Raw genomic sequence first — 66,516 nt, forward strand, 5'->3', positions numbered from 1 at the left:
CTGTGCAAGAAAAAAGCTTTTCAGCCAGTTGTGTTAGAATCACTATCATCACAGATGACTGGCAGTTAGCATATAGTTTGGATTGGTGGTATGGTTCTGTTCTGGGCAAGATGGCCCTGCCCATCCATGCAGCAGAACATGAATAAGAGCAGGGAGAGCAGCGATAACCCCACTTAGGGTGAACTGAACAGAAGCAAAGTATTGCGATATCATTCATTTTCTTAATGACAATAATTAAATGTACAACATAATTGAAGAAATTACTTTGATTCAAGAGGAATATCAGAAAGCTCAGTCCTGACTGGACGAGAGGAGGAGCTGGGGATGGACGAGGGTAATTGGCTTCTGAGCAATGTGTAAAGCTGCTGATAATACTGAATTAACCATATTTATAGGAATGCGGTGATATGCATCATATTCCTATAGGTAGACGTGATCAGCTGACAGTCAGCTGATGTGAGTTTGACTAACGTGACCTGCCAGAATTAACGCTATGCTTGATTTATCTTTTGCTGTAGTGTATCAGTAGGACATTTCAGTTTGCATTTCAAAACATTCCTTGTGCCATTCATTATATATACATATATAATTAATAACATAATAATATATTCATTATATATAACGTACCGAAGACTTTTGCACAGTACTGTAAATCACACGTTTTGGTGAATTGCCAGTGTATAAAACAAAATTTGGTAACACTTTAGAATAATGGTCTTTAGTTAACTACATTAATTAAAATGAACTAATAAATAATAATAAAAGAAATAAGAAATAATAAAAAATGTTAATTTCGACACTTACTATTACATTATTCAAATCTTGTTAACATTAGTTAATGCACCATGAACTAACATGAACAAACCATGAACAGCTGGATTTTTATTAATTAACGTTAACAAAGATTAACAAATACAGTCACATGTACTGATCATGGTTAGTTCATATTAGTTAATACATGAACTAATGTTAACTAATTAACATAATTTTAAAGTGTTACCCAAATTATTCAATGAATTATTAAAGGGATAGTTCACCCAAAAATGAAATTCTGTCATCATTTACTCACCCTCATGTTGTTCCAAACCTGTAAGAGTTTCTTTCTTCTGCTGAACACAAAAGAAGATATTTTGAAGAATGTTTGTAATCAAGCAGATAGAACAACCATTCACTACCATAGTATTTCCCCCCTACTGTGGTAGTGAATGGTTGTTCTATCTGCTTGATTACAAACATTCTTCAAAATTTCTTCTTTTGTGTTCAGCAGAAGAAAGAAACTCTTACAGGTTTGGAACAACATGAGGGTGAGTAAATGAGTACAGAATGTTCATTTTTGGGTGAACTAACCCGTTAAATCAAATCATGAATATTTTATTTTTTATTTTGCTATGAAGATTTTAGATTTGGGGTCAAGTGTTTCAGGTGCTAAATAGTATGATTACATGCAAATACATTTTATGAAAATGTGACTCTTGTGCAGCAAAATAAATCCTTAAATGAGATTATTAAAAAAAATTGTACATATAGTTCAAACGTTCCCCAATGGTTCAACTTACCCCTAATGTGGGGTAAGTTTCATCACTGGCCCATTTTTTTTGAGAACTCATATTTCTTTGCCCCAACGTATTCTGAAATATAATCATGTACGGTATATTAATTTGCCTGATTACTTGTGCAACACAGTTTACCCCACTCTCCCATTCGTTCTCCTGCCTTTTCACGACTCTCTTTCCTGTGTCCTTTCTCTTTCTTTCTTTCTCTCTCTCTCTCTCTCTCTCTCTCTCTCTCTCTCTCTCTCTCTCTCTCTCTCATTTTGCATCATGTTCTTGTTCTCTCCATGTCTTCTGCGTCCTCTCTTGCCTACCCGCTCCCTTTCTTTCCCCGCTCTCTCCCTCCGTGTTTCCTTGCAGTGTGGGTTATTAAGGGCTATATTTAGAGCAAAATTGTAGTTTGGCTCTCAGAGACAATTTTATTTGGATTTAAAGTGTCGGCACCAGATGGGTGCGTTGGCTAGGTGCAGCTGAGTCACTCTCGCACACACACGCGGCTTTTCTTACGCACACTCTGTTGCTTGCGCAAAGACCGGAAAAAAAACAAAAACACAAACAAATGTGCCGTGAAGCCACAAATCGACGAACAAACAAGTTTATGATGAAAACGCACAACAAAAGCGCCGTGATATCATCGAACATAAACTTATTTAAATGAATCTCACCAACGTAAATCAACACGCATACATAGAACAGAAATGTCCTACGAAGCCACAAATCAACAAATTTATGACGAATACATGCGTACAAACAGACGATCGCTCATTAGCCCGGACTGAAATCGTCGAACGTACACGGCACTCACACTGCAGAGCTTATCTATGACATCCTACACATACAAACACACACGGCGTGTTTCGTGTGAAGGCAGGACCAGCGATTGGGGTTAGTTTGATTAGTACACAGCAGAGAGTGTGCTTCACTGCTTAAAGACTCCCTCCAGGTTCTCCTCAACCTGACTTCACAATCCCGCTTATGGTGTAAATGGAGTGTGCGTTACCAACCACAAGCAGCTGTCATTCTGGCTGAGCGGCTGGCGGCGAGGGGCCGCACTCTTTCACCGCTTCCTCATTTGGAGCTGGGCACTGCTCGCTGACTGCCTCCGAGCCTTCGTCCTCTATATGGGTACAGTCACAGGGGAGCTGCGGTAGGTGCTCCTCTTGGGGCGAAGCATCGGTGTAGGGCGGCTCCAATTGGTCGTCTGTGTGCAGGGGGCTGTTCTGACTGGACAGCTCTGTGCACTCCGTCTCATTCACGAGGCTGCCCTCAGATGGCTGCTCCGCTTGGTCGTCCAGGTCGGGGAGGTTGGGTTCCCGTGGCAATGACAGGCTCTTGTGACGACTCCAGAACTTGTGGAGCTCGGTGACCTCTGAGACGCTGCTGCTATTGCCGCTGTCACGAAAGCTGGCCAGCGGGGGACGGACTTTCACTCCAGTCACAGTTACAGAGCCCTCGATGGCCTTACGCAGCTACGGACAGAAACAAAACATTTTTGAAATGTAAGCATTTTTCCAGAGTAAATAAAGGATATACAATCACGCACCTCCTTCAAAGAGACAACTCCTACTAGACGTCCGGTGCTGGTTACATAGGCATGATCCAGGCCAAGTAGGGAGAAAATGGTGTGTGTCTGTAATGCACAAAGGGACAGAGATCATGTTTCAGTAAAGGGCAACTTTGATAACAAAACCAAAGCTGAATAAATGGAGGAGCTTTTGATGGGTTAAAAGCTGAATAAAAGAACACAGCAGGGAGGACATATTTTTGTAAGTCAAAACCCCGAAACTAGTTGGTTTTTTAGCAGCTGTCGATTCCACTGTCCTGAAGTCAATGTTTTTTTTTTGAATGTGTTTCTGGGTAAATGTAAATAAATTCTGTTTAACACAAACTAAAGACATTTTCACGTTTTAATTGTGGTGAAGCAGTGGCAAAATGGGACTACATTGTTTGACATTAAAGTCATCATTCAGAGCAGAAAAACTCATCTACTCAATAAGGTTCTTTTGCAGCATGGTTGAATTTATAATTATGCTCTTGAAAACTATTCTATTGCAAACTTCCACAAATCTTTTTTTTTTTTTTTTAATAAAAACTGCAATAGTCAAAAAAAGCTTAAAGGATTAGTTCACTTAAAATGAAATTTACCCCATGATTTACTCACCCTCAAGCCATCCAAGGTGTACATGACTTTCTTCTTTCCGATATCAATTAATATCAGTTATATTAAAAATATAAACATTCTGATGCTTTCCACGCTTGATAATGGTGGTGATCAGGGTCAATTGAGTTTGAAGCTCAAAAAGTGCATCCATCCATCATAAAAATACTCCACACGGCTCTGGGGGTTAATAAAGGCCTTCTGAAGCGAATCGTTAAAGTCTTGTAAGAAAAATAAACATATTTAAAACTGTAAGATATGTTACATATGTAAGCTTCAACTTACGTAAAAAGCCTAACTGGCGCGTCATATGACAATGGAGATAGTTTTGAACTGCGAGAGGCGCTACACTTTCTTAGTTGAATACGGAAGGCAGTCTAGTGAAAGCTAGATATTTTACTTGATAAAGTTTTAAATATGGATATTTTTCTCACAAAACCCAATCGGTTTACTTCAGAAGACCTCGACTAGCCCCCCAAAGCCAATGGATTACTTTATAATGGATGGTTGCACTTTTTTGAGCTTCAAACTTCTGAGCCCCATTCACTGCCATTATGGAGTATGGGATTGTGTTCATCAGAATGTCATACACACCTAGGATGTCTTGAGGCTGAGCAAAGCATGGGGTAATTTTCATTTTAAAGTGAACTAATCCTTTAATGGTGGTGATGTTGAAGTTATGCGGCCAGTGTGTAGTTTGTTTACAGCCTATGTTTATCTTTTTAATTATAGATATTGTTTTTAGGCTTTAAAATTCATAACATATTCAAAGAATCAAACTTAAGAATAAGAATTTCTTCAATAATCCAAAAGCCAAATGGAAAAAACCCAAGGTGGTGCTGACTTTTGGGTTGTCCTACAAAAATACATCATCACTGGAGCTCTCTATTCTTGGCAGATACAGCAGATACAGATTTTACCTTATGCAAAGATGTCCGTTCCACCAGCTGAAAGGGGGCGGGGTCTATTTTACAGTTGTTGAAATTAACAGCCTCATCCAACTGTTGCTCCTCCCACTCTGTTATCTGAAAAAATGTGTGTGTGTGTTGGGGGGTAAAGCATTTTTAAATGTTAAAACGAATACAGTAATAAAGTTCAAAGAACAAATATAAATGTTTTTGGTGACAATTCTGTCCATAAGCAGTTCATTAAATATTAAAGGAATAATTTGTCCAAAAATGTCTGTATGACTATCTTCCTTTAGTGAAACACAAAAGAAAAGCACCTTTTCATTTAATGACAGTGAGTGGTGACCATGGCTTTAAAGGGTGATTTTTAAGATCTTAAATTTCAGTCTGTTCTTTATAAAAACTACGACTGTATGGAAAAGAACAGTGTTAACATTCTTCAGGACTTCTCCTTTTGCGTTCCGACAAAATGATGTGTTTTGGAAGCCACAAAACCTTTAAGAAGCTACACAATTACCTTTATTACACAGTGTCCCAACCAGGAGCAACACAGTTAAATGGCAAGCCATAAAAATATCTCTTCCATGTATTAGCATAAGCAACATTACATTTTGGCAGTCATTTGGTGTCTATTTCCGTGGCCCCGCTGACAGTGAAATCTCACTGGACTGAAATCCTGCTCCACATAACTGTATATTTAACATCAAATATTTATTTTCTGTTTGACTCTGTTTTTTGGTTGAACTGATTACATGCTGCACGTCACCATGGATGCATAAAAGAGAGGCAAAAAAACAAAACATGGAAGCAAACACATCTGAGTCACATGACTAATATCACAAATTGACTTTAAATAGACCCAGAAATAGAGCAGCACCTTCTTTATGGTGGATATTTTGAAATTCTAAAATGGCTAATTTCTAAGTATAAGTCAGATTTTGAATGCCAGAATCAGACTGTTGGACCAGTATATTCTAGAACTCACCTTTCTTACTCCTCTGAATGTGTGATTCACTACACAAGTACAATTTTTACAACATAATTAGGGGTAAGTACAGTTTTTTTTACCTCTGCTGTTGACATGTCATCTTCTACATCAGGTGTATCCTAAAAACATCAAGTCGAGAATTAGACACAGAAACGTACAAATGTCCCGTCATACATTCTTGTCCTCACAAACGTCCATGCAATTCATTCAGTTCACAAGACAAGCTACACATACTAATGTAATCTACCGAAGCGGCTCAAGCTTTACTAAACATTAGCAAGCTTAAGCAATACATTAAACGCAGCCCAAGGGAGGATGAGGTAGATTGGATGCCATTCTGAAGGCAATAAAGAACTAAGACAGGGAATAGCTTTTCGAAAGGTTCTTAATTTGATTGGAGAGTTTAAGGCTCCAGTTGAAAATTGGACTTGAATCAACTTTGTGAAGCTTTGTTCAAAAGAAATGGGTCCAATTACAGCATCCCCTGACGTCCGTCCATAGGTTTACGAACATACGGGGCTCCTGAGCCCGGTCTGAATCTTGACAACCCTTAAAACCAAACCATGCGTCACACAAACGCACTCATCCCGTGAGAGACAGATATACACTTCATAACATGGCATGATTCATCTCGTGACTCAGCTTGTTCCCTGTTCCTTAGAGGGGAAGTACTAAGCTGGAGGAGTGTATCAATACAGCACACATGCAGAACGCAATAAGGCCTCTGAGATGTAAAGGCCCTATTGGCTGTGCCACTGCCACCCCCGATGATGCGTGTTTGTGGGCGAGTGGAACGAGTCCCTGCGGCAGCGTTCTTACCACCATGGGTATCTTCACACGCTTGGGCCTCCTGCTCCTCTTAGGAGCCTTGGGGCCAGCATTGCTCTTCCAGACATAACAGATAAAAAAGGGAGGAGCATAAAGCGTTAATGCAACTTTAACGCAAGGCTCTGTCAACAGCTGCACCTTCAACATTGACTATAATCAAGGGACACTGTTAGAGCCATCGGTCCTCCAAAGACAAAGGCAAAAAGGGCTTCTAACAGTAAATGCATCTGATTTGAATTCATATATTTATTAGCTTTGAATTAAGTCTGTCAAAATTGTTCAAACATCAGACAACAAAACAGATTTGAGTTGTATGCTGCCTGTCTGACCAAAGACTAAGACAAACATTGAAACATTAAAAAAGGGATGTCAAACCAGATGTTTAGGCTAATTGTGAGTCTTTCGTCCCATATTCCCATTCTCTGGGCACCTGTAAAATCTACAGCTACTTAAGGTCTGCGTACCACCCACAATCCCCTTAGAGAGCCATCGTACCTCTACTAGCTCCTTCACAGGTTCCCCAGAGGAGAGATTTGGAGAGCCTGCAGAAGAGGAGTGATTAGATTAGCACAAGATGGGTGCGTACCAGGGGGTCGCAGACAGTTCGCAACACGACATACATGAGTAGGAGTTGAAATGTGTGAGTAAGTGTTATATACACACTGTTCAGTGACTCTGTGTTGCTGATTGCAGACACCGTCTTCAGAGCAGACTTGAGGGGGATCTGGGAGTTAGTCAGCGTGGGGCTGAATGAGGACTCTTCAGTGGAGATCTGGGAAAAAACAGTCTATTAGATAGATTCATCAGTAAGGTTGATTACTAAAACAGACTCCATGTACTTCCAGAGGTATTACGGAGCTCAAAGACGACAGCCTGTCAGGAAGGAATTCTTTAGGATGAAGAAGAAAAAAAAGACAGTCCTTTGTTCTTCTCGAGAAATACAGACAGCTGGGAATCACAGACTCAAAAAACAATGTCAGACTAACATTGAACATAATCAAAAAAATACTTTTATTATGTCTCCTGTGTCGTTCCAAGCCTATATGCAGTTTTCACTTAAACACGGATGGAGAAATCTTAATAGTGACCAAAAGGACTTTAACACCCGCCAACCCGCCAAATGTGAGTGGATTTCAGCAGTGGTGTGTAACACAGTCACTCTTAATATCCACTTTGGCTGACTTGAAATATAATATAGATTTTTTAATGATAATCTTTTAACAATACATCTGAAATAATAAACTAAGTGCACTTTGAAAAAAAATATTGATTTACAGAATAGATAGACAATACCAGCTGCGCTTTCTCACTCTCTCATCTCTCCGACACTTAGTTGACATACAAACCCGCCTCCCTGCACTCGTTTCCATTTGCTCCAGATTAATATTGTTGGTGTTAAAGGGCTTGAATTTCTGCATGGGATTGCGCATTATTTTACTCAGTCCGCAGATTTTCTGCTCACACTCAAAATGCATGCACATATCTTGAGTTGTTTTTAGCTGCCTTAAACAGTCCAATACACACAAAATAATGTCAAAAAAGTACAAATACTTTGTTACTGTACTTAAGTAGATTTTTCTGGTATTTACTTCACTATTAATTTTTCAGACTTTTTACCTTGACTCCTTACATTTTTACACTAATATCTGTACTTTCTACTTTTTATATTTTCAAACCAGGCTGGGTACTTTAGTTTTAATCTGTTTTTGATAAACCAAATCAAGCTCGCACGTGCTCCAAGCCTCTGCCTTAATCGATGAGAGAAATCAATGCGAGAGACTAGAGAATGGAGTGAAAGCGCCCAGGTAGAGCAGAGAGGCAAAACTACTGATCTGTTCAGGACTTCAAGTAGAGGTCAGTTTCAAATGCTAGCAATTGTTAGCAGTAGCACTCCATTACTATCATCATTCAAAATACAGAATGCTAAAGGACATCATTATTATCTATTGTAGTTACAATAGTAATTTAGTTGACAAACATCCACATAGTTTTATAATAGGTTTAGAGGGAGCTAGGGCACTCAAGGTAACAACAACACTTACGAAAATTAACTATGGTTTTACTACATATAAAACCAAAAAACATGGTTACTAGTTAAAGCATGGTAACCACAAATTAACCATGGTTTCGCTACTCTAACCATAGTTTAACCATGGAATTTGTGATAAAATAATTTTTATACAAATGGTAATCAATCTGCCAAACAAAAACATGATTACTATACTTTTACTATAATAAAACCATGGCTAATTACATGGTCAGTTTAAGGATTTTTCTAAAAAGGTATTATCATGATGTAGTTCTTAAATCATGATGTAGTTCTTAAATCATGGCTCCGGTGGGTTAATAAAGGCCTTCTGAAATGAAGTGATGCTATGTGTAAGGAAAATATACATTTTCAAAACTTTATAAAGTAAAATATCTAGCTTCTGCCAAAAAAAAAAAAAAAAAAAACGTAACTGGTGTGCAATGTCATCAGATGTAGCATAAGCATTTTGAACTGCAAAAGGCCCTAAACTTTTTCCGTAAATTGAATACAGAAGGCAATTTTATGGAAGCCAGATCATTTACTTTATTACATTTTAAATATGGATATTTTTCTTACACGAAAGGCTTTATTAACCCCTGAAGCTGTGTGAAGCAGTTATATGATGGATTGATGCACTTTTATGGACTTCAAAACAGAACCTTTCACTGCCATTATAAGCTTAAAAGAGCCAGGACATTTTTTAATATAACTCCAATTGTAATTGTCTGAAACAAGAATGTCATACACCTAGGATTACTTGAGGGTGTGTAAATCATGGGCTAATCTTCATTTTTTGGGTAAACTAGCCCTTTAACCCTTAAATGCATACCTAGCAACCCAGAATGTCATTGATTAACCCTCCTCCTCCTTCATTTTTAAAAGTTAGACAATCAACCTTTTTAGTATTCCTCAATCAATTCATTATAAACAGTATAACAAGAAAAAGAAAATTGAATTATGTATGCCTGTTTTTCCATTCATTTTTTGTAAAATTGTATAGGATCGCTAATGGCCTGAGGTGTGTAAGAGTTCGCATATTTTTTTCTGCACAACAATTAAATCTCTAATGACGGAATATGTTCACCTTTATTCCATAAGGTTGCAATGTCTGATACACAATGATGATGAGTTGTTTCACTCATAGTTACCACACACTGAAAACAAAAAAATAGTAAATATGATCTGTAAAATTTGAAATGGCTCAGCGATTTACTGCAGAGCAAGTACTGAACGCAATCAGATTTTACTGTCACTGTCACTTGATGGTGGATCTTGTGAGGAGCTGTCAGTGATAAAAAATATTGATTTTGAAGATGCTGAAAATGAAAGTTTTGAGAATAAGTTTGAGATGGCAGATATGAGCCAGATGCTGAACGTACTGGGAAATGAGCTCTGGCAAGGACAATGATGGTATTAAACTATAGATGGTATCTGCTCAAACTGAACCTAATCTAACTGATTTAATTCTTGTCTTGTAATTAACACTGGCATTTTCTCTGTGAGGTTCATACCAGGAAACGTACGCCATGGCCAGTCTTGGGGGGAGAGTCTTGGGGGAAGGTGGGCACATGGGTGCCGTTGTCCTGAGCACGTTCTCTCAAGTAGTCCAGCCTGCGAGCTCGGCCGAGCTGCAGCGAGAGCAGCGACTGCAGCTGGGAGCGCTCTATAGAACCCAGCAGGATCATGGACTCTGGGAGCCAGGTGGGGACACAGGCAAGGGAGACAGCAGAGAGACCAGACAGAGAGGGAAAGAGAGAGAAAGAAAGAAGTGAGAGAGACACAGCGGGATAGCTGGAAGAATGGGGGATAGCAAAGGGAAATGGTGGGAGGGTGGGAAAGGAGATGGAGAAGGTAAAGAATGTGTCTGTCACAGGGTATGAGGTGGAATTGTGGGATAACATTTCCAACTGTGAGCTTTCATTTGGAAACTTCCAGAAAACAGCTGAGTATTTACAGCCTAATTTTTACACTTATTTTTCTTTTGATTAGTTTTTAAGCATCACACAAACACCTATAATAAACTGTTTCTTCATATTCATGTAGATGCTCATTTCCTTCCTTGGCATCTACAACTGTACACGTCTAGTGGTTGCCCCAGAATTGCTACCAGCATATTTTCACACATTGAAAATATAAAATGTAAAGCATACATTTATCATACTCTAGTCTGTGTGATGTGTAAAACAGTTGTGCAGCTTAATATTTTGTTGAAACTGTGAAACATTTCATTCTTTGATGAATAGAAAGAACTGCATTTATTTAAAATACAGGAAAAAATGTTTTTTTTTTGTCATTTTAATTCAATTTCAATGCAGCGTTTCTGAATAAAATTATAAATATACAATAATTTCTTCAACATAAACAAAAAAGTACTGACCCAAATCGAGGAGACCCACCTCCTGGAATGTCTCTCTCTCTCTCTCTCTCTCTCTCTCTCTCTCTCTCTCTCTCTCTCTCTCTCTCTCTCTCATATACATATATATATACAGTCAAACCAAAAATTAATTAGACACCAGATACTTTTTTTACTAGTGGATCCAGGATGTTGTTCATTTTATGTAAGTGAGGAGAGCAAAATAAAGCTAACTGTGACATATTATACCCCAAAACTTAATTTAAAACGCATTTAATTGCTAATGCGACCTTTTACACCAACTACATAAAGCATTGCTTGCTAATTGGTTGACCTAATTGTGTACTTGAATTGAACAGCTGTCAGCTGATTGGTTGATTGTAATCCATTACATATCTTTTTTTTTATCAAAGACATTATGAATTTGTTATGAATAATAATTTGTTACATATATATAGTGCTTTTCAAGGCACTCTAAGCACTTTACATGGAAGGGAAGAATCTCCTCAACCACCACCAATGTGTAGCATCCACCTGGATGTTGTGACGGCAGCCATATTGCGCCAGAACACTCACCACACATCAGCTGATTGGTGGAGAGGAGACAAAGTGATGACGCCAATCGTATATATAGGGATGATATTCTGATGAATATGTTCTTACACAGTTTAACTCTGAGTTCTTGTCATATTTTACTACAATTTTTTAAACTATAGCAAATAAAAACTGTTATAATGTAAGAAAATGTTGAAGGTGTCTGAATAAATTTTGGTTTGACTGTATATACTTCACTCTCTAGATATTGGCATCAGCCATTGAAAACCCATTTTGATGAAAACCTCATTTCTTGACAAAAATGGTTCAGCAATCAAAGACTGGTATTGCATTGCAGTCATTTCATCAGAATTGCTCTCCCAAATTTGAAAAAAATTGGGGGGACACTTTGGGAAGAAAACTGTCTAAAAATCTGACGTGCAGAAGGTGGACTAATAGGTCGATAACAACTTTATTGTGTAAAATATTCAGATATCTTATGCATGTCTCACCTTTGGACTCCACGAGGGCCAGTGTTTTAAGCTGGCCTGTTACAAGAGCTTCCTGCAGGTCCCGGTAAGAGGAGGAAATAGTGATATAGCGCACGTCTCTCACCATTATGTCCTCCACGCGGATATTATATTTCCTACAGGCAAAAAAAAAAAAAAAAAAAAAAGATGGGAGTGAGCATTCAAAAAGCCAGGGGTATAATATGAGAGTGATAATTTGTGGAAGGAACATAACAGCCCTCACTCCTGTCCCCAGCCCAGCTCTGGCAGGTAGGGAAGTTTCTGGATCCGGATGATGGAATCATAGAGGGAAGGCTGTAGACTCTGAGCCACGGCATTGGCCAATATCACAGCGATCATCACGGGCAGGATGTGTGAGATTTGACCGGTCAGCTCGAACACAATGACGGCGGTGGACACCGTGTGAGTGACTGCGCCAGAAAGAGCCGCCGCCCCTGTGGGAATCACCATTTCGTCCCGCATCAAATTACAGTAGCACTCACCCGCCTCAAGCCATCTGATTTCCTATTGTGCTCCTGACAAGCTTTCTGCTCCGCTGCACAATGCAGCGCTACCGCTGAAGCCATTTCCAAAGGCAAGATCTAATTTGGCTGTTGGTTTGTGTGGGTTAATGAAAAATGTATGACTCTTGCATACAACACCCTGCAGGTTCAATTACGTGTGTGAATAAGATATAGCCACGACGGGTTGAAACTGATGGCTTTTGAAAGAAAACAAATGGACATCCGCGAGAAGGCATGCACAATGGATGCTCTCACCAGCAACTGCATATCCGCCGGGGACTATGGGATATACAGTGCTGTCGGTGTGTATCCCTTCGGGGAAGAAAGCGGCCATACTCTCGCCGACCAGTCGACCGAATGCAGCACCTGTACCACACAGAATTCACATTTCAGCTTTGATGACATTTTGGGGATGACAAAAAACGTCAAATTTGTAACACATGTATACTTACACGAGGTCACAAACATTGACTCCAGAATAAAGCTGCAGTGATTTCACGAGTTTACACACAGGCTTTAGTGAGTCAGACAGTGATGAGGGATGGAAATGGAGAACACGATTGCGGGAAAAGGAAAAAAAACTATTAAGAACAAACTAAAACATGATGGCTGGTATGAACACAAGAGCAACATAATGTTCAAACTTGCTCGCTCATACACTGCTGGACAAAAGTCTGGAACAATTAAGATTTTTGAAAGAATTCTGTTAGAATTGAATGACAGCATTTTAGAATGACTTCTGAAAGATGTAATCATGTTGACAATTCAGCTTTGATATTACAATATATTCAAATAAAATAAAAATATAAATATATATTTTTTAACAAATATTACTGTTTTTACGGTATTTTCAATTAAATAAATGCACGCTTGGTAAGCATAAAAGAGTCTTATTTCAAAACCATGTAAAAATCTTAATTATTTCATACTTTTGAATGGTAGAATACAAAAATGACTTGAAATGAAAACCCAAGAAAATTTACCACAGTGTTGTCTTTTAAAAACAACACACGCACACTATAAAATCACATACCAATGAGGAAAACTGGCATGAAGGCCCCACAAGGCACAGGCATTGTGGTGGCTACAGCCGACATCCAGAACTGAAGAGAAACATTCAAGAGCCACAAGGTCAAACACTTGAACAGAGACACACTTTAATAATTAAGCACCATCACAGTAATTGTGATGCTGTACTGAAAACCAGAACGGCTGTGATTTACCTGCAGCCGAACTGAAACTGTGCTGGTTTTCAGTACAACAGCATGATTGCAACTTTTTTAATATAAGACAATAAGTTAACATTGAGTAAGTGACATTTTATTATGACCATATATTTATTTTTGTAATGAGAATTATTCTAAATAAAGCCAATCAAATAACAAATGTATAATAACATACACTGATCAGGCATCACATTATGACAATATTCCTAATATTGCCAAGACAGCCCTGACCCCTGATGGTGTGCTGTGGTATCTGGCACCAAGATGTTAGCAGCAGATCCTTCTCCACCTTTTTCAGCATGGGCACCCAGACTGGTCTACGGCTATCAGTGATTCGCGGGTTGATCCAAAATGAGCAGGTGGCTGCTGTCACACGCGGGTATCCGCGATTACGAGGTCATCCAAAAAATATTTTTAATGATATTCGGGTCGCAGTCGGTCGGGTCGTTTGAAATAAAAATGACGCAGGACAAAATGCCCGATTTCCCAACATGTTAAACAGAGCAATTGTACCATTTTAATAGGCCATCCTTTTTTAAACGCATATAGACTAGCTAAGCAATGTCCAACACGATCACATAGTAATCCGTATCAAAAGTAAGATTGTGCAATCTCATGCAAAGTATACGCCAAAATTAGTTTTGGCTTGCATATCCTACGCAGTTTTTCACGTGCATATGATACGCACTTTATGGTAGGATCATGGGGGTGGTTCATGCGTATAATACGCCATAAAGTGCGTATCATATGCACGTGAAAAAACGTGCATAAAACTCATTTTGGCGTATACATTCCAGGGTGTGATTTTTGTTGGGAAAGTCAGGGAGAGATGCAACCTTCGATTAGACTGGATAAACATATGTAGCATCTTAATTGTTAATAAAATGAAACGAAATAAATGAATAAATCAAGCCAATTTGTCCCTTGTCAATCACAATTTGGCCCTTCACTTGTCAAACTCGCTCAAATCCTTATACTTGCCCATTTTTCCTGCTTCTAACACATCAATTTTGAGGCTAAATGTTCACTTGCTGCCTATTATATCTCAACCACTGACAGATGTCATCACCTGTCAGAGGTCATAATGTTATGCCGGATCGGAGTGTTACATTGAAATATTTCCCATTGCTGTAAAACATTCATTGGCCTTTATAATTTACATTATACATTACATTACTTTATAATTTAGACCCACCTTCATGACAATGAAAAGGAGAAGTGTGATAAACACATTGACTTGTGGGTGCTTCCAGGCCTGAGGTACGTGACTTGAGTATGCAAACTCCTCAGCAACACCTTGCTTGTACCAGGTCAGGTTGTCAAACAGTGCCACTAGTGACTCATGTTGAGTTAGCTAAATGAGGAGGCAATGCAGTTTGTTATTGAATGCATAATTACTGATCCGGAACAAATTACTCTATCAGCATGAAGCACACTGAAAAAGTTTAGATATAGAAAGAAGAAAGCGATCGAGAAGGAAACCATTTTGATGAGACACACTATGAAACATCAGACCTGGCCTGCCATGAACTGTCCGAACCCTGGAGGAAAGGTGAGTGTGGAGATGAGAAGAGTGACCACTGCTGGATACACTAGTCTTCTATACGAAGCCAAACACGAGAGAGAAAAAATGTTATTTGAATATAATAAATAAACATTTTACTATCTAATATAACATAAATATATATATATATTATTATTTATTTGGAAAAAAAAAGGTTCAATATTAATCCATTTTATTAAAACGAAATAAAAAATTCCGAGCCGGTCCCTTAAAGAAATACATTTTAGAATAAGAATGGCTGTTAACATTGTAAAATAAGCACTAAAATAAACTCACTTTTTTAGCAAAAACTTGTTGATGGTTTTCTGTTTTCTCATAGACTCCACTATGATCCTGTTCAGGTACACAAACAACGCCCCTCCAAAACCACTGGCAATTCTGTGAAAAACATCAACAACAGTTGAAACATTACGGTAAACATTAAGCAAAACCATGACAATTGTGGATTTTTATTTTACACCTAAGAACTAAAAATCACAAACTAGTTGGATTTAAAGATTAAACATATGAATCAAACACACCTCTTAGTGTTTGAAAGCAGAATTAAAAGCTTAGCAAATAAACAGTGTGTATGAGCTTAGACATATTTAACACAAATGTTCCTAGACAAGGATATTAGTATGCATAAAATCTGACTTCCACAAATCATGTACAACATATTTGCTTTTGGGAGAAAGGTGAGACACAAACCCGAGCACAGCAAAAGCTGGAAGCTCTTGTAGGTCAAAGGGAAAGTCCAGACGGAAACGTGTTTTAAAGAGAGCTGTGATCGTCTCTGCAATATGGCAACGAGAGAATGACAATCAGAAATGTATGACGAATGAATCATCTGACAGTGTTGGCTATCATAACGGATTCCTCCCTCACCCTCATCCTTATTCCACACTGCCAGCACCCTGAAGATAAAGGCACTGAAGGTTGCGGCGAAGAATCCTCTCCAGTAGTTCCTCACGGCAAAGAACGTAGATGTGACCTCAATACTAAACAGCACTCCTGCCACAACACAGCAGATCGTCAACAAACAACTCTGCTCAAAGCTGGAAGTATACAGGGAAACGTTACTGTCGTAAATGTGATATGGCGTTATCTCCAGTGGCCAGCTATGATCACAATGTCTGGTCTTACCTCCAATAGGGGCCGCAAAGCAACAGCCCACCCCCACTGCACAGGCGGCTGACAGCATCTCTGTGTTTCTCAGCTCATTCTGTCAGATTAACGAGAAAAACCGAAGACATGCAAATCCTGTTTCAAACGTCTGTCGCGGTGGCATTTTACAGGCAGCAAAGAGTGAAACATGGTAATTACACTGACGGATACATGGCAACGACATGCGGAACAAGGTATTGCTATGAACACAATTAAAAAAATGGACAAACACTGCTCTTTCATTCACTATACGCTATCTTTGTGAACGGGTTGCTACGGCCAGGGAGGATGAAGTCCAGTGGACTCTAAATTACAATGGAAAAATGGTAAACTTGAGAAATAAAAATTCACAACATGGAGAAGAAAATAAAACTAGCTTTTCACTTATTTTAACACTTTAAATCAATCCGATCACATGGACACACCCAAGCACAATAATACCTGCATCTTACCTTGTTTCCCTCAAAGGGCTCTTCCTTCAGCAGTAAATCAAAATAACACATATACATGTGAATATCTGCACTCGTTCAATCACTATCAATACTTTAAGTACTTACACTGTTGTTTACTTGTTTCAAGTCTGTATCTATAAAATGTTTTAATATAAATCTTTATCGGTTTACACATTTATTGTAATGTGAACTATCATTACAGTAAATCACTAATCACCCCTATAAAGTGCCTCCAATTTATGCTGATGTAATCTGTAACGCTACTCTCAAAAGTATTCCCATTATTCTCGGTACTAGAGCATTTTTCTTTTACCCAGACCCTAATTGGAGCTCATCATTCATATCCCACTATCAAAAGTGACACCCGCAGGTACGAGGTGTCAGACAAATAATTATCAGCATGGCCGTTTACCCCGGACCCCTTCTGCCTGATTGACTGTGTAAACATGCCATTGACATTTGCCTAATTAAAGCGCATTCAATTACAGTGGGACAGTTAAAATGTGTTGGAATGTTTATGGTCTCCGATTTTCTGTCAGATTCACTCTGTGCTAACAACATGTTATTGATCCATTCCCCAGCATGCAGTCATTTCTCAGGTTACTTTGTGGGCAAAGTCCAGAGGGTTGATATGGAATCACACAAAGGCTGTTTGACGCATTTTTAGCATGATTTACAAACGGTTCCATTCACTGTAATTGCGATTCCCTAGAGAACCGATACCGTATGTACTCTGACTAATCACAGCCTAACACAAAACCCTAGAGAACCCTCAGCTGCTTGTTTGCATGATACACGCAGATGAGACTAGAAGAACAAGGTCATGAAGATTCAAGTGCAGTGACATGTAAAGTGATAATACAAACACAAGTCATTGGTAACGCTTTATAATATCCTTCATTAACAGGACATTTCATGAAGAGATCTTTAACAATCATTATAAGATGTTTAATAGGACGATAGTTAAACTACAGTTTTACTTTTTTATCCCTGAGAAGAGGGAAAGTCTGAAAATATCAGATACATGTGTGCACAAAAGCACAAAATGTTGGAGCATGTGCAAATTTGTAATACACTTTGTCCAAAAGTGTTCCAATACTTAATGGGGCCACTGTTTAATACATTTCTGTAAATTATGTTCTGTAAAGCACAATCTGACGCAATAATGTTTGTTAATGTTCTTATTGCACGCTATTATAAAGTGTTACCAACATTTGAAATGTCAGAAAGTTATTGACAAGGGACAGCCTCATTTAAAAAAGCATCTCTCACCATGTAGATTCCTCCAAACAAGGCCATGAATTTGCTCAACAGAGCAGCACACAGACTGGCAACATGAACAAATGGTCCCTAGAGGATGCAAGAGGAGACAGAAATAACAGATGTGATCACAGTATTTTAGCATTATAAGGCTTATCTAGGATCAGATATCCTCTCTCATGCACCTCTTTGCCTAGAGGCATGCCACTTCCAAGGGCACAAGTTAAGCCAATCACTTTGGCAACAAAGGTTTTGAAAGTGAGGTACTCTTTCAGCACCACACCTCGGAGGATGGTCTTCATCTCTGGGATCCCAGAGCCTAGAGGAAGAAAAGACGAAGGGGGTTACAAAGAGATCTGAGAACACGTAAAGGCCATTTGGCTTAAATTGATTATGTGAGCACGGGTCAGTGTGTGCGTATCTCACCCACTGCCTGGGGCGCCAGTATCTGTGTGAAGCCAGCAGAGAAGGTGATGAGAACTACTGGATAGGTGACCCAGGCCAGGTATTGCAGCAGCATGTTACTGTGCAGACCACCATACATCCACTTCTGTGCTGCAGATCCCGACACACACCACATAATTACATCTCTGTAAACGCATATAGTGCCCCCTCCTCCTTCTATTTAAAGGTGATTCTGTCCACCGCATTTTTTTTTGACACATGCCACCATTTACGCCCATGTTCTCTGGCGTTGATTACTTAGAAGTGAACAATCAGCCAATCAAAGGTGTTTTTCAGTGCTAAGAGTATAGGCCTTTTTTCAAACACACTATTTCTAGAACTCGAATTTCTATGTGATGAGTTAAATCCAAAGTATACTACAGTCGTCAGCTTTCTCCAATGTTTCGCCCAATGTCCATGTGACATAATTTTTGTCATCAGGAGGATCAGCGGACATCTGCATACCCCGTGCAACTATGCACTTAAATGCATCTGTAACATCTGCAAAGAGCTCGCAGCCAAAGGAGTGTACTTTGAAAGGCTTGCGCACACAACTCTGCGCTAGATGGATCAAAATGCAGAAAACTAAGTATAACCAGGCCTTTAAGTTAATGAGACACTTCACTTTTTTGAAAATAGGCTAATTTTCCAAGTCCCTTAGAGTTAAACAGTTGAGTTTTGCCGTTTTTTGAATCCATTCAGCCTATCTTTGTATCTGGCGGTAGCACTTTTAGCATAGCTTAGCATACATCATTGAAAGATCATAAGCATCACGCTCAAAAAAATGACCAAAGACTTTCAATACTTTTTCTGTTTAAAACTTGACCCTTCTGTAGTTACACGTGTACTAAGACAAATGAAAAATGAAAAGTTGCGATTTTTTAAACCAATATAGCTAGGAACTATTTTCTCATTCCTGCGTAATAAACACAGAACTTTGCAGCCGTCATGGTGCAGCGGTGCAATGATATTACACAGCGCCTGAAAATAGGTAAAATTCCGATAACATAACCAACGTGACAGTCTGATTGCACAGAGAGTGTGCTTTGCAACCATGGAGACGTTTCTGAGAGACGATTCAGAAGATATTTACTTTGGTGCAGATCCTGAACCGTATCTATTTGAACCAGAATACACTGAAGATAAGCTTTTGAAATGTGAAAGAGAAAGTGCGGCTGAACAGACTGAGGCAGAAGGGACGAGGAGAGCAGATTTGAACTGGTGAGTCAGAGAAGAGTCCAAATTCAAGAAAAAAAATGTCTGACATGGATTCGGTCTTCCAACCATTTGATTTTGACTAACGTAATATGTGAATGAAATATGCTAAGACAGTAATGCTTATTATGAAGACAGAGAGAGTGCGCAAACTCCGCTCTTTCTCTCCGTCACTCAGTTAACAAGAGCCCTGTCATCTACATCACTCATAAAATCACAATAACTGATCAAATAAGACTTTGACTGGACGAACATTATTTTAGCGGGCGCCAGATCATTTTCTATGCAGGAGACACGCTGCAAAGCCTCAGCACAGAACGTAACATCACCAACGTAGTATTTTTTTTTACCATAGAAACTGTGTAGATAAACAATACCGGCAATTCCACATTCTATTTTAATCAAACTATACACTACCTCACCAGAACTCTACAACAAAACTACTAACTTAGTGACTGCATTCACAGGTAACGTTAGTTTAAGACAACAGCAGTGCTTTTCAATCTGGTCGTTCAAGATAACAAAAAAAAATGTTATGTTATATTTACAGCCATGGGGATGGGGGATGATACACTTCACCCTGTATGGCCATATCCTTTAGACGCCGTACCGTGGTAACACTGTCCATGTTTTCCAAATAGTCATCTTGTCCCAAATGCTTTGAGCAAACACAGTTTCATGTTTGAATCTACCGGTGTTTTGATATCCATGGTTCAGAGCAGTCAACCACTGATTCTTTCGTTACTTGATTTTTGTTGATATTCTGTGAAACATGATGGTAGAATACATATCCGACTCACTATCACAGCTCCTTACAACACACAGAACCATAGTTAATCGCATATTAAATCCACTGCATAATTTGCTGGTTGCAACTCTGCATTATCTGCAACAACACAAACTAGGCGCCGGTCACATTGGAAGTTACATATCTGAGGACTACTTTCAGGCACGACCGCAAAGTTCCAGGATTACTACACAGGAATCAGAAAATAGTTCCTATCTATATCAGTATAAAAAACCTTAGCACACAATGTAACTACAGAACAGTCAAGCTTTAAAAAATCTTTAAAAAAATAAAGTGTTTGGTCATTTATGAGAGTGACGCTAATGGACTAATATGCTTCAATGATGTATGCTAAGCTATGTTAAAAGTGCTACCGTCAGATACAGAGATCGGCAGTGTTTGAGATTAGGGTTGAAGCAAAACTATACAGGACCGATGTTCGCCACCCCTGATATAGACTATAATGATATAGACAGGGGCGTAGCCATCTTTTCAGGAGTGAGGGGGACAGAAATGTCGCAATACCAAATTTTTTTTTTTGGACCGATATAATTTATCGCATCTCTTGCTTTTAATTTGGTAAGATATCAAATACACTGCTGAACAATAACCTCTAATATCTATAATATTTTTCTCCTATATTTTATGCCAATTTTATGATTGGTTTACTACAAAAACTTTTGCATTAAGTCTCCATAGATTTTATGCAAAGTAAAAAAATAAAATGATATTCTGATGTAGACCAGCTGTTCTCTATATGTGAATATAGTAAAGTGTCATTTATTCCTGTGATCAAAGCTGAATTTATCATCATTACTCCAGTCTTCAGTGTCGCATGATCCTTCACTAATCATTCTCATATGAGGATTTGATGATCAACACACATTTATGATTATTGTCAGTTGTGCTGCTCATGGGGCTGCTTAATATTTGTGGAAACCATCTAAACATTTGTGGTACAATGAAAAAAAGAAAGAAATTAATACTTTTATTGATCAGACATGCATTCAAGTGATATTTTTTATATCTTTATAAAAGATAATTATTTATTTAATAAATGCAAATAAAAGCTGTCAATTGAACTTTCTATTCATCAAAGAATCCTGAAAAATAAAATGTATCATGGTTTCCACAACATTTTTGAGCAGCACAACTGTTTTCAACACAGATAATAATCATAAATGTTTCTTGATTATAAAATCATCATATGAGAATTATTAGTGAAGGATCATGTTACACTGAAGACTGGAGTAATGATGATAAATTCAGCTTTGATTACAGGAATAAATTACTATATATTCACATAGGGGAAAAAAGCTGTTTTAATTTGTAATAATATTTCACAATATTACTGTTTAACTATTTTTGATTAAATAAATGCAGCCGTGGTGAGCAGAATACTAAACATTAAAAAAGCTGCATTATTCTGATACTTTATTGTCAATAAATAGGCTACATTGAGATGGCTTGAAAAACACACATAAATAATATATTGTCGCAATCGTCTGATTGTCGTCGTCACGTTTCATCACTAATAACGATTGTTTTCCTTCAGCTGCAGCTCCAGCGTGACAAGGTATTACTTCTACGAATCCGCTTTTGGACTTTCTATGAGAGCGCCCTCCTCATATTTAGATGCGAATAAAATGACAGGTCATGCATAGATTATGTTTTGTCTCTGAATTTAAATCTTGATGTATTCACATTGGTTTCTATGTAAATACATTTGACCGTGACGCGTGAAGCGCGCTATCAACCGAGATTAGAGAAGGCTATGTTTAGCGTCCCTGTTAAATTGGCCGCCGCCACGCAGCCGGTTCGAATCCCGCTCGGAGCATGTCGATTAAGATCGGTGAGACCCAGTAAAAGTGCGGGGGACGAAAATACATTTTATTAAAAGTGAGGGGGACACGTCCCCCCCGTAATCTACGCCCATGGATATAGACCATGCATCTATCTACATTTACCTGCTCTCTTATTTTTGCTGTTAAATTGTTTTAATTCATTTTCCTGCCCGATTCAACAGGGAATCTTGGAATTTATACTGACACCTACTGATAAGGATTAAAAAGCCAAGGTTATTTTAATTTTAACTGAAGAAAAGCCCTAGCCTAGAAATCTAGATGCACCCTAGCGGCAGCAAATCTAATTTGCAGTCAACGTCGTCTAGCAACTCTCTATTAGACTTGCGAGCTGGAAAAACCACCATGATGGGGCGACCTACTATATTACCCTGTCCTGTATTGCAACTGCAAAGTCCGTTGTTTGTCAATTGTTTTACTTGCCAAATTGTGGACTCGAAAGATAAACAGACCCTATGTTAAATAAAATAGGACATTGATATTACTGGGGTCTTCATTATTTGTGAGTGTAAATAATTGTGTCAAAATATGTATATTTCTTGACCCTTCACTTCATGCACCTTTAGCTAATGCTGCAAAGTAGAAAAAAAAGATGCCCTTGATATGTGCCTTTTTCTTAATTGACTGAACTGCCACACCCCCAGTCCTTGTAAATAAACTAATTCTTTTGCAAAAAGAGGTCAGTGAGTTGGCACCAATTCGTTCAGGCATTAATGCACCTTCCATCCCAGAATACACATGATGACGATACCCAACTGAAAATACTTGACTGATTAAATGACACCATCTGTACTTTCATGGAACCCTGTCAAGCAGAAAATTGTCCTTTTCTTTTTTCCATTCTTTTCTCCCTCTCACCTTGCTGGCAGAAGGCAATAGTGTAGTCCATAGCCCAGCTGACCAATGCCATGAGAAGCCCCAGGAGGATGAGGAAGATCCAGTCTTCACCCACACGGGAAATCAGGAACTTCTGACACCGTTTCGTACAGACTGCAGACAGACAATTAAGGAATAGTTCAGGCATAGCTATAATTTACTCATTTTGGTGTCATTCCAAACCTGTATGAATTTTTTTGTGATGAACATAAAAGGTAAATTATAATATTATACACTTTGCTCTTTTGATGAACACAAAAGGTAAATTATGATATTATGCTGTTTGCTCTTGTCCAAGTGTTAGTTCTAAGGAATAAGCACCAAGACACTGAAGTTTCAAAAAGTTTTTAAAAAGAACTGCATTTAAACTTTTACACAGTTTATATGAAGTACTATCATTCAAAAAGTTGTACGATTTTTTTTGTTAATGCTCACAAAGGCTGCATTTAGTTGGCAAAAAAATACAGTAAAAAGAAGCTTGAAACATGTCTTGTGAGACGTGCCCATATATGGGCTACTTTTATGATGCATTTATGGTAACTGCAAGACAAGCAGAAACATTCTTTAAATGTCTTCATCTTCCGCCATTTTGGTTTCATGAGATAATCATGAGTAAATGTAGACAATTTTCATTTTTGCGTGATATAATCCATTAAGCACCTTTCTTTTCTTGACAAACAAAACAAAAATCTTTTCTTGTTCTTTGTAGGTCAGTCTGTGTTCAAAATATAGAGATAGGAGGGATGAACAGGAAATGAACAACCTAGAGAAATTACCCGAACCCAGCAGTAGGTGCACAGTATGCTTTAATGAAGTGAACAATTGCTCATAAAAGAGCTTGTTTTCCCCTGGATTCCCACATTTCCAGACTCATGAGAGTGTGAACAATTGCACTGTTGCATTGGTAGACAGGGTTGTGGAGACCCAGACAGGAAATGGCTTGTGTGTTTGAAGATAAGACGCATCTGAAAGACAGTGGAAAGGGAAGGGTCATGGCAGGTGATGGGACACCTCTGTGAACGTGACAGAGCCGCTGCCCCGCCAGCTTTAGCACCTGCTGAGTGGCTCTTTGCCCGGCTCCTCTGTGCGGGAGTTGGCACATGGGCCGATTTGTCCACTGAAGTGGCACAACAGATGTCTTTGCTCTCAAAATAAACCCTGTAACAATCCACAACCGAGAAAGCAATAAGCCGAACCAAATTTACCGCAATTCAAGACACATTGTGGATACGCAAACCTGCAGTGCTTATCTCCAAACCGCGCCAGACAGAAGTGCTGAGACGCGGCCTATTTTGACACTTAATTGGAGTTTGAGGAATAACCGTATAAATATGCAGAGCCCATGCTTCCCCACACAGAGTTTAGTGCCTTTGACAAGTGAGTCACAGGCCAGCACTGGAAGTGACATCCTTATGTGGCATGCATGCATAATATAACAATGTATTATATATACAATATCTATTTATATCCCCAGAGCGAGTAGAAAGGTGTAGGAGGTTTGGTGAGAGGCAATAGTATCTGCCCTCACTCTACCTGATATGACAACTTATGCGGCATTTTCTACGCCGAGCCTCCGAGCAGTAGTCACAATTTCCCACGAGGGCGAGTTGGTGGACTGCTGCCAGTTCTCTGTTTTCATCCGCAGATCCAAAACAATTAGCACTGAAATAGACAGATTATGTCAGCTATGGTGGTAGGACTTCATTCTGAAGTTGCAGAGAGAACAAACAGCAGGATGCTGACAGCTTGTCGCAAATCTACCTCCCTCTGTCATCTTAAAATTCACAAATAAAGTCTAATTACACCAGGGAGAGCGGGATGTGTTTATATACTCTATTCAGTATGGGCATATACACTCTGACGCCAGATCTCACAAGAACATTCCACTTGTTCTGACAAATCAAGCCCAAAAAATAAGCTTATTCCTCAAAATAAGCTGATTGAGAGTTGTTGGATTTCTACATTAATTGTAGTGTATTTCGTTATTGTAGCATAACGGCATACAAATAAACTATTTTGCATCATTTTCAAGCAAAAGTGTTTAAAAAGTGTTCTATAAAGCTTTCATAATAGCATAGATCTAAATGTTTTACATTTTTCCACATACACTATATTGGCAAAAAATTTGGGACACCTGCCTTTACATGCACATGAACTTTATTGATCGCATTCTTAATCCGTAGGGTTTAATATGGAGTTGGCCCACCCTTTACAGCTATAACAGCTTCAATTCTTTTGGGAAGACTTTCCACAAGGTTTAGTGTGTTTATGGGAATTTTTGATCATTCTTCGGGGAGCGCATTTGTGAGGTCAGGAACTGATGTTGGACCAGAAGGTCTCACTTACAGTCTGTGCTCTGATTAATCCCAGAGGTGTTTTATCGGGTTGAGGTCAGGACTCTGTGCAGGCCAGTCAAGTTACTCAACACAATACTCGCCCATCCATGCCTATAGACCTTGCCTCATGCACTGGTGCGCAGTCATGTTGAAACAGGAAGGGGCCATCCTCAAACTGTTCCAACAAAGTTGGGAGTATGAAATTGTCCAAAATGTCTTGGTAGGCTGAGGCATTAAGTTCCTTTCACTGGAACTAAGGGGCCAAGCCAAACCCCTTAAAAACAACCCACAACATTGCCAGCAGCCATATCACCCTGTAGCCCAAGAGGTTTCCCACTGAAGCTAAGCAGGGCTGAGCCTGGTCAATACCTGGATGGGAGACCAACTGGGAAAACCAGGTAGCTGCTGGTAGAGGTGTTAGTGAGGCCAGTAGGGGGTGCTCACCCTGTGGTCTGTGTGGGTCCTAACACCCCAGTATAGTGATGGGGACACTATACTGACAAAGAGCACCGTCCTTCGGATGAGACGTTAAACCGAGGTCCTGACTCTCTGTGGTCATTAAAAATCCCAGGATGTCTTTCGGAAAAAGAGTAGGGGTGTAACCCCGGCATCCTGGCCAAATTTGCCCATTGGCCTCTGTCCATCATGGCCTCCTAATAATCCCCATATCCTGATTGGCTTCATCACTCGGTCTCCTCTCCACCAATCAGCTGGTGTGTGGTGAGCGTTCTGGTGCAAAATGGCTGCCGTCGCATCATCCAGGTGGATGCTGCACATTGGTGGTGGTTGAGGACATTCCCCCCTTCAATGTAAAGCGCTTTGAGTGCCTTGAAAAGCGCTATATAAATCAAACGCATTATTATTATTATAATAACCTAATCCCCCTCCACCAAACTTTACACTTGGCACAGTGCAGTCAGGAAAGTACCGGTCTCCTGGCATCCGCCAAACCCAGGCTCGTCCATCAGATTGCCAGACAGAGAAGAACTCCAGAGAACACATTGTCACTGCTCTACAGTTCAGTGGCAGCGTACTTCACAGTACTGCATCTGACGCTTAGCTAAAAACAAAAAATGTTATGTGCTGAGGCCAGTGAAAATGTTGTCAGGGTAATTAAAAATCTAACCGGTCCATTAGGAAATATCACTGTGCCAAACCCTGCTTTTATATAATAAATAAATAAATAAAAAACTGACCACCTAAATCAATCAATAAATGTCTCTCTTTTGCATTTATACATCATTGGGGTAAAGAAAGAGCTGAGACAGGCAGACACACTGGAGAAATTTGACAACTGCTATTAGCAATCTGTCCAACTCAACTGCTATGCAAGTCAAACACTAGCTAACCCAAATATGTGCTTGTATTCTGGAAATAGGCCCAGAAAGCATCAAGCACAATCCACTACTCCCAGTCAACATCTCTTCTTCTTTTGGGCAAAACATTGTATGTAGACAAATGACAAATGACAAAAAGCACTGACAAGTTAAGTGCGACAAAAAGTCCAACATGGTGGACAAGGTGAGTGAAATTAATATACTGTCTCTATCTTGCTCTCTACGAAAAACTGTTGATAAAATCGTTTAGTGTGAATAAAAATGTATTATCCATTTCTGTGTGCTATGTATTTTAATGCTTAGAGTGTTGTTTTATCAATAGCTTAGCAACAAGTTAATAGCAAAATCAAAAAATGTTGGTCATAATGTTGGTTTAAAGTATTGATAAAATTGTTTAGCGAGAATAAAAATGTATTATCTTACTCAATATTTCAGTGTGCTATGTACTGTATTTAATGCTTAATAGAGTATCATGTGGTTAGCAGCAAGCTAACAGCAAACACTTTTAAAGCCGGAAGTCAAGTTCAATGCAGAGCTCCATCGTTGCATATGCAGAGCGTTTCAAATGAGGCTTCATGATGCTGCTTTAGAAAATTGCAGCCTATGTAGGCAGCATGCAACATGTCAGCTCGCTAGGTTTTGGAACAGTATTAGATGGAGCAATAAAACAGAAATGAGACAGACATAGAGAGAGAGAGAGAGAGAGAGATATGATGCCAGCTCTGTAGGTGTGTAGGTAGTGAGCTGACAAGCCTCCAAACCCCTCAAACTCAGTCAAGGAGGATCAGAAGACCTCCGCTGCACACTGTGCTGATAGATTTCTCATGCTTTTCACACTCAACAGGGAGGCGGGAAGGATGATATAGAGACAGATGCTGTGTGTCTTTGGAGATTACACAAGGCCAAAAGAGCAGTCTATTTATATTTCAAGAAACCAATGCGACACCTCATTAGCACTAAAAACATTGGACTGCGAGACACTGTTGCCTATTTAATGGAGACTCAACTTCATTTAATAGTTAAGGGAATTTATCACAGACTTCCTATTTGAACGGCCGCTGCTTTTGTTCAAAGCTCGCTTTTTTCTAGCCAATCATCTTAACGTACCATTAAATGGAAAAATAAATTGTTACTGGGCGAATATATTTTTACCCTAGACTCAAATGCATCGGCCCATTTAATACATCCTTTGGTGGACAGTGACGTATTTCTAGATGCAGATGCACAGACACACTCAAAGACACAGTGGCTCATTACAGATACACTGCACGTATGTGTGTCTCATCTATCACCCCTAAACAGCGCAGACTGATTATGCTCCCTGCTGGTGAATGGCGAGCACTGCATTGAGGTGCAGAGGGAATTGAACAGCCTGATAAATGCTGCAAGATGTAGTTTACAAGCTAGACAACAGCAAACGTTCAGCGTCAATGCTTGAAAAATGATTGGGTGAAAACAGCTCTGCTATAAATGTGAAGACCATAAAGAAGCCTTTAAGATTCAGGTGATGGCCGCACCTGTGGAATGTGAGTGACAGATTGATAAACAACGTCGGCTACACAAACCAGTGACAATTAATCACCGGTAGAGGGCAATCTAGAAAGCAGGAGGTAAACCACCACATCTGCAGGCATCAGACATGACCATATCCTCTCACTGAACTGCTTCAAGATACATGAGCGCTGTTATATTTGCAAATGTTTTCATATTGTTGGGGAAGATATGTGGAATTGATTTAAATACGAATCCAAATATGATTAAATCTATGCTTTATGTAGGTTAGTGCTGATGAAGCTGGTTGGCCAGCATGTTAACTGGAAAGTATGCCGCCTTTACGTGCTTTCTGAAATTTGATAATTCCCACTTCTGAAGTCGTGATTACGAGCTCATTCCATTCAAATTTTGAAATGGGAGGGCGTTCATGTGCAGCTTTTATTTAGGAAACTCGTATTTATGATAATTCCGAGAGCATGTGAATGCAGCATTAATTATGGTTGATTATGGAATTCTGGCTGGTTAAAGGTGCACTATGCGCTTTTCCGTCCGCTAGAGGGCGCCTGTACAAAACAAAGGCGTAGTTTGATGATGCCGAGTTTGAGCGCAGCATCAAAAAATTGAAAATAGGTCGATAATAGGTCTCGGGCAGAAATCATGTTCATGGATGCGATTATTAACATTACGGTAGTATTAAAGGTCCCGTTTTTCATGTGTTTTTGAAGCTTTGATTATGTTTACAGTGTGCAATATAACGAGTTCATGTTTCGTGTGTAAAAAAAACTGGATTTTACAATTTACTTATCTGTATACCGCTGTTTCCTCTGTCCTAAAAACGGCCTGATGATTTCCTTGTTCTATGAAGTCCCTCCTTCAGAAATACGTAACGAGTTCTGATTGGGCCAGCGCTTCCCGTGTTGTGATTTGACAGCAGCTTAGCACACGTTGCCCGGAAAGGTCCCGCCTCTTATGATAACGGGGAGATGCACGCGCTCAATGTGCGCTTCTCCGCGTGGGAGAGCAACAAGACCAAGCCCCCTTTTTGGCGTATTCTTGTGGGCGGAGGGTTAGTCAACAAACTGTTCTAGTGACGTCATTACAGCAAGAAAGTGCAGGGGTGTAGTCCAAACCGGCCGTTCGCTGTAGGCTTTGAAAGGGAACTTCTGTTAAATAAAATATCTCGCTTGGCATTGAACTTTGAGCTTTATAATTTTACAGGTATTATTTATGCTCTAACAGCAACATTACACACTAACTACAGTTTGAAAGATGGGGTCGCGAAGAATTTTGGATATTTTTCAGCAAAAATACTACATTGTGCACCTTTAGGTTAGTCAAAAAGCCTTGTTGGAACAAGAGCTTGTGAGTTGTGGCACCAATAGTGGATTCAGCTTCCCTAAATGCATGTATTCCTAAAAGCATGTATTCCTTTTACATATAAAGAAACAATGCTAATTGTGTTTCATTAGGCCCCGATAACACAGAATGCGTTTTTAAGGTTCGAAAACATGAGGCGCAGCAAGCGGTTAAAACGCGAGGCGCCCAGGGCGCATAAGCAGCACGCATAACGCTCTCTGCCAACCGAAATACATTAAAAAAAAGGCGTCTCTCGCTGCAAAACCGCGTTCTGTGTGATCGGGGCCTTAAGTTACATTAATCAGAGCACAGAACAGAAGTTGTGTTTATCTAAGGGGTGTAACCATAGCAACAGCTGCTTGATCGCTGTCTGTATTGGGTAGTACAATATCAATATGACAAAACATATCACACGATATGACAAAACATATTTTGATAAAAAAAATGTAAGTCACCATGAAATCAAAATTTGACAATTCTTACTGTTTTTATGGAATATTGCAATGTCTATTATAAATGTGTCATGATTATATTCTGTGTAGTTGTTCCTGTTGTGTCTTTTTGAGTTCTCATTAGTTTCTGATTAGTTCATCTTTGTTTAGCTGTTCCTCATTTACTACGTTTATTATATGCCTACTCCCTGTTCTGTTCTGTTCTTTGTCTGGTATTGTTTTCTACTTTTGCGTCTCTAGTAAAGTCTATTTTGAAGTGTTATCCTGTGTTTGTATTCTGCATTCACTTATTAATGTATTATTATTATATTAGTGTTAGTATTATTACACCGAGACCCGGATATTTTCATGGGTTGTCGTGAATACCTTTGAGTTTCTGTGTTTATGTCATGGCAGTAGTTTTTCTCAAATGAAACGGTGTGTGCGTCTCAATCAGCTCCCTAGTTCAGTAGTCAGGGCTCTGATAAGGACATAAATCAATGGGCTGATTCCCTGATCAGTACCCTGACTACTGAACTAGGGAGCTGATTGTGACGCACTCTGTAAAATGCTCATGAAGTGACTGCTCATGTGATCGCCATGCGCAAGTCTGTGTGTGTCTGTGTGTGTGGTAAATTAAACTGCACATCAGAGCCATTCATTCACACAGAGACGCAGGACATGCAGGATTTGTATTTAAAGGGACAGTTCACCCCAAAAATTGAAATGTGATGTTTATCTGCTTATCTCTAATGCATCCAAGATGTAGGTGTCTTTGTTTCTTCAGTAAAACACAAATTAAGATTTTTAACTTTAACCATTGCAGTCAGCCAGTCATAATGCATGCGAAGGGGTAACAACTCTATGGCTGCATTTACACTGCGGGTCTTGATTCACAATTCCAATTTGGTGAATATATTTTTTTTTTGACGACCCGCTTACATCATCTTTTAAAAGCGACCCGTATACGATATTTGCATTTACACTGTACACTGGTGAAACAGCCAAAGACGTTCTTAACCGGAAAAGGAAGTAAAACGGCGCAACATGCAATAGATGCAGACAAAATGATTATACGTTTTGCTGTCTGCACTTTTCCACACATCCACAAGGTCAGCAAAACAATTCTCTCGTAAGGCGGGGAAAAAGAGGAGAGCCCTTGACAGGGTTGCCAGGTTTTCACAACAAAACCCGCTCAATTGCAACTCAAAACTATGTTAAAGTAGCCCAATTCTGCAGGAAAATAGCAGACTTGGCAACACTGGCCCTTGATCGCAGTTCATGTCCACCTGAGTTGACTTCATTTGCCTCCGTCCTTTTTTTTCAATGACATACGACTTGCATTTACTGAGGAATATAATAATAAATTAAAATAATTAATAATTTGTTCAATTTATATAGAGCTTTTCAAGGCACTCAAAGCACTTTACATTGAATGGGAGAAACTCCTCAAACCACCAACGTGCAGCATCTACCTGGATGATGCGACGGCAGCCATATTGCGCCAAAGCGCTCACCACACACCAGCTGATTGGTGGAGAGGAGACCAAGAATATCAGATTTGACCGCTTGCAGACGCAAATGCACGTATCCGATTCAAATTTATTACCAGATTATTATCGCATTTATTACCACGTGACAGTGACCAATGTAATATCAAAGATGGCGGCATCCATATATCTGAAAAGTCTCATCACTTCTGACACAACAAGAGTCCAATTGACCCGCAATTTCCTCCCTCAAATCAGCATTTATATCTGGATGGATAGCTGAGCATTTGAGTCATGCATAGAACACAAAACTGACAGGAGTAGCTCCGGTAGAGAAATGGATTTTGGAAAATGGAAAATTTAACATTTACGGGTATGAATTTGATACCCGTAAATGTAGGGTCTGATCTATCATTTAAACACCACTTGTAAATATGATTAAAAATGGCAGTAAAAATAATTCTACATTGTTTATCCTTTTGATCTATCATTCAAACAATTCACAAAAATCTAACCTGCAAACAGGGATGTAATAACCTAGAAATCTAGACGCACCCTAGCGGCAGCAAATCTAATCCGCCCGCGAGTGTCTTCTAGCAACTCTCAATACCCTTCTGAGCTGTAAACGGCAAACTCTTGTCGGGCCAATCACATCGTGTATAGAGTCGGTGGGCGGGGCCATAATGACGACGGCCGAGTTGCGTTTGCGTGCTTCTAGTAAACACAGAAACTGACGAACGGCGGTCTTTCGAATCAGCTTTGACCGCGACTCTGGAAGACTTGGAGTTAAGCTTTTCTCGGAGAAAAGAACAAAGAACGGCACTGAAGTCATTCTTTAAAAGGGAAGATGTGTTTGAAGTTTTGCTGACCGGATACGGCGGAAGTTTAATCTATCAATGAGCTCCGTTTCACCTTCGTTGCTCTGGTTGGTGGTAGCGCTATCCTATCGCGTGCAAAGAGAGTTTGAAAGACAACCGTCTCATCCCGCCCTGTCAATGGTGAGTTCCCAGACCAAACATCTTGATGTGGGTCTGGCTTGTCAGGCTAGGGATGTAAAACATTAACTGCAAACAGGGATAAAAAGTACCCCATATGTCCTCGGCTAAAAATACAGCTGGATGTGGTTGTCACTCCCATAAATACCTAAACTGTGTGTAAACATAACTTTACTAATGACTCAAATACAGGCCTGACAACCGTTTTCTGCTGCTGTGTGATGTCATATTACCATATTCATAATTAAAATGCTAAAAACACTAAAAAATAAAGATGTAAAACATTAACGTGACGTCATCCTTTTGGATTACAGAATTACTAGAGGTACATACAGTGATGGTCAAAATTACTGGCACCCCTTGTAAATATTATTAAAAATGGCAGTAAAAATAAATCTGCATTGCTTATCCTTTTGATCTATCATTCACACAATTCACAAAAATCTAAACTTTCATTGAAGTAAAAGAATGGAAAGTCGAGGGGAAATAACATTATGAAATAAATGTTTTTCTCCAAAACACGTTGGCCACAATTATTGGAACCCCTAGCATTTTTTATGAGTAAAATATCTCCTAAGTATATTCACATTCATATTTGTTTTTAGCACACCAGGGTGACTAGGAAAATGAAATTGCCCAGCTATGATGTCTTGTTCCCAGGAGTATAAATATGAGGAAACACAAAGGCCAAATTCCATGAATCATTCATCACTAAGAGTAAAAGAATATAGTTCTGATGTGCAGCAAAAGATTGTCAGACACGACTGGAAATTCAAAAGGGACCTGGTTCTGTGGTCAGATGAAACTATAAAAAGAGCTTTTTGGCAGCAAACCACGAGATGTGTTTGGTGCAAACAGGGATAAAAAGTACCCCATATGTCCTCGGCTAAAAATACAGCTGGATCTTTATTGTTGTGGGCCTATTTTTTGCTGGAGGTCCTGAACATCTTTTTCAGATACATGGTATCATAGATTTGCGCAAATACCAATAGATAAAAAATAACAACCTGACGGCCTCGCTAGAAATTTTATAATGAGATGCAGTTGGGTCTTCCATCAGGACAATGATCTAAAACAAACATCAAAATCAACAAAACACAAAATGAAGCTTCTGCCATGACCATCCCAGTTCCATGATCTAAACCCTATAGAAAATGAGTGGGGTGAACTGAAGAGAAGAAGCGCCAACATGGATCTGGGAATCTGAAGGATCTGGAGAGATTCTTTACAGAGGAATGGTCTCTGAACCCTTTTCAAAAACTCATCAAGCAATATAAGAGAAGACTCAGAGCTGTAAACAGAGGTTGTAAAAAATATTTCATAAAAGGGTGCTAATAATTGTGGCTAACGTGTTTTGAAGAAAACATTTATTGCATAATGTGATTTACCCCCAACTTTTAATTATTTTACTTCAATGAAAGGTTATTTTTTGCTATATATATATATATATATATATATATATATATATATATATATATATATATATATATTTTTTTTTGATAGATAAAAAGGATAAACAATGCATATTTATATTTACAGCCATCTTTGATGATATTTACCAGGGGTGCCAATAAATCTGACCACCACTGTATCAGCTTAGGTAGGAGGGCATCTAAATATTGGCCTTGGAGTCAAGAAGATTGAGATCCACTGTGTTAAAAGGAGAGGAAAGTACGGCTGTTCCAATTGTGCAGGAAAAACATGAATCTTCATTCGAAGTTCTGCTGGTGCTGATTCCATGAGGGCCTGACCAAGAGTGTATATCACAGCAGCCAGAGTAAAGATCTGATCTTCAGTCAAATCCCTCCTACTTATCTCCAGAAATGGCCTTACCTAATCCCCAATTCCAGCACGTTCTCACTAACTCTTTCGCCTGCTGTCCTTTGTGACCCTTCTCCTCTTTCAATCCCTGCTGCCCTTCATCATTGTGGATTTGCTGGCTCTGCTTTCCTAGCTTTTCTCTGTAGCCACCACTGCAAATAGCAAGCTATGACGTTAGCACAACAGTCAGCACACACATATGTATACAACACACTCACCTTGACACTTGGCACAGGGATTCTTCTCATACTCCAGCAGTTCTGGAGCCTGGCCGCGCACACTGGTGGTCCTTCGCAGCGCTCCATCCTCGCGCAGGCGTGCCGCCTCCTCTTTGGCATAGGCCCCCAACTCCTGTGTATAGCGTCCATACATCTGAAAGTGAGACAGGAGTGAATGAAGATTTCACCTGGGAAAGGAAATGAGGGGAAACCAAGCCAAGAAGTGCTTCACTGAAATAATGTGCAACTTAACAGGCCGTTCAAAAACCCTTCAAATAAATGGAGGTAGTCTGTCAGGGTTTCCTGGCCCTGAGCACCCTCTCTGAAGCAAGGTGGCTGCAGCTTCATATTTCAATGCGATAGTGCTCTTTGTGAAATTAAGCATCCACATTTGGCCTAATTGGGCCATAGAAACATCCTGACCACCTGACTTAGGACAAGGGTTATGAATTGTTCATGTTGTTGATGTCTCATGCACATGTTCTTCAATCTTTCATGGAGGGCTGTAACTCTTCTATAGTTACTCTGAGCATGGAAGTAGGAGCATAATAGAACTGAACAGAGATGCTCCCACACACACCCCCAACACTCATTCCAATTCCAAGTCAATTTCTGGTTTGTTGCATTGGTTAGATTAATGATAATTAATAAGATAATTTACATGTTAAAACAAGGCACTAAATGCTTATTCATTCAAATATCCGGTTTTTATCAGATAAGTTATACAGTATTAAGATCAGATTAAAAGTTGAAGCGTTGCACATCCCAGACAGACTTTACTATAACTTTTTTCTGCATTTAATTTTTTGGTATGCAAGTACCAAGATTTTGGCAAGTAAAAAGATTTTTTCAAAGACACCGAGGTTGAAAGACACAACCCTCCAGAGGTTGCATTTATCAGCCACATACATTCCAAAGTAATGGATAATAGGGGCCTTCATGGATCGAACTTGTTTGTTTAGCATATCCCACAGATGCTCGATTGGATTGAGATCTGGAGAATTTGGAGGCAAAGTCAACACCTCTAACTTGTGCTCCTTAAACCATCCCTGAACTATTTTTGCTTATTGGCAGGGTGTATTATCCTGCTGAAATAGCCCACAGCCACCAGGGAATATCGTTTCCATGAAAGGGTGTACGTGATCTGCAACAATGCTTAGGTAGGTGGGTGGTACGTGTCAAAGTAACATCCACATGGATGGCTGGACCCAAGGTTTCCCAGCAGAATATTGCACAAAGCATCACACTGCCTCCGTCAGCTTCCCTTCTTTCTATAGTGAATCCTGGTGCCATGTGTTCCCCAGGTAAGTGATGCACACGCACCCGCCCATCCACATGATGTAAAAGAAAACGTGATTTACCAGACCAGGCCACCTTGTTCCATTGCTCCGTGGTCCAGTTCTGATTCTTACATGTCCACTATTGGTGCTTTTGGCAGTGGACAGGGTTCAGCATATGCACCCTGACTAGTCTACGGCTATGCAGCCCCATATGCAACAAACTGCGATGCAATGTGTGTTCTGGCACCTTTCTATCAGAACCAGCATTAACTTGAGCAATTTGAGCTATAGTAGCTAGTCTGTTTTAATGGGCCACACGAACCAGTGTTACCATTTTAAGTTAAAAAGGTTTTGATTTAAGCAGTTTCACTCTCCTTATTCTTGAGTTACATGATTTTCTATGTTAAATTAAGTATAATATAAGTATTTGTGCTTACAAATAATTTTTTTTTTAGGTTCAATGCTGTAAAAGTACATTTGAAAAAGGTCCACGGCAGGTAAATATCTCTTATAGAAACTATAAATAAAGTGCAATACTATATCTGTCATTTTTTAAATAGAAAAGGAAAAATAAGAGATAAAATTAAATTAAATGAAATGTAAGCTTTTTCTAAGCAGCTGGATAGGATGTGTATATCTATTCTCCTGGGGCTTCATACATTAAAGCTAACAGTTTCAGAAACAGTCCTGGTTGGCTGTGTTTCAAAGAGATATAGGAATGTAATACACCATCAGAATTTAAACTATGTTCACATTTTGCTGCACTGAGCTGTGATTTGTGGTAATGTCAAAATGTGACTAGTTTAAAACAGTATGGTTTATTCAGCGAATGATTTTCAATACAACTTCAGTTCCAAAAATATCTTGAAACTGAAACATCAGCATTTTCCAAGCACCCTGTTTGCCAATGAATATTTCATTAATAAAATAGTTACAGATTATTGCATACAGACCCATAAGCAAAATGAAATCTATACTTTTATCCTCAGGCTGCCCAGGCGATCTCAAGGAGAATGTGATTTAAATGAGCACTGAACTGTTCTTCTTCTCTAAACACAAATTACTGCTTGTTATTTGATAAAGATTATTATGTTTTGATGTTTTATGTTGTTTCTCCAAAACCCACAATCTATCGGTCTGAAAAACTGCATAAACAAATAACAACTTTAACGTTATAAGCTTATATAAGTTCTGTCTGGATATGGCTTTCAGTTAGTTGCAACACAATAGGAGACAGCACTGCAACACAATCCAGATACAAATTTACAAAAGGGCTGTTACTGATATAGCCATTGATCATAGCACCATAATTTTATGTCTAAGATTTAAAGCCAGTCAAACACTAAATAATATGAAAGAAATAAAGGAACATGCAAAAGATGTGCCAGCTTCTATTTCTGTTCACTTTTCTTACAAATCGCACATCCGAAATGTGACGCTCCTATCACAGGTGAGCTCCTGGACTCTCCAAGAAATTAAGAAAAGGGTTTAGGTGAGAAGCTGTGAAAAACAAGCTTTACCCAACAAAGCTGCCTCATCACATCATGCTCAACCCGTCAACACTTCAGAACACACTCACTTGATACAATAAGCCTTTAAAGTGTTCCCCTTCAGAATTCTAACGGTCAAACAGACCTGCGGCATAATGACCAGGAAGGGCGCTGCAGACGCCACACGCCAGCACCCGTCTCTGAGCAGTTAATGGGCAAACGGGGCACGTTTCTATATTCTATCACACAGCTGGTACTTTTTGTCCCATTAACCCTTTGACTTGTATGATCACACTGGTGTGATTGGAATGTTCAGTGCATCACGTGATGACCTGCTAACTAAAAATCTGCTTTCCCACTTTAAAATCGGTCAAACACTAAATAATATGAAAGAAATAAAGGAAATGTAAATTATAACAGATGGAGATCATATACAGGTTGTTCTTGAAAAACTATAACTGCCAATGATTAGTGAATTTTTACCATCTGTAAATATTTCTTAACCCTCATTAAAACTATATTTTGTATTATATTATGCTAAAATATTTTATCTGACATTTATATAATTTAGCTGTTTATCACAGTATATTTGTGACAAACAATGTAGGTCATTGTGACACTTGCAGCATCATGCACAAGATGTGCCAGCCTCTGCTTCTGTTCATTTTTGTGGCTTAACATGGGGAGTAATTGACATATGTGTTGCCACATGCAGTTCTGGAGGAAAATTAGACAGCCAAAATAAACGTATTGTTTGAGGTATGATTTGAATCAATATGGTTTGAATTATGCATATCACATCAGTGATGTTCAGACTCTTCTTACAATTCGATTTATTATTAACTTTTTATTTTATTTTTACTTGCCAAACCTAATTTTAGTTTGCATTTGAGTTCATCTTGGACCCTGCCTTGACATCTGATTATTGTGTCAATTTTTTTTTTTACACCAGAAATTGGAGAGTCTGTATTTTCTACCAATCAACTGCAAACTCACAATAATGGTTTCAACAATTTTGAACCCTTCAGCTAAATTCATATGATCTGTTCAATTGTATCATCATGACATGATTTTGTCCTCTGATAAAAAAAAACAAAACAATAACCCTCATGTGTGGGTGACGTCAGGGGGTATATTTTGAGCCCTTCCCACCCATTGTCCTCTGCCTTTCCCTATTCCTTTCTTCTCCCATCCCTCGTTCTTACAGTCAGATGCTCCCACACAGGCACATGCCCACGGTGCTAAAGATGGAGAGACAGGAATATTGGCAGGTCCGTTGTGTAGTGCCACAATCCCTCTCTCCCACTCCCTCCTCCTGTTTCTCCCTCTCTCTCTGTTCTATAAACACACGGCACTCTGATCTGAGGCGCTCTGCCGCCAGCGGCACATTGAGATGAGCATCACGATTCCAGCAGACTCTCTCTTCGCTCGCATGAGCAGGTGCAGTTCATAGAGAGAAAGCAGAGCAGCCCAGCGCAGATTGATCCACACCCTCCTCTTCCTCATCTGCTCCGTCTGCCTCGTTTCACACAACCTTTGCACCCCTTTGTCACTAATTCTAAACATCTACCCACCTGAAGCTGTCGCCCGACACGCGACGCCTAATCGCACCAAATCATCGTCTTCATCAGCTCGGCACCCGTCCATCCTGGACAGCTTGATATATTAGTCTGGCCCAATTAAACTCACCCACCATTTCCTAACAGAGTGACATTTAACCTTAGCAACACAAGCTGTCACATTCAATGACCTGCTGCGACCAATCAAATCGCAGGTCCGAAATGTGACGCTCCTATCACAGGTGAGCTCCTGACCTCTCCTAGAAATTAAGAAAAGGGTTTAGGCAACAAGCTGTGAAAAACAAGGTTTACCCAGCAAATGCTGCCTCATCACATCATGCAAAAACTGCACTTGATACAATAAGCCTTTAAAGTGTCCCCCCCCCTTCAGTATTCTAGCGGTCAAATAGACCTCCGGCATAATGAACAGGAAGGGCGCTGCAAACGGCACACACCAACACCCCTGTCTCTGAGCAGTTACTGGGCAAACGGGGCACGTTTCTCTATTCTTTCACAGCTGGTACTTGCTTTTTGTCCCATTAACCCTTTGACGTGTATGATCACACTGGTGTGATTTGAATGTTGAGTGTATAATGTGATAATCTGCTAAATTCAAATCTGCTTTCCCGCTTTGATTGGGCCAGAGCCAGAGACAGAGACAGACTCACACAGTGTTTCACAAGTGTATATCATAACTGTGCAGTGTTTTCAGCCACACAATAATTATTTTAGGTTTCAGACATTTAAATACTCTTATGTACGAGCATTTATAGCTTGCAAATTAGACACTGGTGTTGATGGAAGTGGCAATAATCCTTACAAACATAATTTGACAACACGTTTATGTGTTGTTGATGACAAAAAAAATTACGTCACAGCAAAAATTACATTGGTGAGCCGAGCGTAATTTGTATACTCAAAGTATACTTTCTACCTAATAAGGAATGATATTTGTTTTTAAAAAATTCATTTAATTTAATATATATATATATATATATATATATATATATATATATATATATATATATATATATATATATATATATATATATATATATATATATATATATATATATATATATTTAGATTTAGATTGTTTTGGGACATAATCAAGATGTAAATGCTACAGAAGGCTTAAAGGGATAGTTCATCCCAAAATTTAAATTTGATTATTATCTGCTTACCCCCAGGGCATCTAATATGTAGGTCTTTGTTTTTTCAGTAGAACACAAATCTCCAACCATTGCAGTCTGTCAGTCGTATAATGCATGTGAATGGTAACACATGAGAGTATGAGAACTATAAGAGTAAAAAAAAAAACATGCACATACAAATCCATATTAAACCCTGTGGCTCGTGACAGTCGTCACCACATGATCGCTGCCTGTCAGTGAGGTCAATATACATGATGCACAAGAGACATCACTTCCAGCACTTGCCTAAACTATACGCTAGATTGTGTACAGACCTCACTAACTGGAAGTGATCATGCGCTGAAGGCTGTTGGACATAGTGGTGTATTAGAGGTAAAAAAATTATATAAATACTGTTCGGTTTTTTGCACAAAATGATCGTTTCATGTCTTAAGACATCAATGTGTCATCACGAGCCACAGGGTTTAATATGGATTTGCAAGTGCATGTTTTTTTACCCTCATATTTCTTATACTCATGTGTTACCATTCACATGCATTATACGACTGGCACACTGCAACAGTTGGAGTTCTTCATCTTCATTTGTGTTCTACTGAAGAAACAGTCACTTATATCTTGGACGCCCTTAGGGTAATCAAATAAACATCAAATTTTCCTTTTTGGGTAAACTATCCCTTTAAGGAATTAATATCTAACATAATGGTTTTACAATTTACAACACAATGCATTTTAGATGGGTCCTATTATGCTTTTTGACATTTGCAACTTAATGTTGCTGTTTAAAGGGGTACTTCAGCAATGGGAAGATAAAACTGTATGTGAAATTATTTGTGAATTTGGTGCTTTCTAGACTGAGAAAAGACATGGGGATGAAAGACAACAATTCCCAGAATGCTTAACTGCCCTACGAGGCCACCCCCAAAGCCACCGCTACTGAATCACTGTGACTGGATAACTTTCCCACCACGTTCATTTTCATAAAATCAGTTCAGTTAGAGAACAGACACTACAATTCCAAACTTAACGTGTCTGTTCAATATAATGAGTGAGTCGCCGCGCTAGTGACACACGAGCTGAATGAGCTCTCCTGATGAGAGCTGAGGTAATCGCATCTCGCTTTGCTCCGCCAGCCGCTTCGTTTACATGAATGGATTTATTTTCTTGAAAAAGTTTTTTAAAACACAAAAAAGTTTTTTAAATACAAAGAGTGGCTTTCTAAGAACTGGTAACATGTTAAATGTTTCCTCTTTATAAGCACACTCTTATATGTCACTGACCTGTACATTTATTGGTACACAGCTAGCAAGTATGCTAATATTCTCAAGGAATGTTTTAGGTGGATAGGAGTGGTCTGTGGCAAAGATCTCTCTGAAGGGGTCTAGAGTGCAAATGGAACCTTTTACCACTTCTGCCTCAGAGCCTTTAGCCAGTCGTCTGAGAGCATCAAGTGCCCTGTCCTGTGTCGCTAAGGCAGGTGCAGCGATCCACTACAGGCTGAATGGAATGTAATAGCCACTGCAATTAAATATGGCTGTACAGTGCAAAAATGTTGCAGTCCATTTTGATTGTAGCTTGTCAGACTATGCCATATAACCCACGAAAAGATCTTGCATGATGCCAACTGTACTGTGTTTTTATGTCAACTGTACAATATGCATCCTAGCTAAGACTTTAGTCATGATTGACAGGCATGACTGGGCGTTTTACAGTCCCCATCACAATCTGACATCCTTATTGACATGCAAAATTTAAAATGGGCTGCCAAACCAAAGCGTCAGTGGCTAGGACTTAGACTCAAGATCATTTTGATAGAAGATAACTTGAAGGCAGAAAGACATTTGTGTTTACCCCATCATATAAACAAGTATTTTCAATCAGACTTCTCTATTCCTGTCTGTCTCTTTTGGTCTATCCCACCAAACAAAAGACTTTTTTGTTTTTTAAAACTCTTCATTTAGTAAGATTTAGATGACGTTTTCCTCAAGGGGATTCAAAACAAGGTCAAAATTTACTGTTATTACTCATAGACTGTAAATTAATATGGACGTAGTGTCCGTGACGTCACCTGTAAGTTTCTGAAGAGCATTTTTGAAGCCTTTGCCATCTTGGCAGCGTGTCACTTCTGGATAACTGAAAATGGGCAAAGAAGTGGGATGAGAGTGGAGCTGAGGTACTTGATTGCTGAAACCAAATACATAGGCAGAAAAAAACACAGCAAAATCTTAAAAAGTGTCTTCAGCTTAGCCAACTGTACAGTGAACCGGGGAAACAAATAAAAAGCACATGTTTTTCAGTTAAAAAAATTAAATTATATACACATATACATTTACATATACAATTTTTATATACAAACACACACACACACACACACACAGACACACACACACACACACACACACACACACACACACACACACACACACACACACACACACACACACACACACACACACAGGTGCTGGTCAAATAATTAGAATGTCATCAAAAAGTTGATGTATTTCAGTAATTCCATTCAAAAAGTTAAACTTGTATATTATATTCATAATTACACACAGAATGATATATTTCAAATGTTTATGACTTTTCATTTTGATTAATATAACTGACAACTAAGGAAAATCCCAAATTCAGTATCTCAGAAAATTTGAATATTACTTAAGACCAATACAAAGAAAGGATTTTTAGAAATCTTGGCCAACTAAAAACTATGATCATGAAAAGTATGAGCATGTACAGCACTCAATACTTAGTTGGGGCTCCTTTTGCCTGAATTACTGCAGTAATGCGGCGTGGCATGGAGTCGATCAGCCTATGGCACTGCTCAGGTGTTATGAGAGCCCAGGTTGCTCTGATAGTGGCCTTCAGCTCGTCTACATTGTTGGGTCTGGCATATGGCATCTTCCTCTTCACAGTACCCCATAGATTTTCTATGAGGTTAAGGTCAGGCGAGTTTGCTGGCCAATTAAGAACAGGGATACTATGGTCCTTAAACCCGGTACTGGTTGCTTTGGCACTGTGTGCAGGTGCCAAGTCCTGTTGGAAAATGAAATCTGCAGCTCCATAAAGTTGTTTAGCAGCAGGAAGCATTAAGTGCTCTAAAACTTCCTGGTATACGGCTGCGTTGACCTTGGACCTCAGAAAACACAATGGACTAGGGCTGCAGCTATCGATTCTTTTTGAAATCGATTAATCTAGCACTTAATCGATCGATTAATCGGATAATAACTTTTTTCTTTATTAAAGAGTAATACAAAATATATAAGAGAAAATAAGACGGCTATCTTAAAATTAAAAATCTATTAATTTATCTATTATTAAAATCTAATTTGTTTTCTTTTTAGAAAAGTTAAGTTTTATTGCTGAAATTCCATTTATTAATAACTGTGAAACTAAACAATTTTAATGCATACAATCGCCATATTATATCATTTAAAAATCTATTTCAAATTACTTTTTTATTTCAATCTAAAACTAAACCTACAACCAATAAACCAAAATAATAGTAGGCCTAATATAACTTAACTTTTATGTTTCAGCTTCAGCGCAGGCATGGCATAAGCCTTTACTGTCTTCTGAAAGCTTTGTGGCTTTTGTAAGAAGCAAAAAATATAGGACAGGGTAACTTGAAATAAGAACAATAGATGGCAGATCAGCTCTAACATCACCAAATCAGCTGTTAAAAACAAACCATCCATCCGCACCTGATCGTCACAACTTCAAATCCTATGAGTTAAACGCGATGCTATCATCACATATCAGCTACACTGAAGTAGTTTGCTTAAAAAAAACTTGTTTGGCAAAATAACATTTCTTAACCTAAACCAGGGTTGATACAATATCATTATCATCACATGAGGAGTAGCCGCTGGAGCGTGAGCAAACGCGAGAGATGTGTTTGTATTTAGGCTAATTCAGATAAAGTACATCACACACAGGCTACAAATCTACATTTTGAGCTAATTATTCATCATTGTAACACAGCTTGTTTTATTAAGGTAGTAGCTAGAAATATGACTAAAGTGTGAGATTTAAATTACACAAATCAATTAAAACACGCAGCTCTGAAAGCACCAGCGCTGCTAATCACAAACACACACGCATACTGTACAGACACGTTACAGCTTCTGATGTTTGTTGCGCCTAGCGTTGAGAATATTTCAATGGTGTATTTTGAAGATATTATCAAGTATATTATCAAGATCGTTTCATGTCTTAAGACATCAATGTGTCATCACGAGCCACAGGGTTTAATATGGATTTGTAAGTGCATGTTTTTTTTTACCCTCATATTTCTTATACTCATGTGTTACCATTCACATGCATTATACGACTGGCACACTGCAACAGTTGGAGTTCTTCATCTTCATTTGTGTTCTACTGAAGAAACAGTCACTTATATCTTGGACGCCCTTAGGGTAATCAAATAAACATCAAATTTTCCTTTTTGGGTAAACTATCCCTTTAAGGAATTTAAATATCTAACATATGGTTTTACAATTTACAACACAATGCATTTTAGATGGGTCCTATTATGCTTTTTGACATTTGCAACTTAATGTTGCTGTTTAAAGGGGAACTTCAGCAATGGGAAGATAAAACTGGTGCTTTCTAGACTGAGTGTATATAAAGTCTCATTAAAGATTTCACACACATCACAAATGACAGTGATCCATGTGCAAAGCTGCAAACTCCATCGCATTCATGTGTTTGGAGTTGCTCGTATCTACTCAGCTGATGCACGAATTACCTCAAATGAAACTTAAATTAACCTTAATATTCAGTGTCACATCCTGAAGCTCAACACACAGTTGTCTTCATTTAAAAATAGTGAGACAATCACAATCATTCAAATATACTCCAGGGTTTCTACTGCTAAAAGCCATATGCTAATCGCTGAAGTAACCCTTAAATGCCCTTGAACACAGAGCTCTATGGACAGCCAGCTTCTTTTGCAATTACCTTTTGTGTCTTGCCCTCTTTGTGCAAGGTGTCAATGGTCGTCTTTTGGTAGCCTACAGACCTGCTATTTGTTGACTACAGAACTAAACTGAGAGACCATTTAAAGGCCTTCGGGTGTTTTGAGTTAATTAGCTGATTAGAGTGTGGCAATATTAATTGAACCTTTTCACAATATTCAAAAAAATTCTGATACTGAATTTGGGATTTTCCTTAGTTGTCAATTATAATCATCAAAATAAAAATAAATAAACATTTGAAATATATCAGTCTGTGTGTAATGAATAAATATAATATACAAGTATCACTTTTTGAAACTTGTATATTATTAGTGAAATAAATCACCTTTATTGTACATACATACATACATACATACAACACATTTTGCCAGTATGTGTTCCTTAAGAATTGAACCCAAGAATTGTGTGTCAAACTGCCAAACTGCTGAAATTACGTGGCATTGGCGATCCGAATCATGAATCAATCTGCTGATTCATGACCATTTGAATCTTTATTTGAGGTTTGAAAACAAACGCAGAAGAGAAGACAATGCTGAATAAAGTCGTAGTTTTTGCTATTTTTGGACGAAAATTTATTTCCGATGCTTCAAGAGATTCTAATTAACCAACTGATGTCACATATGGACTACTTTGATGATGTTCCCTTTCTGGACATGGAGTATAGTATGCCCACACTTAACATTAGGATGAGTCATTAATGACATTAATATCATTTTTGGGTGAACTAACCCTTTAAGAAAGTGTAATGCCTTTCGCATGCTACGTCCTATGTCAATTACGTTTTTATTTCACAAGTTGAATACGGAATGTGGTCTGGCGGGGGCTAGATATTTTACTTTATATGTGATGCACTTTTTGGGGCTTAATATAACAGATTGTATTCACTTGAAAGAAGAATGTCATATACATTATATACATCTACAATGGCTTGAGGGTGAGTAAATCATTAGATAATTTTCTGTATTAGGTTTACTATTCTTTTAATTAATTAACTGTTTTATATTTTAATAATATATTTTTAAATGTAATTTATTCCTATAATGGCAAAGCTGAATTTTCAGCCTACATTGTCACATGATCCTTCAGAAATTATTCTAATGTCCAAGAAACTTTTATTATTATTATCAACTTGAATCAACTTGAATTATCAGTTGTACTGCTTAATATTTTTCTTTGATGAATAGAAAGTTCAAACAACAGCCTACCCGAAACAATATGCAACAAAAATACAAATTATTTGACTGTCACTTTTTGATAAAATTGAATGTGCTTTGCTGAAAATACACAGGTCTAGTTTTATTTAGTAGTGAAAACAAGGCAGACTACTCTCAAGAATTAAAATAAAACCTACTTTAGCTCCAGGCTTTAAATTATAATTTGCAGACATTCTTGATATGATGTTATCAAGCAATTTTGGGCAAATTCCTTGCCGGGGCATTTGATATCACATCTCCACGAGCAAGCATATCAAGATCCTCCGTGTCAGACTTTCTTTAATATATATAATGGAAAATTAAGACAAAGGGTGTATTGGATTAGCATTTATCAGAGCCAGAAGATTTACAAAACCAACCTCTATCAGCAAGCAGAACTCCTCGTTTCCCCAAAATATCCCATGCAAGAAAAAAAAAAAAAGAATTAAGGCATTGATCCCATTACACTAATGACTCCTCTGCAATCCACCACACCTGGTGTGGGCCCATTTGACATTGAGCCAGAATGAAGAATATTAAAGAAATGTGTAATATCTTTTACCTGAGGTGTTCTATTAAATTACAGTGGTTCAGGGCCAAATAGTGTTTCAGATGCTTGGATGGAGATCATGCGACTAAAAGCTTATGTGGGATTAAACTGCCTTCTTTAATCCATTTTGCAATCAAATAGGTATGGCTGTCATTAGAGCTGTTGCCTTGCCTGCTTAAGGTTATTCATTGCTTCATTTGTGGGGGGAAAAAAATCATAAATGGGGTAGTCAAATCATCTTGCTGAGTGATGAATAGCCACTTCAGCATATCTTTCATCTAAGAGCGTATGAACACTGCTGATCAATTTACATGCATGCATGAACAAAATGCAGGTAGTACCACTGGCTGTTAAAGACTTTCCACCCCTATATCTCTCTTTTTCCGTGGTTCGTAGGTGAAGTGTGAGGTCATTACCATCTTCCTGCTTTAGTAAGTGCACTGTAAAGATCCTCTAGCGGTGCTAAAAGCATAATCACATGTCTGTGACTGCAGGCACCATGCTGGTTATGTGTGGGGAGGCTGATGTCACACTGTAGGACACGTATCCATAGCACATCTCTACACTCTTTGATCTCATCGGTGGCCAAAATCCTCCTCGCCTTGATGGAAGAAACTGGCAAGCTCTCTAAAAGTATCTGCTCTTGCATATCCTCAATCTTAAAACCCTGAAAGGTCAAAACCAAGGGTCAGACACATTCCCTGCACAATCTGAGGTGGAGTATTAAGAGACAGTTCACAGAAACATTTTAATCATCATTTACTTCTATCCTTATCATACCAACTCATTTCATTCCATGAAACACAAAAGCAGATGTTAGGCAGAATTTTCAAACTTTAGATGTGATAAGAATGCTCAGTGCATCATACAGACTATATCAATTGATGATGTGTTTAGTCATATCAGATACACATTTTGTAGGTATTAGGTAGCTATAAAATTTACTCTATTCCTCTCTCACTTCACCAGGCACTTACTTTTTAATGTATTTTAGGAGAATAGGATGATATAATCTGTTGTAAATCCAACAGGATTATAGTTATAAATTATAGATTAGCTAACATGATCATAAAGGTTTATAATAGTAATAATGTGAAAAATAAGATACGTTCAAAAATAACAGTCGCCTTAAAAACTCATGCTATAATTTTTTTCATTTACATGTGAAAGGGTTCAAATTAAATAATCCATGTGGCTTTTGCATTACACTCAACAAGTGTTCTGAAGCCATATATTAGCATATTTACAGTCACAATCATTTTTTCTGTATTCGTTGATGAACAGAAAAAGAATAGCATTTATTTGAATCTTTTGTAACATTTAATGTTTTCACTATCATTTTTCACCAATGTAATGCATTCTTGCAGAATAAAATAATTAATTTTTAATTTAAATGTATACGTAAGGGATTCTGTGCAGAGGAAACCACCCTATGCTTTGCGTCAGGCAGCGCCTCCATAGCTGTGGATTATACCAAGGTCATTTGCCAGCACAAAGACGTTATTGATTTTTGCAGCACAATATTTGATCATAAGGTTAAAAGTGACAGATTCAACGGACTTGGAACTACCGGTGCATTAAACTATTTCATGGCACACCTTTCAGCCAATCAGATTTGAGTATTCAGACAGACCATCGTATAAACAAAACATTTTGAAAGCACTTTTATGTGCCATTTTGTCATTTGGAAGTCACCACTTTTTTTAATGGAAAAAAACATCTCAGTTTCCTATTCACATAAGAAAAAAACTATGGAATGGCACAAGGTGAGTAAATAATGACAAAATGTATTTGTCATCGTCTGTCATTTTTGGGTGCACTATTCCTTTAACTGCCACTGCTCTTGCAGTCCTGACTAATGTCTTCTCTGACTCAACCAGATTCACCAGCACACACGCAATCCCTATTTTACTCAACCTATCTTTCAGCAGTACCATCAATTATCCATCCTCACAGACAGATTTTCCATATAAATTTCCATAGAAAAGGTGCACCTGGTTTCTGCCACTGTTTGCCTCCAGACTGACACCTGTCAGTAATCTCTACTCAGCTCTTATCCAGTTCTCATATGTAAACCTCTGCCAGAACTGCAGCATTTCAAAAATGCTGGATGGATTTTTTATGGATTGAATTCTGCCAGTGATCAGACAGGGTGATAGCAGAGCCTCTCTACCGGTTCATGCAGATGGGGCAGTGACAGAGTAGTGATGTGTGCTAAAGCTAGGAGGAAAGTGTCCCCAAGCATGCTATTTTTGCTGATGGCTTGGGGGAAGAACATCTGACCTGGCTCTATTGAGGAAGCAGAAATGTAAGCTTCATGGTTCTTTCCCTTCTTCTAAACAATACAGAATTTTTTTCCAAACGTACTGCTAGTGCAGATGAGAAGGTTTGGAGAGAAACAGATTATTTGCGCTGAGGGGAAAAAAAAATTGCAAATAGTGTGGGTATGTGCAATCGAAAGCTGCAAGATACAAAAGGCCACTAAAGAGCAGACTCGCTGCACTTGTGATGCCCTTACCTGCAAGACCATTTAAAAAGGCCCTTTGAGAAGTTAATATCGCCAGTGCAATCACGAGTTTCAGTTCAGACATGAATCACTGAGCAAGGCCACTCTTCTTAAAAAACTGACACTACTGAATGCGATATTTGAGCATTTAGACTCCGAAAATGTGAGTCACAGAAGCATAGCAATATCCCTGGAGAAAAACAATAAAAAGACAATAAAATACAGCAAGCTTGTGTATACTGAAAGAAAAACAAACAGGCATGGAAAAGCACACAGACTAATCCTCCTTTGGCCAAATGTGTCCAGACCCGTGTCTGGCAGTGCAGCGAAGCACATCGTGAGGACAGTAAATGATAAAGACATCAATCAGAACGAGACCCAACCCCTGGTCAAAGGGAAAGGTGTTGAAACCGCAAGTCTCCAGCCACCATTTTGTATAGCGCTGTATTGATCCTCTCGCCGATAAGGAAAGCAGGGCCAGAAAAAAATGTCCCAGTTTCATTCATCACACACATAGACACTATGGAACACATCGTCTGGCCCTGCAGGGAGAAAGGCTGCTCAGAAATAGCCTGAACTCAAAAAGACAAGATACGCATGCAACACATGGATCCGAGTGCGGCCACTTCACGCCTACCTTCATTATGCAAACACATTTGTCATAACAGTGCAAAAAAACTTGCTCAGATAGATGGATGTTAGTGGGAGGGGTGAAGCAGGGGATTTTGGCGCAGAATGAGAAGACTATACCCCATGCCGACCGTTTGAACGTGTCCTTCTCCAGTTCTCCTCCTCTTCACATCACATCTGCCTATATAGAGATATCTGTCAAGTGCTCCAGGGTACAGCTGTCAATCACAGTATGACAGAAATGGGAGGGGGGGAACTGGTGCATGAGTCAATTAATATTCTGAGTGGATCTACATTTAGTCCACAAGTACAGGAGAAGGGGGGATGAAGCGGAGACTTTGATGATGCCCTTAAACTTGAAATGAGATTGAACTCAATGCAAATGATGCCATTAGTTATGCTTCAAATGTTATTGTGGGAAGAATTACCACCTATATCAATATACAGATGACTTAATTAACTGGAAACGGCATATGTTTGATACAATTGTCGCACACATACTTTAAATATGAACCGTCTTTTACACTTCTGGCCTAACATTACAACAATTCAGGCTATTACTTTCTCGCCATTCAACCATGTATTATCCTCTACTTAAGCAATTCAAAGGGTAATTTTATTCATAACTTAAATCCACACTTACACTTACTGAATCATAGTTATACAAACCTCTGCGGATAAAAAAAGCTCTTTTTCGAGATAAAATGTAATCACGTTGACCCGCGATACTCACCAGAGTTTGCTGGTACTGAAGCACGCGCTGGTGGGCTCGGTCTCGCGCCATAACGTTGAATACAGCGGGAATTGAGTATTTAAAGGCGATAAGGTATTCCCAAACGCCACAAGATCACCTCCGCATCACTGAGACGCGATTCAACAAGCAGCATGAACTGAGTAACAGGTCTTTCTCCGCATAAAACAGCCCAGCAGCTCATCCAGCTGTCGAATGAACTCTTCCCTGTGCCCGCGCGCGCGCTGCAATACGCCATAACGCACTGAAAACTCGCTTTGTGTGGGAAGACAGGGGTTACTACACTCCATACCTGTTGACTCGTTTGTCAAAAATCAATAGATGTATTTTATCCCGCTGTGTGACTAATCGCCATTTTGCACTGTGAACTCAAGCACTTACTGCGTACGAGATACCAGGGCTTTAATGGCTTTATGACTAAGTTTTAAACGAACAATGCAATTCTGTACCAAGCCAGGAAGATGAAGTTTTGTTTTAAGTTCATACAAAGTTACTAAATATCTACTACATTTCGTTACTGGGATGCTGTAAAGTGCATCCTCACTTAAAAACCTGTGGTGAGCAGTTCATTACACCACTCATTAACATTACTTGTGCTTACAGTAAATACTAAATATAGATGCATAGGCTGCATTTCAAGCTCGGCCCATGCAGCAGCTCAAAGGCTTCACGGGATGAAAAGGCAGAATTCCTTGGAGAGAGTGAAAGAAACCAATAGGTTGTTAAACAGATTTCCCTACAGAGATAGAAACTGGTAGGCTGCTTTTGGGCTCAGTAACAGGTCCACTGCCAGCTCAGGGAACAGCAGGAGCACAGGCTGGGATGAAATATGAATGTATCACTGTGAATTCTGACAGTTTTCTTGCAACACTGCAGTGTTTTTGTGTATGTGTTCAAGCTCACTCTCTCTTCCATCCATGTATGCTCAAACATACAGACCTAACTCAAAATCTTTGCAACTGATATAAACAACATGTCTTTGTTTGTGCAGTGGTCAATCAAAATGATGATTGCAAAATACAGTCATATCTGTTAATCTAGCCTACCTCTATCACTTGTGTCACTGGTTAAAGCTTTTGGATTAAAATATCCAAAAAAACACTAGAACAATATTTAGTTTAATTGTGTTCTTACATTGCCCAACATGGTTTCAAGAATGTTTAAATCCAGAGAAATAAGCAATTTTAACCAGGACACAGATCGTGTCTGTGCGTCTCCTATTAATACATCTTATATGCGTTACTCTCAATTTCTGTTTTTATTTTGTAGAAATCATGGAAACACCAAAGACGCTTGAATATATTACGTGTTTTATTGGACTGTTTGGATACATTAATTGACAGACAACTAATTATCGTTATAGCTCAACACAGTTTCTTGATTTACAGCGAGTATCATGTTTTACCAAAAAACGCCTAATATCAACCTAGCCTATTGCAGTGGGCAACAAGTGTCTCATAGCAAACACACAGAGTAGCATTATAACAACTTTCAACACACTCAAATATGATAAAACAAGGCTTTGTTACCCTACATACCCATGGCTGCGGCATAACAAAAGCTCCACGACCTCTAGCGGCGGAAAATTACATATTGTGGCTTTAACGGTTCCTCACATACATTAGCTTTTTCGTTTTAAAGGGACAGTTCACCCCCCCCCCCCCCCAAAAAAAATGCTTTCATAATTTACTCACCCTCATGTTGTTTTTAGACCTGTACGACGTTCTTTCTTCTGTGGAACACAAAAAATATTTTTTCATATCAATGAATGAGGTCAATGGGGTCAATTTTGAGCTATAACATTCTTCAAAGTATCTTCAAAGTTTGTGTGTGTGTGTGTGTGTGTGTGTGTGTGTGTGTGTGTGTGTGTGTGTGTGTGTGTGTGTGTGTGTGTGTGTGTGTGTGTGTGTGTTCCACAGAAGAAAGACAATTTTTGGATAACCATAATATCTTTTTAGATAAATAAGTAGTAAATAAACATTTTATTTTTATTTACTACTTATTGTTTACTACTTTCTACTACTTTTTTTATTTACTACAAGACTTTTTTCATTCGTTACGCCTGTACATTAGACTGCATTGTGCAAACTATGTTCACTTGGCTACGCACATCATACGAAGATGGTTTGGACAGGTGAGCATCCTCACCCACAGCACATTTCTTTGAATTGGGTGTTCCAACGCCCTCAGCGCTAACACACTGACCCAATTCAATGAATCTTCCACAAAACTTTCTGAAATGTTCCTTTAATGAATTGTGGAAACTCGGAAGAGTTCAAAAGAACATCTTCCTAATTTACTGCTTAAATACGTGTTTGGGTGAGAAAATGAGACGCCGATCCGTAGTGGGGGTGTGAAACAAGGGTCGATATTAGATTGCATGCACGTACATTACCATCCCAGACAGGGAATAAGACCCGGTGCGCATTGAACTCAAATGCATGTGGCAGTCTTCTGCTCAATACTGGCCTGCAACAAAGTGGTTTTTAGCTTATTCGAAGTTATGCGTGCAAATTCAGCAACAACTACATTATTTTGTTTTTTGACATTTGAACAGAAAAATAATGGAGAAATGCTATAAATTGTTTGTACATCTAACTAATTAACATGATTGTGTTTGAATGCACAATACATTTTTTTCAATTAAAATGCAATGTACCTTATCATTTGTATAAAAAAGTATATCTTCATAGCACAATTTTACTGAAAATTAATGTTTATGTCTTATATTTTATGATAAAAGGGGCATTCCCAGAATTCTGATCAATCAAATTTCAGATTTAATTTAAAATATATATTATTTTTGCCATTAGTGATATGTTGAGGTGACTTTTTTTGTTATTTCGTTATAATGTTTACTGCATTACATTAGTGTCATGTCTCCCTGATGGTGTTTTGTGTTTGTGTGGGCAACATGTTCTCTGTCTTTAAGTTATTATTAGTCACTGCTGCTGGAGAGGCCAATGTTGCTGAACTTCAAGTCATCATGTGGCTTTCCAGTGTACCATCTGTATATCATCAGCACAGTCGACTGTAGCAAATCGATTTTAAAAGCTCAAATAGTCTGGTATAATGAAATTGAATGACATATACATTTAGGAACTGTGAAATGTGACCCTGGACCACAAAACCAGTAAGTCGCACAGGTATATTTGTGACAATAGCCAACAATACCTTGTATGGGTCAAAATTATGTTTATAAAAATTTTCTTTTATGCCAAAAATCATTAGGATACTAAGTAAAGATCATGTTCCATGAAGATATTTTGTAAATTTCCTACCTTAATTATATTTAAATATATATTATTAGTAGTACGTTGCTTAGGACTTCCTTTGGACAACTTTAAAGGCAATTTTCTCAATATTTTGATTTATTTGCCCCCTCAGATTCCAGAATTTCAAATAGTTGTATCTCGGCCAAATACTGTCACCATACATCAATGAAAAGCTTATTTATTCAGCTTTCAGATGATGTATACATCTCTCAGTTTCATGACTGGTTTTATGGTCCAGGCTCACAAATATGGTCACGAAAATGCCATCATGTAATGCTTGTAGTATTGTCAGTGTAAAGTTCTTGTAAACACAGCTGCCCTTTTTAACATAGCAATTGAATTGATAGCAATTTATCAAATCTAATGTTGATGTTGATATGCCAAATCAAACAAGTTAAGAAGATAAAGTTTCTCTCCAAGTAAGGTGCTCACTTCTGAACTGTGAAGTGAATTTGTCCCGTAAGATGATTGCAGAAGTATCGATTTATTTTACATTATGTGAATGCAATATATAAAAAAAATCTTTGCTCTTCAGATTCCCCCGACATAAGAAAGGACCTTGAAGGGACATTGGACATAAGCATAAACGTTTGAATCCACCGGGTTTCTTGAATGAGATAGGACATCTTACATTGACAAAATCGTGCGTAGCCTATTTATCCTCGTTAGAGGATCTAGACAAGAAAATCAGGCGTATGTTCAACTCCCTGCACGAATAACACTGTGCCCTTGAGCCCCACAAGATAACCAAGTCGATTAAATGCCCTTCGGAATAAGAATGACACGCAAAAGCTTTAGAAAGGCGAACAGATTATTCTGAATGCAGTTGTGTGACTTCTAACGCGCTTTAACAGCGCAGTTAATCGGCAGCAATATTGGACACCTTAACAGGTTGCTATTTCGTCTTTGGCGGCTACTTACATTTTTCCGCGCCGGCTTTTAGTCTTGGAGCTCCTCTTGAACGCAACAGTCCAAACGTCACCTACGCCGCTCCATTTAATGACGCGAAATTGTTAAGAAATCCCCACACAATTAAAGCAGCGCAATCAAAATCCAGTAATGACGTCAGTGCTTTTTGGTCCAAATTGCTCGATTGCCGAACGAGATACTTTCTGTATAATTGTCCACGCGGGTGAATTGGCAGTGCCCTGTTGCTGATGCCTCTCGCTCGTCTTTGAATTCGCCTTAGACTGGAAGCTAAACTTCAAAAAAAAAAAAAAAAAAAAAAAAAAAAAACCCGAGCGCTTCCCTTAACACATACTTGACAGTGTTAATGCATCACCTAAACGGTTCGGATTAGTGTGCATGGCACGCGCTGAAAGGTAAAGGAGTAATTAAGCCGGCAGAGCCTGGGGCGCGTGCACTGGCCAGGAATTGATTCTGTGATGCAATGCGGGTTCCGTCACTGGTTTAGTTATAGCGGTTTGACTCCACTTCTGTTTCTATTGCCCGTCCTTAATGGCATGAGATTGCGCATTTGTCTTCATCAGTGCATTGGGCTGATGGTATTTTTGACAGAACGTTAAGTTTTAAAGTGAATGCTTTTGTTCATTCACCACGTCCTATCTATCTATCTATCTATCTATCTATCTATCTATCTATCTATCTATCTATCTATCTATCTATCTATCTATCCATCCATCCATCCATCCATCCATCCATCCATCCATCCATCCATCCATCCATCCAACCATGTTGTTCATCAGTTGATCTATTGGTCTGTCTGTCGATCTATCAGTCATCTGTCTGTCTGTCTATAGATCTGTCTGTGTGTCGATCGATCAGTCATCTGTTGATCTATCATTCATCTGTCTGTCTGTCTATTGATCTGTCTGTCTGTCGATCTATCAGTCATCTATCTGTCTATATTTTGTCTGTCCTCTATCTATCTATCTATCTATCTATCTATCTATCTATCTATCTATCTATCTATCTATCTATCTATCTATCTATCTATCTATCTATCTATCTATCTATCTATCTATCTATCTATCTATCACAAAGGGGAAGATGATCTATGGGTCTATGCGTGGTGTTGTAATCATGCCGTTCAGAGCTTGTCGTGTTCAGCACCTCCAAGGCTTGTAGACAAGGCTTTTTGCCCTATCCTGATTTTTCACAGCTGTGACTTGTGGGTTGCTGCAGGGTGACTGAGCGTAAGACTGTTTCGGCACTGAGAAAGAGAGAGGGTGGTGAGATCCTCTAATTTCAGTGTTCACTAATGTTCAGAACAAACACGCTCCCATAGCCTATTTAAACATAACTATCACCATTCTGGCTCAGTGTTCTCATTTGCAGCGAAGAGACAATGAATGCACTATGATCTCCTCATGTTTACAATACATTTACATTTACATTTACATTACATTTACATAAACCAAATCCAAAGACAACAGGTGTGTTTCTAGGAAGATATAGGCCTAGCTTATATATTCTGCATCTGTGTAATTTGAAGATTAGGCAAAGAGGTGACAGGTGATGTGCTAAGACAGAAAAAAAATATGAATTGAAATTACAGCTGAAGCTTGTCTTAAATGGTGTGTGTTTGATCTGGCAAAGAGGTGTGTTGGAAGCTTGGAGCTGAATAAAACAAATATTTATGATAACTCGCAAAGGGACAGAGACACCAGCAGGCTGGTCATGAAAGTAGGCCGTCTGAGCACACTCATTCAGCTCTGCTGATTCATACACACACCTGCTTTCTTTTGGCCCTGAACAATTAAAAATACAGAGATCCCTAAACATGTTTGTATCATTTTAGGCTGTTACCATCCAAATAGGTAGACTGACAACTTTTATTACCATCCATCTTGTCACATTAAAACAGTTTTTTATTATTCACTTTGGTGTCTTCACATTTTCAGTCCACATAATCATTGTTTCAAACACAAGATTATTGTAATATGTAATGAACATGTGGTTTAATCACCAATACACAACATCTTTCAGTTTGGTACTTTTAACAATCAGTTCATCCAACAGCAAACAATACAATATGTTTCAACCCTGCTTAAAGGACAACTCCGGCGAATTTTTAAGTTTATCTTGATCATTATATCTTTGTGAGTACAGTCTATAGAAAAAAAACCAAACCGGATTGGTGCTTGCAACACAGAGTTATTACAGTTAATGCCCAGATTAATGCCCAGTTAATGCCCCAATCCCCCCCCCCCCCCCCCCGTTAAAACGGCAGCTTTGAGGGCATAACGTAAAGGGTGTCTTTGTGCCTCTTAACAGACACAAAATGCAATTAAAATGTCTGTCCAACATGAACAGGGCCCTTACATGGCAACGAGATGCGTTTAGCCACTTTGCCATTGTTTAAATTCACCCGTTTTAGACGGCTAGCTGTGTCACGGGACTCAGCGGTAGCCGGAAAGCCGAGATAAACTTAAAAGTTCGCCGGAGTTGTCCTTTAATTACAGTGTTTGCTGATTTTTTTATTCACTTAGGTTCTATTTTCAAAAGTATGGTAAGGTTTCAAAACTCTTAGGACTTACATCACAACAGATCAGCAAAAGTGCATATTTTTGTGTAGTACAATACACAAAATCACAAAGTATCTTAAGCTCTTACTATCAAACTTTGCATCTCTTCTCATCAATGTTGGGTAGTAAGTTACATCTAACGGATCCAGTTATGTAATTTAATTACAAAATAAATGTAACTAATCAGTTACAGTTACCTATTTAAAAAAATTAAATTACAGTTACTTATGAAAAAGTTAACGATCACAAAGGGGGTTACATTTGAATATTTTCTGTAAAAGGATGTGTTGAATGATATAATGTAATGCTTTGCCTGTTTTTGATGTGCATGATGCCTCCTTCCATGTAACCGCCGTTTAGTAAAGCGATGCTATTTTTATGCTTTTGATTGGCTCTCTTGTTTGAATTTGCAGGGCACCACGTCTGTCAATCCACATTGCCGCTGAAAGCTTCAGGCTACAACCTGCCTCGAGAGTTGCCACCATGGCGAGTGATAATAATATAACCAGCAGCCATATCACCCTGTAGCCCAAGACTGGTTTCCCACTGAAGCTAAGCAGGGCTGAGCCTGGTCAGTACCTGTATGGGAGACCAACTGGGAAAACCAGGTAGCTGCTGGTAGAGGTGTTAGTGAGGCCAGCAGGGGGCGCTCACCCTGTGGTCTGTGTGGGTCCTAACACCCCAGTATAGTGATGGGGACACTTTACTGACAAAGAGCACCGGTCTTTCGGATGAGACGTTAAACCGTGGTCCTGACTCTCTGTGGTCATTAAAAATCTCAGGATGTCTTTCGGAAAAAAGAGTAGGGGTGTAACCCCGGCATCCTGGCCAAATTTGCCCATTGGCCCCTGTCCATTATGGCCTCCTAATAATCCCCATATCCTGATTGGCTTCTAGAAGCCATCACTCGGTCTCCTCTCCTCTCCTCATCCAGGTGGATGCTGCACATTGGTAGCCTAGAAATCTAGACGCACCCTAGCGGCAGCAAATTGAATTTGCCCGCAAGTGTGGTCTAGCAACTCTCAATTCCTATCTGAGGTGTATTCCTCAGAATCTGGACGGCCCAATCACATCGTGTATAGAGTCGGCAGGCGGGGCCATAATGACGACGGCCAAGTTGCGTTTGCGTGCTTCTAGTAACACAGAAACTGGCGAACGGCGGCGGTCTTTCGAATCAGCTCTGACCACGCCTCCGGAAGACTTGGAGTTAAGCTTTCCGCTGAGAAAAGAACAAAGAGCGGCACTGAAGTCATTCTTAAAAAGGGAAGATGTGTTCGGAGTTTAGCCGACCGGATACGGCGAATGTTTAATCAGTCAGCGAGCTCCCCTTCACCGTCGTTGCTCCGGTTGGTGTAGCGCTATCCTATCGCGTGCAGAGGGAGTTTGAAAGACAACCGTTTATCCCGCCCCTCAGATTGAGCCCTGTCTATGGTGAGTTTCCAGACCAAACATCTTGATGTGGGTCTGGCTTGTCAGGCTAGCACATTGGTGGTGGTTGAGGAGATTCCCCCTTCTATGTAAAGCGCTTTGAGTGCCTTGAAAAGCGCTATATAAATTGAACACATTATTATTATTATTATTATAATGCGTTCCAGTGCTGGAAATTAAAAAAAAAATCAGAAAAGGGCGCAAAATATGTTTGCCAACTATTAAAATACTATCAAAGGTTTCAATGTCAAACCTAAGAAAGCATCTCCTGATGAATGCTAACCTTAAAAACAATAGCATGTTATTACACACACTGAGGGATGTCAGAATTTTACTTTCAGGTGTACAACAGCTTGTTTCTGGGGCAGTACCCTTAAAAGGACATCTTTGTACCTTTTTGACCACAAAATTTTTTTGTAGTAGTACATTAAGGTACGCATTTGTACTCTAAGGTACTATAATAAGAACCTTTTAGGAGTAAAAAATGTACAAAGATGTCCTTTTACTGCCCCGGCAACAAGCTGTTGTACCCCTAAAGGTACAATTCTGACGCCCTTTTTCTCTGTGCAGCAGCAACTGGAGAGTCTGTTTGGGTTGCCAAGTGAGTATGAAATTAGAAAATATTCTTGCTTCTGTTAGTGTCAAATCCATATTAGGCCTTATTTGGTATAATGTTTTCTCTTTACACACACAGAGGTAACAAGAATAGTATGCAGTAAGAAGAAAAAGGATACTGTAGTTTTTTTTATAATTATCTATAGAATCTCTGTTTTTTTAGAGGTTAACCATGCCTGGTTTAAATGTGTGAAAATGATAAACAGTTGAAAACATTGGTTAGAAATGTAGAAAAGTAATCAAATGTAATCAATTACATGACTTCACAGTTTTCCTCAGTCGCTTTGGTAAATTTCTCAGATCAGAATTTAAATTCTTAAGACCACCTGTTCAATCTTCACATCAGTGTGTCTCTTGCACATCAACAAAGAACTTTTTCTTTAAACAAGTTGCAAATGCTTTTGTAAATCCATCCAAATGAATATGTAAAATTCTCTGCTGTTTCCTATGGGTCAAAATTATTATTTTTCTTTTAAGCCAAAAACTTATTAGGATGTTGATGTGTTCTGAGTTTTGCCGACCGGATACGGCGAAAGTTTTATCCGTCAACGAGCTCTGCTTCACCTTCATTGCTCTGGTTGGTTGTAGCGCTATCCAATTGCGTGCACACTGTGCAGAGGGAGTTTGAAAGACAACCGTTTATCCCGCCCCTCGGATTGAGCCCTGTCAATGGTGAGTTACGAGACCAAACATATTGATGTGGGTCTGGCTTGTCAGGCTAGTGCTGGTAAGGTTACTTTGGAAATGTAATAGGCCACAAATTACAAGTTACCCTATTTAAAAATGTATTAAGTATTTCAATTACTTTATTACAGTTTTTCATTTCTCGAATCATCCTTGACATTTTTAAAACAGTAATTGCATTGCTCAAAACAATTTGTATAAATAGCAAAACACCATGGATTACCTGCAAAAGCCGGTCTCTTGCTCTTGCTTAGTTTATCTCTCAAAAGTAAGTATCTGTGTCAATAAACATGTCAGTGCCATGTCATTGTGTACGGATAACACAGCCTAATTGCTTAGTCATGATGTCAATATAACAGTGTAATCTGGAGGGATGTTCTTATGTAAAATATGGCTAAAGTTTTGATAAATTATTGTAAATTGTAGGTTACACCTTAGTGTATGTGGGAGTTTGATTGCAAGAGACTAGACATGATTCACATTTACGCTTTGACTGTTTGTACTGTAATTTGTTGATAGACCATGTCACTGTGATGCAGAAAGAAAAAGACAGCACTGCATAGCACAAAGAAAAAATAGGGGAAAAAAACTAAAGTAGAAATGCAAATTTCTAATGGAAATGTATAGAAATATGCTTGACATATTATGACAACTTTATGTTTTTATTCAACCATTTTGTTATGACTTATGCAATGAACTAATGCCTACATGCTGTGGGGGGTGAGACTATTCAACAGAGACCCATTATACATTTTGATCAACATTACATAAGCAGTTAATATTGTTGTCTATTGACTGCCCCGACAACAAGCTGTTGTACCTCTAAAGGTACAATTCTGACGCCCCTTTTCTCTGTGTGCAGCAACACTAGAGAGTCTGTTTGGGTTGCCAATGAGTATGAAATTAGAAACTATTCTTGCTTCCGTTAGTGTGAAATCCATATTAGGCCTTATTTGGTACATGACTACAGTTTTTCTCAGTTGCTTTGGTACATTTCTCAGATCAGAATTGGAATTCTCAAAACTACCTGCTCAATCTTCATATTATTGTGTCTCTTAAGGATCAAAAAAGCAGTTTCTCATTTCTTTGAACAACTTGCAAATGCTTTTGTAAATCCATGCAAATGATTATGTACAATTCTCTGCTGTTTTATTGCTATTACTAATAATAGGATATATATATATATATATATATATATATATATATATATATATATATATATATATATATATATATATATATATATATATATATATATAGTACAAAATATATACATGGAACATGATCTTTATTTAGCCTAAAGGAAGTGTATGTAAGATTGTGGCCAAAAATGGTACTGCAATCACTTTGAAATGACTGTAGAGCGGTGTATCCCCTCTCCCCCTTCCTCTTGACTCGAGGTTGCCAGATATGCAGCAGGATCAGCAGGAACGTTTGTAGCTGCAGCTGTGGTAACTAGAGCAGAGCTGGACACCCGGATGCAGAAACACTAATGATTTCGTGATTGGTAGTAGGGCTGGGCAAAAATCAATTTTTCGATTTATCGTTTTTTAAAATATGGTCGATTCAGAATCGATTCTCAAAGGCCACGAATCAGTTTTTTTCCATATTTATTCCCACTAACATTGAACATAAGTTTAACGTATATCTAATTACCATAGTAGACTATACTAGACTACTTACTATAGTAGACTACTTAGACTATAGTCTTCTCCACTAGATGTCACCCATTAGCCTTGTGTGATCTTACAAAGGAGCAAGAGGCACATAATTGATCCAATTCAGTGTTTAAATGGCAGCTTCTGGTGCGTTGTCCCCTTTTATAATGCTGAGGTGAAACGGTGTAATGTTAGAAATACTAAAAATCTGCGGAACCATTTGATGTGACAACACACAGATAGCAGAGCACACAACCGCTAAAAATAGATCACATAACTTAAACGTGAATGCTTGCCTTGCATTAGGATCAAACTTGAGCAGTCTCTTAGGCACGTAACGTACATTAGCCATTATAGACACATTCAAATTATAGTCCATATACAACGCAGGATCAATAATTCAAACCATAATAGCTTATATTATAAACAGATATTCTTTGTTTTAGAATAAATATATCAAAACAGCCATAAAATACTTCTCAGATAATATTTTTAGAAGTTGCATCAAAATTGTATAACAATTGTATGGATCTGAAATATAGAGAAGTGTTCTTTTTTAATGTACTCAGATGTAACGTTACCTAAAATAAAAGTTTAATACACAGGTTTGTGGCTCTTCATTTCTTTTTAATTACCTACTTATGTTCACTGTTCTTTTTTATAAATACCTAGTATTTGTATTAAATCTATCTTCATTTGAGTCGAACCGAGAATCGAAAATCGAATCGAAAATCGAGTCGATTTGAGGGCTTGTGAATCGAAATTAAATCGAATTGGGACATCTGAATCGATACCTAGCCCTAGTGGGCGGAGCTTCAGGCCAAAACACAACATGCAGCAGTTGAGGGCTGCAAAAAACAACTTTTAAATGACAATATCCTGGCCGGACTACTGCTGTCAGTGGTATAAGTATTTGAAATGAACATGATTTCTTAATGTTTAGTGACATATCAGGGCCATTTTATGATTCACTGATATTAGATACAGTTCCTTTAAATGAGATTTGGCATAAAATCTGAATGAATTCTTTTTACACAAGTGATTTATCTCAGAAGATAACCACCACTGTTCATGTGTGAAACAGACAGACAGACGGACAGAGAGAGAGAGAGAGAGAGAGAGAGAGAGAGAGAGAGAGAGAGAGAGAGAGAGAGAGAGAGAGAGAGAGAGAGAGAGAGAGAGACAAGACTACAGTACATCAGAGCGAACAGAGATGCAGTAGTAGGAGGAAGACAGATGTCCTTATATCCTCATGGCTATCTACTTTTGAGAACCGTTTGATAACACATATATTATGGCTTCAATTACAACGTATTTTCTAATGTGGCACCTGTAGCCTGTATTACTGTAATTAATTCAGCACCCAGGGTGATTTCAAACAAAAAATGTATCTTGCATTATTTACAGTTGGATGAACTGATTGTTAAAAGTACTAAACTAAAAGTTCTCATTACCACAATAATCTTGTGTTTAACACAATGATTATGTTGACTGAAAATATGTAAATGAAAGCATGAGATCATGTTTTGAAAGAATGACTAGCTGTGCTACATGTGTGATGGGATCATTTTGGATTTTTGTACCAAGTGTTTTGAGAATGTACAGCTTACTTGTGAAAATAGTAGAAAAAAAACTGCAGTTACATTACGTAATACAATGACATAACTTAAAAAAATCGAATCCATAATGATATATAGTGTGTTATCAAAGTTATGATGAAGTTATGAAATAATGACATCACTCTCCCTTCTACTAATGCATGTCAGTCTGATGTACTGTTCACCGTCATTGACTGTTTCCTCTCCCTTGCATGTTCACAGATAGCGCACAGATAGTCTCTCTCTCTCTCTCTCTCTCTCTCTCTCGTGCGCATGCGTGAGCTGACTGAGGCTGTGAGTGCGGAGAGCGCGTGGTGAGTGCTGAGTGTTGTTTGAGTGCGAGTGATTTCTTTTCGTGGCTGCTGTGCCAACTAATATTTCACCCTCGTTTATTCTTTCTCTTTTCTCTCTCCCTTTTCTCTCTTTGTTTTTTTGCGGTTTAGTTGCCAATAATAGTTTTTTGGTGCGTTGATCCGGGCCGAGTGCTACCTTTAGGGAAGCATGGCGGTCCCGGAGTCGCGAGTCTTGTTTACACTCACGCGGCGCCACGCAGTGAAAGTGGCGGCGGCAGTGAGTGTAGAGGACTGTTGTTTGGCTATAGGAGAAGTTGTGGGCCATGAGTGCATTCTGTCAGCCTCAAAAATGAATAACGCTAATGTTATATTTTTAAACAGTGTAGACAAAGCAAATGAACTAGTTGAGAGTGGGATTTTTATTGATGGTTTGTTTACACCTGTTCTTCCATTGTCAATGCCATCTAAAAAAGTAACATTGTCCAATGTCCCCCCGTTCATCAGTGACCAGTTATTAAATCAATCTCTTTCCCGTTATGGAAAAGTGGTGTCGCCGATTAAAAGAATACCAATTGGAAGCGGATCTCCGTTGTTGAAGCACATAGTTTCTTTTAGGCGATTTGCCTACATGATCGTGAAGGATGACGCTGAACTAGACCTTACGTTCAAATTCCGGATCGATGATTTTGATTATGTTGTATTTGCAACAACAGGGAAGATGAAATGTTTCGGTTGCAATAAAGTGGGACATTTAGTACGTGATTGCCCTGATAAAAAAGAAACATCTGTAGCAGAGCAAAATATAGATGATGCAAATGTTCCACTCGCGACACGTCAACCTATAGACAGCACAGACGCGATCGCGGCAGAGCGAGCTGTACCTGTGACGATTGCAACAGAGCTGCAAGAGGTAAATCAGGCCTCTTCCGCGATTACTGTAATAAAGTCGCCTAATAGAAAGGAAGATGATGCGGAGTCTACCGGGTCTTTTGATGACGGACGTTCTTTAAAAGATCAAATAGGACTCACTTGCCCGGACAGGGACACCTTAAATAAGGTGTCAGAGGTCTCCCAGCGCGAGGGGGGAAAACTACCTCCGATCGAGCACAGAAGTGAGAACGATGGCATTGACAAAGAGACAGAACGCGCTCTGTTTAAAGTACCGCTAAAACGGAGGAAAAGTGAGAATACTTGTGAGTCGGGACCTGTAAAGAAAACAAATGTAAATGTAGCTGATAGTGAGGACCAGGGTGAAACCGAGAGTGATTGTGAATCTGATTCTAGCCTTCCTTTTTCTCAGAGTGAATGTGTGAGTCGAAATTATGAAATGGAAGATATAAGACTCTTTCTTAAAGCAACAAAAAATAGAAGAGGAGTACGAGTGAATGAATATTTTCCTGATCTTAAGCAGTTCATTGAAAAAACAAGGTGTCTGATGGCTGAAGGATGTTTTACTAATAAGGAAATTTACAGGTTAAAAAAAATATTGAGAAAACTCAATACTGAAATTAGTAATGATGGTGATGAAAAAAGCTAATTTAATGATAATCAGTGGTTTGTTTTTACTGTTTTGTTTTTTATTCATTATGGGTGAAGTTAGTGTTGCTTCAGTGAATGTAAATGGAGCAAGAGATGTGAAAAAAGGGTAGCATTATATGAAATGTCTAAAGAGAAAAAACTAGATATTATTTTACTTCAAGAAACTCACAGTGATTTAAAGAATGCTGCAGATTGGGAAAGGGAATGGGATGGCATCTCTATTTTAAGTCATAACACTGCTGTTAGTGGCGGAGTCGCCATTTTATTTTCTAAAAATTTTAAACCAATTTCTTATGATGTTGAAGAGATTATAAAGGGCAGATTTTTAAAGGTTCGAGCTTTATTTGAAAGTCATGTTTTTGTTTTTTTTTGTGTTTATGTCCCTACCTCAGGAGTCGAAAGAATGCTGTTTTTAAATACCCTCAATTCAACCCTGCAAAATTGTAATAGTGAAGAGTTTTTGTTTCTGGGCGGCGATTTTAACTGTACAGAACAAAATCTTGATAGAAATCACACGGAGCCCCATGAGCCATCCCGTAAGAGACTCATTCAAGTCATTAAAACACATGAATTGTGTGATATATGGAGACATGTCAATGGTAGTCTAAGGCAATATACTTGGGCTCATACCCGTGGGAGGGTTTTTTCTTTAGCTAGGTTGGATAGATTTTATGGTTTTAAACATCAATGTGGTATTTTTAGCAAATGTTTGATTGTTCCTGTTAGTTTCTCTGACCATAGTATGGTGGTGTGTTCTTTTATTTTGAGCTCCACAAGACCAAATAGTGCTTATTGGCATTTTAATAGTTCACTGTTAAATGATAAACATTTTAAGGATACTTTTAAATATTTTTGGGAGAATTTTAGAGCCACAAGGAATTCTTACCAGTCTTTAAATCAGTGGTGGGATTTTGGTAAAGTGCAAATTAAACAGTTTTGTCAACAGCATACTCGAAATATCACTATACAGTTATCAAAATCAATGAAAAATTTGGAGACAGCAATAGTTAAACTTCAAGAATTAGCAGATTCAACTGGGGGGAATAATGTTTTAGAAACTCTTTCAGTTAAAAAAACTCAGCTTAGTGATCTTTTAGAGGTTAAGGTGCAAGGAGCTCTGGTTCGGTCCCGTTTCCAGAATATTGACCAAATGGATGC

The 66,516-nt window shown here is 38.7% G+C and overlaps 1 protein-coding gene and 1 pseudogene across 7 annotated transcripts; one reads left to right on the forward strand and one right to left on the reverse strand.

Annotated features, from left to right (window-relative positions):
* Positions 1-1,670: 1,670 nt before the first annotated feature.
* clcn2a (chloride channel, voltage-sensitive 2a) lies at positions 1,671-55,411 on the reverse strand. 7 transcript variants are annotated; one of them, XM_067454013.1, is made up of 26 exons: positions 54,977-55,411; positions 52,475-52,512; positions 34,692-34,845; positions 23,196-23,327; positions 18,456-18,584; positions 18,215-18,348; positions 18,042-18,119; positions 16,770-16,799; positions 16,297-16,375; positions 16,039-16,164; positions 15,862-15,946; positions 15,448-15,549; positions 15,123-15,207; positions 14,803-14,961; positions 13,415-13,484; positions 12,637-12,747; positions 12,102-12,312; positions 11,861-11,994; positions 9,973-10,151; positions 7,096-7,204; positions 6,928-6,974; positions 6,424-6,489; positions 5,685-5,723; positions 4,629-4,733; positions 3,094-3,180; positions 1,671-3,019 (listed from the first exon to the last, which is right to left on the reverse strand). In XM_067454013.1, the coding sequence occupies exons 2-26, from the start codon at positions 52,478-52,480 to the stop codon at positions 2,567-2,569; spliced, it is 2,910 nt and encodes a 969-aa protein (XP_067310114.1). In that variant the 5' UTR covers positions 52,481-52,512; positions 54,977-55,411; the 3' UTR covers positions 1,671-2,566. The 7 variants fall into 7 exon arrangements, with proteins under 7 accessions (XP_067310114.1, XP_067310115.1, XP_067310111.1 ...); XM_067454014.1 differs by lacking the exon at positions 52,475-52,512 and having other exon boundaries at positions 54,977-55,410; XM_067454010.1 differs by lacking the exons at positions 52,475-52,512; positions 54,977-55,411 and adding an exon at positions 50,763-51,027 and having other exon boundaries at positions 16,770-16,793.
* A 2,636-nt stretch (positions 55,412-58,047) lies between these two features.
* LOC137090409 (5S ribosomal RNA) lies at positions 58,048-58,164 on the forward strand (annotated as a pseudogene).
* The last annotated feature ends 8,352 nt before the right edge of the window (positions 58,165-66,516 follow it).

The sequence above is a fragment of the Pseudorasbora parva genome, chromosome 9, assembly GCF_024679245.1.
Source record: "Pseudorasbora parva isolate DD20220531a chromosome 9, ASM2467924v1, whole genome shotgun sequence".
NCBI classification, from domain to species: domain Eukaryota; kingdom Metazoa; phylum Chordata; class Actinopteri; order Cypriniformes; family Gobionidae; genus Pseudorasbora; species Pseudorasbora parva.

Coding starts and splice junctions, on each gene's coding strand:
- clcn2a (XM_067454009.1), bottom strand. CDS start 50,813: ATGGCGCGAGACCGAGCCCACCAGCGCGTGCTTCAGTACCAGCAAACT. Junction 18,585..23,195: donor TATTGCCTTCTGCCAGCAAG/GTGAGAGGGAGA, acceptor CGGGATCTGCAG/CACAGAAGTGGATGTATGGT. Junction 4,734..5,684: donor ATGACATGTCAACAGCAGAG/GTAAAAAAAACT, acceptor ACATTTTTTCAG/ATAACAGAGTGGGAGGAGCA.